Here is a 58,967-nt window from a genome sequence, read left to right as displayed (position 1 = left end):
AAAAAAAAACAAGGAGGTGTTAAGGAAACAAGTACCAGGAGGAAGAGAACCTGGGCTAAGACCATTTCAGAGCATTCAGGTAGATTATACCGAATTACCCGAAGTGGGAAGACTGAGGTATATACTGGTAATGGGTGATCACCTATCTGGATGGGTGGAGGCGAACGCTTTAGCCACTGCCACTGCAAGTGGGGTGTCCAAGATAATACTTGAACACATAATTCCCAGATATGGAATAGTGGAATGCATAGATTTGGATCAGGGAACTCATTTTACTTCCAGGGTACTCCAGGGAGTAATGAAGAGGTTAGGAGACGAAGGATGATACGATGTATCTGGAGGTTGGTGGGGTGGTAGGCGAGGACCAGTGGGGTTCTGTCCTGGTGGCGATTGGAGGGGTGTGGTTCAAGGGCGGAGGAGCGGGAAGTGGAGGAGATGTGGTGGAGAGCATCGTCAACCACTCCTCTTACCCACTCCAACCTCGCACCCTCGCAACGTGAAGCCCTCCACTCCCTCCGCTCCAACCACAACCTCACTATCAAACCGGCGGACAAGGGAGGCGTGGTAGTAGTAGGGCGCACCAATCTTTATATTGCTGAGGCTAAACACCAGCTCGTGGACACCTCCTCCCATTGACCCCTTGACCATGACCCCACCTCCAACCACCAAACCATCATCTCCCAGACCATTAATAACCACATCACCTCGCGGGATCTTTGTCCATCATTTGCTCTATTCCTATTGCCCTTCACCTTAAAATTACGTCCTTCTCCTATTATAGGGACACGCCCATCATAAACTTGAAAATACCAAATGATCTCTCCTCAGTATTGTCTGAGTCAAATAAAGAACAATCCAATTTAATCTCCTTTTATGTATTACCTGTCGAAATATTTCCCAACCAGCTTTTTGTGAAGACGTGCTCTCGCAATGATCTCAAATTTCGGGCCACCAATCAAATAGAGAACACTTTTATGGATATAATCAGAATAATGTAGTGTGAATGCTATTTGCTGCTTTTCTGCCAACATCTTGATTATGCTCATCTCATGATACATTTGGACATGGGCGGCTTCAGTTTTTGAAGAGGCATGGATGGTTTTGAAGATGATGCAACAGTCTGCATCATATAGAGGAACATCATTAAGCAGTTAATAATTAACACTTCTATTTAGTAATAGAAAAGGTGAAGATTAAAAATAAATGGAGAAAAGATGTAGAAAACATTCTCAAGAAGAGTCATATTCACGTGAAATATTAACTTTGTTTCTCCACAAATCCTGCCAGGCATTTTAATTTCCTCCAAAATTCTCCAGTCCTGGGAAAGAAAATCTTCGGGTTTTTTTTCTCTCTCTGGAAGCAGCATGGATCTTTGCCTTTCGATCAGGAACACATTTACAGTAATTGAGTGGTTATTGCACAAGTATCACTTTTTCTGACAAGTTTATTTTGCCTCGTTCTTTCCAAACGATTGTGTCATATTAAAGCTGATGTTCCTTCTGCTCAATTTTCCCCTCTTTCTCGTTAGAAGAGTGCTGTCGCTATCCAATTCAACAGAATCTATAATTTCCTTCATATGCCTAACGCACAACAAGCTGATAGTGAGAAAAGTCTATCGTGATTATAAAGCAAACGCCCCTAACACAGATCCAAATATCAGTGTCTGCTACCCCGTTCGAATTATATCCACATTTAATCTCAGTTAGGGTAAGCAGAATGAAAAAAAGCAGCACAGATGGCCATGAACTCCTATTAACCATGATCTAAGATATACAGCGCTTGATATTTAAGTGCATTACTCCATCCAATGAGCCTTGGAACGAGCAGGAAAGGAAGGTGCTGGAATTCTTCTGACATAAGGAACTGACTTCGGTCCATGTAGTTTGGCACAAATGCAATGAAGATCACAAATGCTTATGATTACTTAAACGTTATTCATTAACTTCCACATCATCCAAGAAAGACACTATTGCAAAGAAGGGCGTTGATTAATCCTTTCTCTCGAAGTGTGAAGAAATCAGTTCCAAGCTACTGTACGGTATAAGAGATTGTGGATTGTCTTTGTGAATTATGTTCTTCTGTGCCACTTTTAAGGTCACTCTTAATAAATTCAGTCTCATAGAGACGACGAACGTCGATCATAAATTGCAAGTGCAACGGACAAGATTGCTTCGGAAAATGAGTTGTGATCCACACAGTTGGATAAAGTTTGGATTTTACGTGGAAGACACCGTAAACGCAGGTATACTAAATGCAATATGAGTTGTGTTTTATACATGTAATTGATGTCAGATTTTGGATTGTGAAATACTCGCATGTGTGTGTCAGTTTGTGTGAATGAGAGTTTTAGTGATTAATAACAGCATTTCTGGATTTATGATTTTTAAATAAACATACATGATAGTGATGATCCTGGAGTCATAATGCAAATGCGTTTCCATTGTGAAAGTGTCACGATTAATATTCATTTGCAGAAGGTTTGAGTGAGTTTACTATAAGACTCATTCCTCAAAAGAAATGAGTTATCTTAGAACAGTTGTGCAACAATTTCCGTTATACAAATGTTCCGTTGATAATTCGAGATTGTAAGTGGCTAATTAAAAAACCTGAATGGATTATTTAACTTTATGAAAGTTTAGGCTACGTTTAATGAATACAGGAATTGAAACAAACAGTTAGGTCACACCTTTAGGTGCACATAATACGAAACTCGAGCTGGTAATGGAGAATTCTAAAGTGCTGATTTATGGGAATAGACCGGATTGTATTTTGCCAAGAACTTTGAATTGTTTCAGATTGGGATAGAGCTCAGCATCATGGTCTACATACTATGAAATTGTCTGATTAATGCAATTACCCCCTGAAGGGAATCAAACCGTTAACAAGTAGAATTTGCAGTTTCACACACTATGAAACATAACATGCCCCTCCCTATGCATATCTGTTTGCAGTATATTACACTTGTCTTGCACATTTTCAATTTGCAAGTTTATGGAAGAAATTTGGATCGCAGTCAACACAGTGAGGATTAGTTTGGTAATCAATGATCCTCCTCAACGTTCACGTTCTTTCTTCTCGATAATGTCTACAACCTATCAGCACTGAGCGTCCGAATGCTCCCACATACCTCTTTGAGTGAGAAGGTCATCTACCAATATTACCAACTGCACCCTGATGTCCAAGTTTAATCAGGCCAAGCATAGTTCTGCAATCTTCAGATTTCCCCCCTTACATACCGCCCCTCATCTAAGCCAGGATATTTGAGACTGTCAGCGATGAAAATCCAGTGTCTTTTATTAACCCATATTAACCAGGGTTGATTTGTTCATACCACATTCTATCCTAACCCAATAAACTTTTCCATCCTTATTTACATAGAATGATTCTAATTCTGCTGTTATAATATTCAATGGTTATGCATCCAAGTTCTTTTGTTGCAGAGAATCTTAATACCACAGGAACCTGGTGAGCGGAAAGTATAACAGCTCCACAGTCTCTCTTTATGCAGACTGCTTACGATGGTCCATTCAAAGTGAACAACCTTGCAGTGTTTGATACAGTTTTCTTTAACCTCAACACGATAATTTGTTTTCCAAAACTATTTTTTCAACTCACAGTGGTTTCAAGTTTCTTGAAAATCTGTAATAAACTGTGATCACTAATTTGCAAGCACTGCAAAATTTCTGTTTTTAGTGTTTTGAACTTGGACATATTTTAGTATGCAGATGTATTCTGTGCAGAACCACTTAGAAGTTCTGGGAAAATTTTCATTCCATATCTACTTTTACTGGGGAAATGAATCTTTCTTCATTGTTGCACTTTTCATTACAGGACATGTGGGTAGTGCAATCCATATTCCTTGTTACATTTATTTTATGTTAGGACAGAGAGTAAATTAGAAGATAATAATGGCAAGTAATAGCGGTAGTACATTAACACAGATGACGTTATTCCTCATAGCGATTAGATCAGTCAAATTAGCAGAAGAAGCAATGAAGAAGATTGCATAAATTGCATTCAAGACAGTTTATTCAAGTATGTTGTGGTTTTAATCAGGGATCAGACTATTTTAGGTCTGGTCAGTGTAAGGAGGCAGGTCAAATAAATGATCTCGGAATAAAATGTGCCCTAGAATCAGCGGTCATAACATGGAAGAATATGCAATTCATTTTGAGAGTGAGAAACATAAATCATAAATAGTTGTGCTAAACTTACATCAGGGTAATTACTCTCGAATAAGGGAAGAGTTAGTTGGGGTGAACTGGAAAAGATGGTTTGTAGGAAATATGGTCAAGGAAAAATGGTTGAATAAAATTAAGTAGTTTATGCCTCAAGAAGCCTGAATTCAGTATGAAAAAGAAATGCCAGGAAGATGATAAGTGAAGTATGATTAGTAGCGGAAGTTGAAGAAGCATAATTTGAGATTTTAATCCATGTGTCATCAAGATACAAGATCGTGCACTACTTCAGGAAACTTTGTTTACATTCTAAGATATATTTATTGAATCACAGCAGTGACTTCATTGGCATGATTCACCTCCTGTTTTCCACTTCATTTTACAGTATCAGTCAACACACGGTCTCCTGTCTCTCTTCGAGAACATTCCACTTCTGATAAATGCAGTGTAACATCAGATGTCTTACAGACCTTGGTCGCTGAAAGCTGCTGCTTATTAACTCATTCAAAACCACGATACACAATATTAATTGAACGGCCAAAAGAAGGCTGGAGTATTTCAAATTAGTGAACATGTTCAATTGACTCTTAAGTGTGATTGACATTCATTGATATCAGACAGTGACGGCTTCCTGTTTGTTAGTTATCTGTGGACTCATCATCTTCATTAGGTGTTGCTTTTTATCATTTTCAAAGATGAGAGGATTATTTAAAATATTTTTTATCTCTTCATTAAAACAAAAGAGATACATTTCCAAGTAGGGCTCGAAGATTGATAACGTGGCTGCCATGTCTCAATCCTCAAGTAATTTAACGAACTTCCCGTTAATTCAGGAGCAAATACCCTCCTGACTTATTTGTTTGGTTTTGCATTTGTTATGTTTGAATACTTGGAGAGAATTAAATTTCCATCCCTATCTTGAAGACAAAACTAATTCAGAACGTAAAACTGTGTTAATACTAAATCATTGATGACAAAAATTTGCAGGTTATGTCAAACTTGTAAGGATAAAACCATTGAAAAAGTATGCAAATTGTTGCAAAGTTAACTCAAATGCAAATGTTGGATTACTGAAGCAAATTGAAATAGCAGAAGGACATAATGGCGGTTATGTTCTTTTTTTACTGGTGGCCTTATTATTAGGCCTTTGAGCCTTTCCAAACCTTTTATGTTGCAACCGGTCATTCCCATATTGTCCTTCACCTTGATATTTCATACTGTGTCTTCCCTGGTTAACTATGTTCTAGTTTAAGGTCTTCCAGAAATATTTCGTCCTCACTGCAGTATATCTTTTCGTTGAATCAGACCTCTTTAAGAAATAATCAACTGTCTGCGATTTTTCATCAACTGTCTTTTCGAATAAATCATTTTTCCACTTCATTGCAGCAGATTCATTGCAATATATTTACCCGTATTTAAGTTTTGCACATTGTTTACACAGTTCTTGTAGTTTCAGACTAATTGCTAAATTCTACACATCATCTCTCTTGTTAAGGAGCACTTGTTCTCCTAATATCATTCAGTAATCTCACCTAATTGCACGTTTCCAGCTCCAGGGTAATAATGTTACTTTCACAAAGTTACATTTTAGGTGTCATTCGCACAATAATGAGTTTTGAATGCATATGATTGTTATAACGTTGTAAGTGCAGATGAAATTTAGTTTGTGACGTCAGTTAATGGTGGTAGGATCATTTTTCGATTTGGGGGCATTTCTGAACAGAGAAGTTGAATTTTGTATTGATCTTCTTTCAATTTCCACCCTAATTTTCACGGTAATATGATCCATCTTTCAATCGTTTCTTCACTTCCAAGGCATCTTTGACTTCATCTCCATGGAGTAGTTATTAGTTCATACTCATTCCAAATCATGGAATTCCAAAAATATCTAAACTGCACTTGCTCACACGCTGTCTACTCCATCTTTCTTTTTTGTCTGTTTACTCTGTTTGCTCAATCTCTTAAAGTAACATCGCCTTCCAAACTAATACTTCTCACATGTCTTCTTTTCTCCTCAGCTGAGGATAGACCAGTACATGCACTGTGTCCATGATGTATTATACACATATTTTCATAACCCTTCCCCTCCCTCTTCACACTCACCCTCCCTATTTCACAACTATTCGAACACCAGTCAATGTATTCAACCACACTTCCACTGCCACTGGAGTTGGTTTAGTACAGATGGATGGATACATGGTTTGTGATGCAGGCTATTGTCAACCACATGAGTTCAAATTCAATAAAACCTGAGCGTACCATGCAGGGCTCTTGTTCTAGTACTCTCCCAGTGGAATTCTGAAACAAAACTGAGAATGTTGGAGAAAATCAGCAGGTCTGACAGCACCTATGGAGAAAGAAGTAGATGTAGAAGTCTGGAATAATTCTTCATCAGTTCAGAACTTTTAAAAATCATCTTTCACGCTCCACAGGTGTTGTCAAACCTGATGGGTTTCTCCAATATCTTCTACATTTGCAGTAAATTGCTAATATTTATTCTGTTTAGAACACGTTGTGAAAGACTTTGGGCAATATCTTCCTGTCGACTTCATTCAAAGGACTTGCAATTCGCTGTGAAAACCATATAAGGAAGCACAAAATGCATCACCCGTGGCAGCAAATTCACTTTTAGTAACGAGTTACTTCAAGAAAGACAGATAGATGCGCCCCCTTTAAAGAAACCAAGATGTCAAAATTAATACTCGTCTAGCAAGCACAATTAACATTCCAAAAAATAAGATCCATGGTGAGGAAATAAAAGCATATTACAAATATATGTTCCAGGAGTGGAATAAATCCTGACCAGTAGGGGGATTTGCTGCAATTTTGTTTTCAGTGTCTGTTACTATGTATGTGTTTTGGGAATTGTTACTTTGCGATGCTAATCTGAATTACCACTGAATGTATGGTTTGCTCCCTTCCTTCCTGCAGCTCATCTGCTTCTGAGTACCTCATCCGATTGCATTCTATTCAATCTAGCAAACACAATGTGTATTTGACGGGCATCCATTCCCAGACAACGAAAATTTAGTTCAACCAAACCTTTGCTTATTTATATCCAAACTCACAGCAGGTACGGCTCATGGTTGCTGATTGTTGATGTCACAAAATTTGATGGCTGACAGCAAATTTTGCAACTGCAATATTTTTCGAATTGGCAAAGAGCATCATTGATGTGCGAAGATTAGGATTAAAGTTTGTGAGAAGATTTGTAGCTCGGGTACTCGTTGTTGTGGTTCTGCTCACCGAGCTGGGAATTTGTGTTGCAGACGTTTTGTCCCCTGTCGAGGTGACATTCTCAGTGCTTGGGAGCCTCCTGTGAACCGCTTCTGTGATCTTTCCTCCAGCATTTGTAGTGGTTTGAATCTGCCGCTTCCGGTTGTCAGTTCCAGCTGTCCGTTGCAGTGGTCGGTATATTGGGTCCAGGTCGATGTGCTTATTGATTGAATCTGTGGATGATGCCATGCCTCTAGGAATTCCTTGGCCGTTCTCTGTTTGGCTTGTCCTATAATAGTAGTTTTGTCCCAGTCGAATTCATGTTGCTTGTCATCTGCGTGTGTGGCTACTAAGGATAGCTAGTCGTCTCGTTTCATGGCTAGTTGGTGTTCATGGATGCGGATCGTTAGCTGTCTTCCTGTTTGTCCTATATAGTGTTTTGTGCAGTCCTTGCATGGGATGTTGTACACTACATTGGTTTTGCTCATGCTGGGTATCGGGTCCTTCGTTCTGGTGAGTTGTTGTCTGAGAGTGGCTGACTCAGGCAGGCCATCTTCAGCCGATAGTTGTCTGACTCTTTCATCCATGTGAATTGAATATTTTGATCACGAGCATCAGATAAACATATGGGAGTGTCTATATCGAGGTATACCCCTATATATTAGTACTAACTAGTGACACACGTGGTTGTAAGTCCACTACATCAGCATTTAGCTATTGACAGCTAATAGTCAGTTGATGGTGAAATAAGTAGACACACTGCAAATCAGCATCTTTGTTTGCAACATTTTATTCTAAATGATTTTTGGTGAAAAGAGCAACTGCAATTTGCGACAGAACACAACATATACACCAACCTCCATCATCAGCATTAGCCTTTACATTGCTAAGACTTAGAGAGCAGGAACGAAAGCTGAACAGTTTCCATCTTAGTCATCTCAGACAAATCAATGCCATCTACTAGCAAAAAAGGTTAATAAAATCAGAGGTCCTCCAGCATGCTAATAGCATATGTGTACTCTTATTTTTAAACCCATGATGCCAGCATTGGCTTGGCCATATTCATCAGATGAGTGATGGAAACACAACAAGCCAATGGCTCCTTAATTTTTTGATATTATTTTCGAAAACAGACGAGAACTACGTGCAAGACTGAATGTTCACAGATGTCGTCATAAAAAAATCGACAGACATGGCCTTCTATTGCTTATAGTAAAGCAAAGAACTGAAGATGCTGAAGATCTGAATAAGAAACAGAAATTGCTAAAGAACATGCCAGGCAGCAATTGTGGAGGGAAAGCTGAATAAATGTTCAGTGTTCAATGGCACTTCTTCAGAACTGATGTTTTGACCAAAAATGGGTCGTGGGTTTCGAAATATTCACTCAGCCTTCTCCACGAAGAGGCTGACAGACATGCTGAGTATCTCCAGCAATTTCTGTTTCCATTTCAATGCGCTTCAATTTCTATGGTTATGTGTTCTCAATCTTGACTGTTCTGAGGTTCATTGGAACAGTTAATGTGAAACAGCATTAATAGCTGACCAAAAATATGGCAACAGATAAAGAGCTGAAAATGTGTTGCTGGAAAAGCGCAGCAGGTCAGGCAGCATCCAAGGAGCAGGAGAACCGACGTTTCGGGCATGAGCCCTTCTTCAGGAATGACGAAGGTGTGCCAAGCAGGAGTCGGTCATTTACTATAATCCGACCGACTACCACAGCTACCTAGACTACACATCCTCCCACCCTGCCCCTGTAAAACGACATCCCATATTCCCAATTCCTTCATCTCCGCCGCATCTGCTCCCAGAAGGACCAGTTCCAATACCAAACAACCCAGATGGCCTCTGTCTTCAAAGACTGCAATTTTCCTTGGTCGTGGTCAACGATGGTCTCCACCGCATCTCCTCCACTTCCCGCTCCTCCACTCTTGAACCCCGCCCCTCCAATCGCCACCAGGACAGAACCTCACTGGTCCTCACTGACCACTCCACCAACCTCCATATACATCGTATCATCCATCACCATTTCCGCCATCTCCAAACGGACCCCACCACCAGGGATACATTTCCCTCCCCTTCCCTATCAGCGTTCCGAAAAGACCACTCCCTCCGTGATTCCCTCGTCAGGTCCACATCTTCCACCAACCCAACCTCCACTCCCAGCACCTTCCCCTGCAAACGCAAGAAATACAAAACTTGCGCCCACACCTCTCCCCTTAATTCCCTCCAAGGTCCCAATGGATCCTTCCATATCCACCACTAATACACCTGCACCTCCACACACATCATTCACTGCATCCACTTCACCCGATGTGGCCTCCTCTATATTAGGGAGACAGGCTGCCTACTTGCGGAATGTTTCAGAGAACACCTCTGGTACACCCGGACCAACCAACCCTATATTGGGGAGACAGGCCGCCTACTTGCGGAACGTTTCAGAGAATACCTCTGGGACACGCAGACCAACTAACCCAACCACCCCGTAGCCCAACACTTTAACTCCCCCTCCCACCCCACCAAGGACATGTAGGTCCTTGGACTCCTCCATCTCCAGGCCATAGCAACACGACGGTTGGAGGAAAAGTGCCTCATCTTCCACCTAGGAACCATCCAACCACAAGGGATGAACTCAGATTCTCCAGTTTCCTCAATTCCCCGTCCCCCACCTTGTCTCAGTCCCAACCCTCAAACTCAGCACCATCTTCCTAACCTGCAATCTTCTTCCTGACCTCTCCACCCCCACCCCCACTCCGGCCTATCACCCTCACCTTATCACCCTCACCTTAACCACCTTCCACCTATCGCATTTCCAACGCCCCTCTCCCAAGTCCCTCCTCCATACCTTTTATCTTAGCCTGCTTGGCACACTTTCCTCATTCCTGAAGGAGGGTTTATGCCCCAAACGTCGATTCTCCTGCTCCTTGGATGCTGCCTGACCTGCTGTGCTTTTCCAGCAACATATTTTCAGCTCTGATCTCCAGCATCTGCTGTCCTCACTTTCTCCTCGCACAGATAAAGCAACAAGTAACAAATGATCTACTTATTTTAAGCAATTTCTTCACCTGAAGCAAATGTGCCTGGGATCATACGTTACATCGGAATTGAAAAACTGCATCTTAACACAATGAATAACATATGCACTAAAGAATTGCTTTTGCAAGGTAGAAGTAGTCTGTAGAGAACCTTAGACTGCTTTGGGCTGTGTTTAATATGGGAGCATAGTGTGTCTCTCAAGGAATATTCAAATTGACATTTCAGATACACTTCAAAATGTACTGTGGCAATAGATGTCTTAGATTGTCACGTGTCAACTAAATCTTTGTGTCCGTATTGGGATTAATGACGTTCTCCACGGAGCAGGACTGTGTCACAGGAGGATTCCATTTTCTCTTATAAAAGGACACCGTTCAAAATATCATCTATTTGTGTCAGCGGCAGCAGCATCTATGGCACTGTCAGGGATTGGTGGCTGCACAAAAATGGATCATTGGATAGTACAGCATTTAATTATTAACATTGAAACTGCATTCTATCATGCCCTTGCTGTCATAGGTGTTCCTGGTAAGTGTCCAAATTAATTGTTTTGCTTTCTTTTGAATGACTAACTTTTCGCAAGTTTACTGATCTCAAACATTTAACTCAATCAATTCATGTATGTTATCTATTTGGTGAAATTTCACTATCTTGATGTCACTGGGTGCTTTGATTTCAGTTGATGTACTAATAGCATCGACATCTGTTTATTCTGAATGATACATCAACACTTTAGCATTTCTCTCGCTTGCAACGTGCATATGTATGCTTAAACGCTCTGCACAGCTCTCCGGTTAATAGATAACATTCTATCAGGTCCCTCTCCTTTACAATATTTTCATTCCTGACGTTTGCTTCAATAACATTTGCAAAACGTAGGCTTTTACATGCAAAGTAAAATTCACCGGTAGATTGGCAACAAAATTCATCTGTTATTTTGTTCATTGTTATTGTTCTTGAATTACTACTTTACAAATGTTAAGGACCGTTTAATTATTATTGCCAAATCTTTGTGGCCATTGTCCTCCATCTAAGGTTGTTGTAGATGCTATTTGATTTGGTTTCACATTTGCATTAAAATGTGACAAATTATGGAAATGCACTTTCAGAAAGTGCACTTTTTGGCCAGATGACATGATCTGCTGTATTCAGATTTGGAAATGATGCTGTCTGCCTGCAGTGCTATGTGCAAAGCCATTCCTCATTGTTGGGGTGGAATAAGTTTTGTTGATGTCTTTCTTATTGATGTACTGGCATCTGCTTTAGAGTTTCTGAGGCTACATCTGTTGTGCAGAATAAACACAGATTTGCGTCTAATGAGAGCTCAAGACTGCCACTTGCTGTAGTTAATATAAAATTATTTCATTTATCTTTTGACAGTGTAATTTATTGGATGTTCATCATCCATTGGATGTTTTCCGTCGAATATAACTTTGAAAAAATATCGTAGGGATTATAGCCACATCCTATTTCCTAAACTTGCCCAAACGAGTACCTTTTTTTTCTACACTCCATTGACACTGGAATTCGTGCGATGCATCTCCCAGAAAAATAAGGTTGTTTAATTGATTTTTTTTTTACCAGAACTGCAACAGTAATGTTGGAGATAGAACTCATTAAAATGTACTTTCTCTTTTGGTTTATATTGAGGAGATGTGAATGTCATGCAGCAATGTACTGTAAACGCCTACCTTGTTAATAACTACCTTGCTTCCGTGGTTTTTCTCAGTACATTCTTCAGTTGTTAAAAATTGAAGGCTGTAGTTTGCTCGAGGTGATTTGCAGATATTGTGTGACGACAAATCCTAGGGAACTGGACTGCGCTGAGTACTTCAAATAGTTTATCTTGTTGTTGTTGTTGGTGTTGAAGTTGATCAGAAACAAGACAGAGGTTTTGTTCCATAACAAAATAGTTTGATTATCATTGATCATGAGAGGAAAAAAAGCACAGCCAAGGGACAGACAATACATGTGCATTTGCACTTGTCCTTTTTGCTGCACAACTAGTGCAGTAACATTAGGATAGGGAAGTGCTCTGACCAGAAAGAGCTGCATTTAATCTTGGTTTCCACCCTCGAATGCCTGAGAAGTTGCTTTGCAATTGTTAATCGGGGCATTGTATGCAAATTGTTGCGTAGATTACTTCTCTGTTCTCCACTGTTAACATAGTGCCAAATGTGATTCCATCTCGGGGAAACTGAAAACGTTGCAAATGCATTATACACTACCAGGCGGACATGGCAAGAGTGAATTTGCTCGTTATACTTTTCGATTAGATACAGATGTACGTTCTGAAAATATTTTGAAAGCAGTTTACAATCATTGACTGCAACCCCTTATGTAAAATATGTGGTGCCCTGCTTTATGCAGCTAGAAACTGTTTGGTTCACTGCTGCAGTAACCATTGATATTTTTTTTGTTATTTGTTGCCAGAAGCTGAAAAACAAATATTTCACAAAGAAAACTATAGTGGCAGCCAAGCTAAGCGAAACTGTGCCCATTATTTAAAGAATATTTACGGTATTATGTATTCACCAATAAGTATAAGCTCTTCCCTTTGGTTTTATTCTATCCTCAGGTATAACAACTACTGAGCTTCTTCATTATATTCTTACCCAAGAAGCACCATTTGTTCTGATTCTGCTGATCACTGCTGTCATTGTAAGACATACATCATTGATTAGTGGATGCTGCAGGAGAATCCAGGTTTTCAGCAACATGAGAAATCCCAGGGTTCCAGAGATGGAAGGACAAAGGAAATCCACCACTTTATTACTTTTTATTGCTGATAACTTTATGTTGTTATGGTCAAATATGTCAGATATATTCTGAATAGGCTGGAATGCAGATCTTAGAGTGGGATTTTATATGGATACCTTAGTTTGACTATGAAATAGGTTTCATGTTGCAGCTCCTCAATTGTTTGTGCGTTTTGTCATCAATTCGACTAAATTCAGAGAGTAGCTGAAATATTTGTTCATTTGATGCTTGATTCAAAATATTTTGTTCATGTATTAAGAAGAACTGGTTTCCAACATCAGCAGCAAATTCGACCTTGTTTTATGTTCACTCTACCCTCCATCAAAGCATTTGAATTTGACTACGGTGGTGAATATTTGATACTGAATATGACTGCAACGACAAACAGGAAAACATTGAAAACCCACAGAATCAAGTCATGATTATAAAAGGGCATTCAACACCCGTACATATTTGATGATATATTTTTGTATCGAAGCAAACCTGTTCACATATTCTTTCCAAATTGCAAACTAAGGTGGCACGGAAAAATAAAATAACCTTAGATAATCTCTCGTATAGCCACATAACGTGGAACCTCAACATGCTAAGGTTATGAAAACTAATACTCCACTTTGAAGGGAGAGAATTTTTAATATCCAGTCTTGATTGAATGATATTTCTCACTTAGAATAACGATCTAGCATTAACAAAACAAACATGAAATAGAGAGACTGGTGAGGGCAGAGGGAAGACGTGTAACTGTAATAGTAGAGAGATCAAGGAGTAATCCAAATAGTAATCAGAATTATATGACAGTGAGTGCTTTATGTGAATCATATAAATCATATAAATTCCTCTTAATGAGTAATTGGGTCCTGAAAACAAATCGATGATTACAAAATTTAGAGAATGAAAGACGTGAGATGGATTGAGTGAAGAATGTATATCAAATGAACAAGCTAGAACAAATAGACTGCAAGTATGTTCTTTCACTGATCTTTTATATTATTCGCTTTGGCAATAATTTAAAATTGTAACTTCAAACTTAGTCTGACGACAAATGGAAACGCCATTCGACAATTAAAGAAGAAAATTAGTGATAATTTTAATTTGCCTCAGAGTGAGTGTGTTCCTGCTGTAAAGAAGACTCTGAAGTCAGGAACACAGTATTGTGTCTTAGGACAAATATAACTACTGATCATAAGGATTCATCACGTGCAAGTTTTTTTCAAAGGGCTGAACAATTGATAACCAGATGGATGAATGTTAAGCCAATTACATTCACAAGTCACATGCAGGTTTTGTTTTTAAAATTTTGAATGCATGCTCAGGGGCTTAAGTTCACCGTCTAAACGGATGGTGGCATGATAACATAAATGTTGCATTGGAACATCAATTTGCCAATTTGTTGATCAAACCTAACAGCATATGATACCAAGAACAGGAACATGGAATAAACTACAATAGTCTTAGAAAGAGGTCAAAGAGTTTCTCGGTGCCAAAGACTCTGTTATTGACATTCACATTTCCTTGAATTTATAACAAAGACATTCCCACATCCTTAACATTACTGATAACAGAGATGTCATTTGCATGTATATTTCACAAGGTGGAGATGCTATATGGTTCTGCTAAATGGAACAACAATTGGCAGAATTAAAACTGATATGGAAAATCTGTTGAACAATCTGTCTGTTAGTAAATGGAGATCTTCATATGATAAGGAACTTTGCACGTTAGGCTGTAAAGGGCAGTGATTAAAGTAAGATTTAGAGTTGCAGAGCCATTTACAATAGCTTATATGTTTTTGTCAGAAGCGGGACTGGTAACAGAGGCAAAATAATGCACATTATCTTGAGAAAGAATTAAGTCATGAATTTCATGTTTTCTGAGTCAGCAGCAGTGGGTGCCGGGATCTATTAGAGGTAGATCCAATCGAGATAGCATTAGACTGATGAGAAGAGGAAAAGTGTTCAGGCATATGGGAAACAGAGCATAAAAGGACTTGAACTCAATTGTTTTTTTTTTCTTGTCTTCCAAAATAAGCATCGATGTTTTCATCCACTGAATGATTTGCATGTGGAGTGCATCGACTGGAATAGTGGTGGAGGCCGGTTCAACACAGTTCAACTGGACCATACGATTGGATATTTGATGATTATTCAAATAAAATGAATTTGCAAATGCAATTTAGAAAAAAGCAAACAAGATATTGACATCGGGGTATGATGCTCATTTAACACTCCTGTGCGGGGACGATGAGCCAAAGGCCTCCTTCTGTGCTAAAACACTATTGCCATTCTGCAAAGACAAATTTTGATTTGCGATGTGGAAATATAATCACCAGCAGACACCTCATTTGTGTTCATTCCCACCTCTCCTCTCTCAAAGAATTGGAAATCTTTGGATCTCATTTCCACAAAGAGCTGTGGGGAGAGGTGGTAGTCGGAGGAGAGGAGAGTCAATGTGTTTATCTAATGCCGAGATGGATTCTTGATCAGTAAGAGAATCAGGGTTATAGTGAAAGCACACGATCGTCGACATAAGGAATGTTGAAACAATACTATTGATTGGTAAAATAGCCTTGAAGGGCCAAGCAGCCTATTTGTGTTCATCTTTTTAGGCATTTTATGGTTTTACCTGCTCTGGAATTTTATTCCCCCTACTCCTAGAGTCTTCCGTAATAGGGGGAAAATACCTTTGTTGCATATTCGCTTTCAGACCCCTCAATGTGTCAATGAGGAGATCTTCTCAGTTACCTTCATTTTTGAATTTGGTCTAGTTCTCTATCTATCTATCTATCTATCTATCTATCTATCTATCTATCTATCTATCTATCTATCTATCCACCTCTGCCACCACCCTCTTTCGCTCTCTTAGTCTCACTGTCTATCTACCTTCTTTCAAATGTTCCAATTCATAATTACAACGGGGATGTAAGAGTTCATGATAATGCTATTGGTTTGGATTTGTCTTTATATTACATCACAAAACGGGCAATTTTCTTCCCTAATAGACATTTGTAAAACAGATCTGTTTGTATAATATTTGACAGTGGCATCACAAGCACAATTGCAGAATCCAGCTTTTATGCCCCGGTTCATTAACTAAACTTGAAACCCGCCAGCTGGTAAACCATTGCCACACGTCACCATAGCTTTAGAATCTGTGTTGGATAGTTAGTCGAGCAATACCCTGTGTACAGTGCGTTTAACTGAAGAGTGAAACATACATAACCTGATCGCAAGCAATATTAGTAACTCGAGAAGAAATAACAAAATCGTCTAAATTTGCGAGCCCAGTGGAAATTCCATTAGTAATTCGATTAAGAAAGCCAACAGAAGTCTTGATGTTCAATGTAAAATATTTGTTTTCATGTCAAGTCAGGATGTTTTCCATCTATATGCTGTTCTACAATTTGAAAACTTTTTGATTAATACATTTCAATTCCTTACTGAATTAGTCTGCAGTGAACTTCGGTGTTCAACTGAAGAAATGAAATCGTGGTCAATATACAGCAAACAGAACAGTTATTCATTTTACAAGCTAGATCAATAAAGCCTGATACTGTGGTCTAAATTCCACGTGAGACAGGGACAAAATTATATTAGCAAGGGATGATTTGTTGATGTCATGTAACAGGTAAAAATGAGAGACACAATGTGAAATGAGAAAATGGCTTCAAAATCTGGACAGATAAAATTTGGAAAAGCCAGAGAGTCTGCAAAGCAAATAATTACGCAGGAGTTGCTTTGGTAGAGGTTTGGAATAGATATTTATTCTGTGCTAAAACTTTGTGCTGAACCGTCTTCTCTGCATTAACTATCCGAATAATCACACCCACTCTCAAGTGTCACCTTAAGTGAAGACTAATATCCACCTTAATAAATGCATGAGCTGCATCATGAAATCTTAGTGATGTGAGAACCAATTAGGATTTCATTGAATCTCCTGCTTAGATTCAGCACTATCTGGTCATCTGAAGGAATGTATGTGCAATCACTCTCCATTCCACAATTTCTCCTTGGGACCGTGGAAAGCCCACAACTACCTGTTCATCAACTATGTGACCTATTGATGGTTCTGAGCAAAATATTTTCTTTTAACATTTGCATGAGACATGGTTTTCAGGTCTTCTAAAGACCAATGTAGTTATTCCACTTCAGATTTTCTTTGATGCAGATATTATGCCTGTTAAAAATGATTTTATTTTCTCAAACCCATTAATTTCCGATTTGGTTTCCTGCACCTACTACACTCCAAACAAACTTAGAACATTTCAGAGCCATTGTTCTGTTATTGCCATGCTGCTATGATGCACTCAGTTGTGCGGATCAAAACATGCTGATTCATTTATCTATCGCTGCTCCTTTCCTTCGTCAGTCACTGTCCAGTCTTTTTCTTCTTGCAAATGCCACAATTTTACGCTCACTGTTAAGGCAGTACCATCCATTAACTTTTAGTCCTATCTGCTTCAATTATTACATCTCATGTTTCACTGCCTGATCTGCCATGCTTTTCTAAAGTGATTTTTTTTTTGTTTGTTTTCTGTTTCTTGTCTTGCTGATAAAATACTTTGAAATGCGTGGGTCATGAAATCTTAGTGATGTGAGAACCAATTAGGATTTCATTGAATCTCCTGCTTAGATTCACCACTATCTGGTCATCTTGTGTGTCTTTCTCATGGATTTAAAATGCATAAAATTAACTGTGTAAACATTCTGTGATATAAGGTACAGATTATTATGTTTCTTTCACTGCAGGAGCCTTCCAAAGTCTACCTTCAATGCTAAACGTGTGATGCAGTTCCCTTATTTACTCTGGGAAAAAACAATACTTGGAAAATCATTCTCGGGCTGTATTTAGTGCAGTTTGAATAACATTTATATGTTTTCTAAACGCAATAACTGAAACTGAGTATTGCATCTCCATAATATCACACTATCATCTGTTTTGAAATATAAGACATATCCGTGAATGGACTCCATCTCAGATTTATGTCACTATTGCAGAAGTGAATTTGCGTTTGAAGGAGAACTTGCATGATAGAATAGTTGAGCTTTCTGTAAGAGAGAGTAAGAACTAATGTAGCTAATATTTTGTGGTATATAAACAGGAGATAACACATTTTCTGAAAATGAGTGTTATTCATTCATTTTTTCAAATTTGTGAACGTAAGTAAACAAAGAAATAAATATGTTTAAACTAAATAGTTTAATACTTGAAAACGTATAAAGTTAATTTACTTCATATTTTGGAGCAATTGACATAAAAGTATGCTTTACAATGTAATTCAGCAACAAATTGCTTCAACTCAACAGTTACTTAATTATTAATTAAAACAGAAACTATTTGTTAATGAGACAGTGCCCTTCACAATAATCTGTTCACGACTCTAACGTGTAATCTGCCATAGTCACTTAGCCACTGAACTTGTTGTGGTCTTGGTTCAAGCAAGTTCTGAAAGTCTGAAATTCGCAGGGTATGACTAGTTTTGATAATAGATTTGAAGGCAGCTTTTTAACAGAGGATAATTTCAAGGAACTCTAGAACATCTATAGTCAATTGACATTGGGGCGGAGTGGAGAATGGTTTCTCAGCTGGTTATTGTTAGAAGTAGCACAACTGGAGATAAGTCTGATCGTTGAAGGTGTGTCATGCCATTTCCACGCGATCGTAAGTGGAGTTGTTCGGGATAGTTTCCTGCACCCAATTAAATTCCATTGTTTCATCAGTGGCCAGGCAATCATGAGGATATCGTAAATGGGGATGCTCTCTGATGATTGTGCATTGTGTTTCATTCAGTGGTGAAATTCTGTTTGTGCTAAACTACGGCAAGATTTTGAAAATATTGAGGGTTACGTAGGTAATGGGCAATAAACTTTTACACCGCACAAGTACCATGCAGATGTCAACTGAAACAAGAGAGAATCTACCCGTCAATACCATTTCCAAGCACGGAATGTCCCAAGATCAATATCTCAGATTAGTATTAAAAAGAAACTGAACTTGCCTCACCATATAAATACTGGGAGCAAATATGCAAGTTGGAGACTCAGAATCCATCATATAGTAATTGATATTCGGATTCTCTAAAGCCTGACAACGATCAGGGAATGGAATAAGTTGACAACACTTTCCAGGAAGAGTGGTTTTACAATCAAGAAGCAAAATTCAAAGCAACCACTAAAATGCAGCTGTTTTGGTTTTCACCACACCTACAAACATTCACTTACTCCAAAATACTCTTTCAGCTTTTCCTTTAAAACCATTCACATCTAACATCTAAATGAGCAAGGGCAAGAGATACATGGAAACACCGTTTGCAACGTCCTCTCTCAGCCACTCAGTCCGCCACTTAACGTTTTTACTTGGAAATATATCACTGTTTGTTCACTGTTGTTGGGTTAACGTCCTGAAACTCCCTCCTACAAAGTTATTGTATTAACAACTAATAAACATCAGCAGTTCAACAAAGTCGGTCACCTCCTATTTGTGAATAGCAATAGGTGTTGAGTTATAAACCCACTGAGATTGTTGAAGGCAAAATCCTTGAGTAAATACAAAAACAGTCAGAATTAAAAAAAGTCACTTCGTAATCAATGTGGGCAGCATGGTGGCACAGTGGTTAGCACTGCTGCCTCACAGGGCCAGAGACCCGGGTTCAATTCCCGACTCAGGCGACTGTCTGTGTGGAGTTTGCACATTCTCCCTGTGTCTGCGTGGGTTTCCTCCAGGTGCTCCGGTTTCTTGCCACAGTCCAAAGATGTGCAGGTTAGGTGAATTGGCCAAGCTAAAATTGCCTGTAGTGTTAGGTAAGGGGTAAATATAGGGGAATGGGTGGGTTGCGCTTCGGCGGGGGTGTGTGGATTTGTTGGGCCGAAGGGCCTGTTTCCACATGTAATGTAATGTAAAAACAACACTTTGAAATTGGTAAGGGCAGATAGTTATGTGCGCTAAACTTAAATTGTCATTATAATTGCCACAACCAACATTTGTTTCCTAACTTTTCATTTTCTTTTTAACATTTAGGATTCATTTCTCCTAACTGCACATCAGCGTAAAACTATGATCAATGCAACAGCGATAAAGGAATCTCTCAGTAACCTAACAGAATTGCTTCATTCTGAAAAAACTAGTTCTCACAAAACTCTAGAAATGATCATCATTGTGATTTTGGCAGGATTTTTAACTTTTGTAACAATTGTCGGAAACCTTTTGGTCATTATTTCTATCACATTCAACAGACATTTGCAGACTATTAACAACTATTTTATTTTAAGTTTAGCCTTCTCTGATTTGATTGTAGCTGTAATATGCATGAATATTTACACAGTTTACAATTCATTTGGCTACTGGCCAATGGGCCCAGTGGTATGTGATTTATGGCTTGCCTTCGACCATGTTGTTAATAATGCATCATCCATGAACCTCGTTGTCATCAGCTTTGACCGGTACTTCTGTGTCAAAAAGCCGTTGAGTTATCCTATGAAAAGGACTCCTCAGATGGCAATAGTGATGATTGCCGCTGCTTGGGTGCTGCCATTCATCCTGTGGGCTCCTTCCATTCTGTTATGGCAGTTCATTGTCGGGGAGCGGACAGTTCATGAGGGTCAATGTTACATTCAATTCCTTTCAAACCCAGTTGTCTCTCTAGCTATTCTTATAGTAGCTTTCTATCTCCCTGCTTTCATCATGATTGTCTTGTATGTCTGCATATCCCATGCCAGCAAGAGTCGAATAAAGGACAACAGGGAATACTCTGAATCATGCAAGAACACATTACATCCCAACTGCATTCAGCAAAAGCCAACAAAACTAATGAACAACGTCTTACCAAAAGTTTCCCAATGGTTGCTGCATAAAAAAATTCTGAAAAGCAAACTTCCCAATGAAGTAACAACAGACACTTTTGACCAAAGAGAGTTGGAAATCGATTCAAATGAGAAAACTTCAGTTAGTTCAGTGGCATCAAACCAAATGAAGGAGGAAACAATCCTCGAAAGCACAAATATTTCTACCATAGAAAGCGAATTGCGGGCAGACAACTCAAACCTTTCTTGTGTAATGGTACTTAGCCAATCACGCACTGCTAACGACTGCAGTACAGCAGAGACAATGACAGATTTCACAAGCAACAGCAGGAATGAGAGATATATTGATGACGGCCATCGTATCATGACTCCAAGCAAGACACACACTAAAATAAAGAAAGTAGGTGTATCCCGAGAGAAGAAGGTGACGAGGACCGTCATGGCTATTGTATTAGCATTTCTTATTACATGGACACCATATGTTTCCATTCTTCTCGTTGACACCTTATATTCAGTCTCTATCCCGAATATAGTCTGGAACTTAGGATATTGGCTGTGTTACACCAACAGTGCCATCAATCCGGTCTGTTATGCACTTTGTAATAACACATTCAAAAAAACATTCAAATATCTCCTGTTATGCCAATACAAGAATTTCGTTACGGCAAGATGATAAAATCACTAGTTTATGAATGAGAAATAAATAATGTAAGCAGATATGCCAATTGATCATAATTATGATCAAGCAGACGTCTTTAACGTATAACGTTGGAAATGCATTTGAACATCATCCAGTTGAGTTATAAAGTTGGCTTAAAATGGTATGTCCGCTCTTCTTGGAAATTTACTATGAATGGATTGAATGATACATTTGATAAAAACTTTCAACACCAAATGACGCAGCATAACAATGTTTAGTGAGCATTTTTAAATTTTATTCTATTACTCAATGTAAGAGATATTACGAAGTCATTCAAACGTTCAGTTCAACTGGAGCGTGGCAACTGTAAGTCGTGGTTTAATTAGTGATTTGGAAGTCCTGCTTTTCGATTGCCTTCTGAGTTCGCTGAAATCTGGTTCAGGGCATCATCCCTCTTTCCGTCAGTGTCATTGCAATAAAGTTAACTACCATGTTTTGGGGCTCACCACTCCAATTCTCCCCTCCTCCTACCACGAAACCAACAGCAGTACATCATGGAGAAATATAATGATCCAGAAACAATGAAGAACATGCAATTCCAGTGGCCACTAGAGCATCTATATTTGTTGTCACAGTTGTCTCATCTTTGAGATAAACTAAGTAGGTGTACTCACGGATGACTATTCGCACTTCAATACATTTCCAGTCCCTCAGGTAAAAAAACAATTCAACTGAAAGTAGAAAGCAACCAAAAGAAACAAAGTTGCTTGTAGTCTCAAATTGGAATTCTACATGAGGTAGACGCATCATCTAATTGAAAAGACATGATTGCTTCAAGCATAGATGAATCTAGTCACATATCTTATGACATTCACTGGCATTGCTCGCTAACTCACCAACTATCAGCATTTGCTGCTGGATGGCATTTGCCAGAAATTGAAGTCATTCAGCAAGTCATTATTAAAGTGAAAAGATAAAGCCCGATCATGTAATCTTTTAGAGTAATAATTAACTTCATAAATGTTGGATAGCATCAATTATACTGTCACTTTAAGGTAGGAACTGCAAATAATCAATGACACAAGGGTGGAAAACGGCGTGTGACAAAAGCCAACTTGATTATGATACTGTGGTTGTGAGTATGAAGAGCGACTGAATTCCTAAAATGATGGTTTCCACATAAATGCAAATAAACTATTATGCATTAATCCCATGTGAGTACCTCGTAAAATTGTTCCAGACTGTGAAAATAACAATCTCGGTCTCGTTCACTCTGGCATATCCAACTAGCACAAGTCCCGCCCGTCCCAGAACCTTGTCACAATTCCTCAGGAAAGTGGTACAATCCTTCCTACAGTTCAATGGCTACGCATTCAATCAATTACTCCCCATCTCCAATCAGTAACTAGCACAATAAACAAACAAATATATTGAATGGACACCTGCACTACCTGCATTGCTTTCTTAGACATACTGGTACTAATATAATTCATCTCTGCTGATGCATTCTAATCTGTATTCTATTTTGGATCTATCCGCGTTAAGTTAAGCATTTAAAGCCTTCAGCTGTCACAGTATTGTCTTCATAACTGCATATAAGTAAAAAACTGCCCATGGTTCACTGCATCTGAAAAGTTCACACTGTTCCACTGCTCCACAAATCAACCATGCCAACTGAGCTCATCGGAATATTCTGCGTTTGGAACGACATCCGGGATGCACTTTAGCAAACTTCCAAACGAACAACCTTCACCATCAAGAGTAACAAATGATGGTAAGTACATACGAATATGGTTATATAGCCAGTACCAGATGCTTCACCTCTAAATAACATACGACCCGAAAGGAGCAGTGAATCAGACATCCTTCTTTGGTTTAGAACATATTCCTGCCCTGACCCCACAAGAACGTGTAACTGCACCTGCACGACATAGATTACAGAAGTCCAAAAATCATGCTCACTATCAACTTCTTATGAACAGTGCAGAATTACCAGAATATTGACTTGGACAACAATGATTACATCTTATTTCAGAACAATACATATTTCAACTTTCGGCTTAATATCAATGTGAAGGGCTGTAGTAGCCGGGGATTGTAATATTCGAATTGGTTGCACCAGTTTGAGGAGTCGTGGACAAAAAATGGCTATTTCATTTGCTTAACTTGTGGAAACATTTACAATGGATGATCGCAACTCGAGAGCTACTACAACTTTGGAATTTAATGTCTGAGCAAAAACATGGTGATCACTGAGAGAGGCCAATCTTTAAAGATACACCTTAGTTTATTTAAATGATCAACAGCACACTTATCAATATTCGCTTGTTACTTGACGTGAATGAAATTGTTAGCTCTTCGTTGTTGTACAAACTAATCTCAACACATCATATTTCACATCACATCATGGAGAAAAATAAGTTCTCATTTCTGTTTGCCCATTAATCTTGAATAAACTAATGTGAATGATGATGTGATCTTATGGACATAAACAAGGTATAAATCAAAGCCTCATAGTATGCAACTGTTCAGAGAAAAGTTTAGTCAAATTATCTATTTCAAGAAATGATAGAACACATTACAAAGAAAACAATGGAAACTTTTCACAGCATCGGGAAAATATATTACACGATTCTTGCTGTTATTGGTGTCCCTGGTAAGAGACTTTGAGCAAATATTTATGTCGCCTGTGGTGCTCCTCTGTTGCTGTGATTGTTAAATGCTGACCTTATACTGACTCTTCAGCAGGCGTAGAAACAGAGTTGTTATTCCATTAAATAAAGTCTCTCGAATCAATTCTGCTGTTCTTTTGAAGCATCCCAATTGAAATGCATATATTTACGTCTCACAGACTCACAAAGTTATCCGCTACTGCCTACAATGAAATGTTGGGTCCAGCTAAATCATTGATCACCACAGGCAGCTCTCGGAAGGAAGATACATGTAAATATCTGTCACTGCACAATTCGACAAAGCATGCTAACACAAAGAAGCAAGTTGCACATATTTGCATCTGATTCGAGTGAGCAATTGTAATTTGGTGCATTTATCACGGTACAGTTGAGATGATTGTGGCTCAGGAACTGGAGTGGATCAAGACAAATGTATTTGAAAACTACGTTTCTGATCACAGATCTCTCCAATGCTCTGACACTGCTTTTTATAGACATAATTGGCGATTTTTAAAATTTTAAATACAGAAATTAGTTTGTTATAAATGGGTGAAATGAAAACAAGGTTATACCTCACACAATCTGATCATTCGGCACAACTAATTCATGATGCTGTCTATACTCTACTAGAACCTATGACCATCGTTCTTTATCTACAACAATCATCACAATCTTCAATTTCAAGTTCCCACTAATGGTTATCTCTTTATATTTTTGGATTACTTATGACATGCATCACTCAGAAAACTAAGTTAAATGATCACCTGTTTCCATGGAGTGGTATTTGTTCCAACAGTATTACAACATGAAGTATGTGTGTGCTGGATTCAGTTTTGAGTTTTCTAACAGTATGCAACAGAGAATATTGTCTCTGTTGCATACTACCACTACTGACTTATGTGTTGAAATGCTATTAGTATTTTCTGAGGTTTCTGGCAGAAGATGTTTGCAAAATAATCTACTGTATTTATTGTGTTTCCTTCTCTTTCTACAGCAAATGTCGTGTCGATTCTGATCCTGTCCAAGGGAAATTGTGGCCTCTCCACCTGCACCACTTGTTATTTGGTGGCCATGACAATGGCGGATCTACTATTCCTTATCACGGGAGTCATACTGCTACGGATCAATTCATATTATTTCCCAGTTTCTTTCCTGGATAACACACCAGTTTGCAGCGTTATTATTATCTTGCTTTATACAGCCACAGGTTGTTCTGTCTGGTTCACTGTTGCATTCGCCTTTGATCAATTTGTAGTTATTTGTTCCCAAAATCTGAGAGCAAAATATTGCAATGAAAAGACCGCAGTTTTGGTTCTAACGGCAACCTGCATTTTCATATGTTTAAAGAATGTTCCCTTCTATTTTACCATTGAAGCAGGAGAGATAATTAATAATATTCCCTGGTTCTGTAAGTTTAAGCAAAGCTATTATACTGAATCTGGATGGGTGATGTTTAACTTGTTTGATAAGATTTTAATTCCACTGCTCCCATATGCTTTAATATTGCTGATCAACACTCTAACAGTCAGGTATATTTTAGTGACCAGCCGAGTCCGTAGAAAACTAAGAGATCATAGACAGGGAGCAAATCACAATGATGTAGAAATGGAGAACAGACGTAAATCGATCATTTTACTCTTCACCATATCTGGCAGTTTTGTACTTCTTTGGCTCTTATATGTTTTAGATTTCTTATATTCCAGCATAACAGGAACTTATCTGAAATATTACAATGTTTCTTTCTCTAATTTTCGATCAGCGCAATTTATGCTCATGGATCTAAATTGCTGTACAAATGCATTTGTTTATGGCGTGACTCAGTATAAATTCAGGGAACAGTTCAAGAAGACCGTAGCGTATCCTTTCACAGCAATTATTCAGTTAATCAATAAACAAAACAGCTGTGAGTATTCCATTAGTTGGCAATATTTGCAGTCCATGAAGATCACGTTTATCCATGAACTTCCAGAAATGGCACGAAACATGGCTGGGAATCTCAAAGTAGTCACATTTTTTGGAGAACCACTCATTAGGTTTCAGGCATGGCTCTACTTGCCTAAACAGCAACAGCATACTGCAGATGCTGGAAATTAAAACCAAAAGTGTAAATGGCTATAAAACGTCAGTACGTGCGCCAGCATCTGTGGAAAGAAAGCACATTTAACGTTTCGGGTCCAGAGACACTTGATCAATCTGTTTTCATTGTTGTTTTCATATTATCTTGAGTTTTCTTTCCTCATAAAATGTTGTTGGGGTACATAATACAGAAATGTATTGCAAATTTCAGAGTAACCAGCATCTCTATTCTTAGGAAGTCAGTGCTCATCTGTGCTGAAAGAATCACAACATTTTGCCTTCGAAACGTTCTGCATTGTAGACTGGTTAGTTAAGCTAGATCACATGGGTTCCAGGGAGAGCTAACCAATTGCATACAAAATTGCATTGATAGTAAGAGACAGAGTGTAATGGCATACCACTCTTCTTCAGGTAGGAGGCCTGTGACCTTGTGTGCTGCAAGAATTGGTGCTGGATACCTGTTCTTCAGTTACATAATCAATATGGTTAAGAATATAGGGGGCATGTTCCATAAGTTTGTGGATGACACCAAAATTCGTAGGATAAAGAATAGAGAAGAAAATTATCTCAAAGTACAAAAAGCTCTTAATCAATTGGGCCACTGGGCAGGGGTATGGCAGATTGGGCTTAATGTGAATAAATACGTGGTGCTGTATTTAATAAGACAAACCAGGTAAGAATTTATACAGTTAATGAGAGCTCGCTGTGCAGTGTTATTTGGTAGATTTTGGGGTCATGTACATAGTTTCGTTAATATCGCGACACAGGTTGACAAAGTGGGGAAAAAGGCATTTGGCATGCTTGCCTTTCTTGATCAGAGTATTGAGTATAGGAGTTGGTACTTCATGTCATGGCTGCAAAAGAAAAAACGTTTTGAAGGCAATGATTGGAGTACTGTGTGCAATTATGGTCGCCCGATTCTAGGAAGCAGGTCATAGCATCGAAAATAGTTGAAAAACGTTTACAAGGACTTTATCAAATGTTAATTATCAGTGAGGTTCGGTGGATACTGGGATTTTTTTCCCTGCAATGTAGGAGGCTGAGTCATAGAATCATAGATATCCACAATTATGATCGGCCTGCTGTCGGGTAGATGTTATTAAATGAGAAAGGGTGCAGAAATGTTTGGCAAGAATGTTGGTGGAGGGTTGTTTTTTCAGATTGGCCGCCTGTGACCAGTGGAGTACCACAAGGATGGGTGCTGTGTCCTCTACTTTTTGTCATTTACATAAATGATTTGAATGCGATCAGAAGAGGTGCAGTTAGTAAGTTTGCAGATAACACCAAAATTGGAAGTTTAATGGACAGCGAAGAGGGTTACCTCAGATTACAAAAGCATCTTGACCATATGGGCCAATAGGCAGAGATGTGGCAGATGGAGTTTAATTCAGATAAAAGCGAGGTGCTGCATTTCGAAAAAGCAAATCTTAGCAGGACGCATACACTTAATGGTAAGGGCCTAGAGAGTGTTGCTGAACAAAGACACCTTGGAGTGCAGGTTCATAGCTCCTTGAAAGTGGAGTCACAAGTGGATAGGATAATGAAGGAGACGTTTGGTATGCTTTCATTTACTTTAGATTACTTTACAGTGTGGAAACAGGCCCTTCGGCCCAACAAGTCCACACCGACCCGCCGAAGCGTAACCCACCCATACCCCTATAGGATAATGAAGGAGACGTTTGGTATGCTTTCATTTATAGGTCAGAGTACTGAGTGCAGGAGTTAGGAGGTCATGTTGCGGATGTACAGGACATTAATTAGGCCACTGTTGGAATATTGCGTGCAATTCTGGTCTCCTTCCTATCGGAAAGATGTTGTGAAACTTGCCCGGGTCTCTGGCGCTGCGAGGCAGCAGTGCTAACCACTGTGCCACCGTGCCGCCCACATTTATAGGTCAGAGTACTGAGTGCAGGAGTTAAGAGGTCATGTTGCGGATGTACAGGACATTAATTAGGCCACTGTTGGAATATTGCGTGCAATTCTGGTCTCCTTCCTATCGGAAAGATGTTGTGAAACTTGAAAGGGTTCAGAAAAGATTTACAAGGATGTTGCCAGGGTTTGAGGATTTGAGCTATAGGGAGAGGCTGAACAAACTGGGGCTGTTTTCCCTGGAGCGTCAGAGGCTGAGGGGTGACCTTATAGAGGTTTACAAAATTATGAGTGTCATGGATAGGGTAAATAGACAATGCATTTTCCCTGGGGTCGGGGAGTCCAGAACTCCATTTATGGTGAGAGGGGAAAGATATAAAAGAGACATAGGGGCAGCTTTTTCATGCAGAGAGTGGTACATGTATGGAATGAGCTGCCAGAGGAAGTGATGGAGGCTCGTACAATTGCAGCATTAAAGAGGCATTTGGATGGGTATATGAATAGGAGGGGTTTGAAGGGATAAGGGCCGGGTGCTGGCAGGTGTGACAAGATTGGGTTGGGATACTTGGTCGACATGGATGGGTTGGACCGAAGGTTCTGTTTCCATGATGTACACCTCTATGACTCTATGACTCTATAACGCTATCGATGGTTTTAGTTGTAAGTAGAGTGTGGGTTGAATGGGACGTTTTTCTTCCAGAGTGCAGGAGGCTGAGCTGTGACCGTATACAGGTTTACAAAATCATGAAATATCGAGCACCAATGAAAAGCATGAAAAAGGTAAATATCCAAGATCGTTTCCCAGCGTAGAAGAATCTGAAATGAGAGGTAATAGATTTAAGGTGAGAGGGTATCAATTTGGAAAGGGAACTGAAGGGAGCAGTTTTTTTTTGCACATAGAAGATAGTGTACATATGGAACACACTACCAAGAGGCCGTTGTATAAGCAAGTAGAAACACCGCACTTAAGACACTTTGACAGGTGCACAGATAGGACAGGTTTAGACGGATCTGGACAAAATGCAGGCAAATGGGATTAGTTTATTTCAGGGCATCTAGTCGGCATGGACAAGGTGGAGCAAAAGATCTGTTTCTGTGTGATATGATTCTTACTCAAATGCATACCATATTCAAAACATAATGAGTTCACTCAACAGTACTTGTCTATGCTTCTGATGGTATGCCTTGTTTGTCTCCTTCTTTTACACTACAGACTGGGTTTTCAGTGTCTCTTTTTATTATAGTCTCATGCATTCCAATTTATTGATCTGTGCCATCACATCTCCTGATAATCTGCCCAACCGAGTGAGAATTTAAATGTCTTCTGCACGTTTTTATCTTCACATATCGTGCACATTCCAAAGAAAGAATCATAAGCATTTCAACATTTTCACATCATTTTAACCCCTGAGTTCTGATAGTATCCTAATTTGGTCTTTGCCAAACACTCCATACCTCACGACGAATTCCATTCAACACACTGACAACTGTTCAAGGCTTAAGAAGGTTTTTCACTTCACTCAATGTTTTATTTGCGCTACCGTGTGCTTCAAGCTACATTTTCTGAAAATTGAAATAATACCTATTTACATCTTCTTCTGTCAGGATTAACTAATTGCCTACAATCCGACTGCAATTATCTAATGCGACATCCTGTCATTTCTATCGTTATGCAAGAACATTTTTCATAGTCAGAGTCATAGAACAATGTATTTGGACCGAATATTCTTCTGTATGTCATTTAGCCTAAGGTTCTTCTGTAAACTGTATACTTTCGTCATGCCTTTGAACTTCAAAAACGCATCAGATTGCAATTTGTTGAATTAACATTCATCTGCAGTGTCGTCACTCAAATTTCTGACTCATTTTTATCCTGCTGTAGCCTTTGATAACCTTCATCACGATCTATTACCCCGCCATTTGTGCTTCAGCTAAAAGCATACTAATCATTATAACGAACATAGGTCAGATCACCGATCCTTGTGGAATAATACTGATCGCAGAGCTCCAGTCAAAAAACCTCACCTTAATAATGACCCTTGGTCTACTTTGACTGAACCGACTTTGCATCCAATTTGCCAAATTACCATGGATCTCATTCCACGTAACCCTCTGGACCAATCTATGATAGTGGTCCTTAGGAAATGCTTCAGTGAAATCAATGTAGACAACGTTCACTGACTGGTCTTCCTTCATCAATCATTATTGTGGCTTCCTTAAAAAAAGTCAGATAAAACACCTCCCACAAACAAACCACGCTAACTATCCTCAATGGGTCCACCGTTTCAAAATGTCAGTAAATTTCATACCTGTCATTATCTAAGAATTAATCACAAGTGATATCCAGCTCACTGTTTATTAATTCCCTCATTGTCTGTATTGTCCTTCCCACGGAAAGGAACCAGAATGGCTAGACTGCGGTCTTCTGGGATTTCAAATGTAGTTAAAGACGATATAAAGGTCTTTGTCGATGTCCAAAAAATCTCATCACATACGTCCGCCCGTATCCTGGGTAACTTCCCTCAATCGCTGCTTCATATCTACAGTAATGCTTTCGAAGATACCCAACATCTCCTCCTTCTTCATATGCACATGCTCAGAATATCAACATCTCCTTCCCTGATTACATTATTATCCGTTTCGTTCTCCTTACTGATACCAATTCGAACTACTCATTAAGGGTCTCGCCCATTTCATTATGCTCTACGCATAAGTTTCCTGCTTTGTGGTTGTGTCCTTTAGCAAGGTACCTCGTTCCTCACAATATATTACAACATATCTCACGATGCTCCTTAAACATGCTTGGCAAGAACACTCCGAAAGAAGATAGGCAATGTTGCACACAGTACACAAGATGTGTTCCAGTTCACCAGATATGTGTACAAATGAGATCTGACATGACATTTCCACGTTGTATGAAATTTCCATTTGTTTAAATCTTCCTGCAAAATAAATCCTAACGTTCCTTTTGAAATCCTGCTTCTCTTAAAAACAAGCAAATCGATGATTTTTTTTCTCCCTTCTTTTGACAAATTCATATTTAATTCATGCCAACAGCCTGCCTCGGACACCAGGATATTTAATTGTCTACAATAACTGTTGAATTATAAGTTGGTATAATGCATTTTGAAAATACAGATACAATACATCCATTCGGGCTTTTTTTTCCTCAAACGACTGCAATATACGTTGCCAGTGCCGCCCTTTTCGACAATTCAGTCCGTCAATGTCAGTGATCTCGCCAGTAGATGAAAATGTAATGTAATGTAATTACTCACTGCAAAAAAATTAATTGCATTACCAGGCATTGCAGTATAATAGAATAGCATGCCTTACTGCTGAATAGCTCACTATCACATCCACAGGAAATTTTGGGGAGGGGAAAATGTAAGACAATAAATAATCTTGACCGAGAGAGCCAGAGAAAGGTGTGGAGCTTGAATTAAACGCCTTTTGGTTCCTGAAGGTGGGAGGATTGAATAAGTGAGTGAAGAGCTTGTATGGGTGCACTTCTTAATTGATGATTGAATATAAAACGATCATAGATTATGTAAATCCTGTTACTATGGTCAAAGATGGAACTTGTGCGCAATTCTAGTAATGAAACAACAGGAAGGGTGCTTTGGACAGAGTGCAACAGGGGAATCATTTGAATGTCGCAGGAGTCTGAAGATTTCATCTTTGAGTAACGTATAGACAAGTTCAAGCTGTGTTCACATCTGCGGAGACCAAGGCTTTATCTAATCGACATGTGAAAAATGCACAGTGCTGTCATAAAGTGAAGGGAAAACATGGAGGGATGAATTTCCATGGATCACAAATTAAAGGTAATTCCTAAAAAGTTTAGAGGAGACAATGGCAAAACGTTTTCAACGAAAGGGCACAATTTGTCTGAAATTTTCTGCCAATTTTTGGTCCGTAAATTTAAAATGTATTCGTCTTGGCACCTAAAGTGGGCTGACCTACAAAGCAATGCAGCAGAAACTGTAAGGTTGAATTAGATTGGACAACTAGTTCACTTAAGTGAAGCAGTACTGTGGAACTGAAGCGCTCCTTTCTGTGCCCTGTCCTTTCTATCGTGTCATGGTTGGATTTGTTTTGTTTGTTTCCATGGTTCAACACAGGACTTAGAGATGCTCGTAGCGCCTCTAGCCTAATTCACGCTTTGAATAGATACTCAACTTCATTTAACATTTTTGATACTGTTTTTATTACTTATTTAAAGAGATGTTCTTCCTTAACATGTTGGAATTTCTGACATTGATAATGGCGTATGGATAACTCCAGTTTTAAGGAATATCCCAATTTGATCAGCCTGAGAGCATGCAAGAACGGATGTAAAATTGGTTATTCGTTGTATTAATAATAATGGCATCTCATAGATGTAGATCGATGCATGTGTTTCTGTACATGATTCATATTTTAAAACAATTAAGCAGGGTTTGTGTTGGAAGAATGCAACACAGGGAAATAAGCAGAGTAATGTCGATGTCCTTGTGCACACGGCCGCAGAATGCTGGACATTGATGAGGAGAAGGTCATTAAGTCCCACGGGCGTGATTTCAAGTCAATCGTTTTGCGAATCATTCCAATCAAATTCTTTTTTACCCAGAATGCCATAGTCAGTTGCACTATTTGTTAATTGATATCCATCATTCACAGATTAAAAATTGTCAATCGATCATGCATAAATTATTGCAAACAAATACCACACTTCCATTAAACATTCCTGCAGTTGTGCTTCTTCCTTTCACTCCTCAATATGCTCCTCACAATTTCTCGACTGTGTCCCAATATGCTGTTCTCCAAAGCAACAGATCTTTGGAGAACAGCATATTATTTATCCAGAGCAAATGTTTATCCAGAGCAGCTCTCTGCCCACCTTCATATCAGGAGATATTCGAGGGTATTGTCCCTAACGTCTAAGGTTTAAACACTTTCTGTAGACTCTCCTTAAAGTTTAAAACGTCAGCGTTGAAGTAGCTAAGCAGTAAATGAAAGGCTGGAATATCCCTCAATGATAAAAAATGTTATCTGTGAGAAACTAAGCTCACTCACATCAATAATTTCTGTCCAAGACAAGATCTGAAGCAGCAGTATCGTTTATTACACTCTTGCAAGAGGGTATTTAACAGGTCGGCGCACCAAGTTTAACGAGTACAGTACACAACTTATATACAATTCATTTCTCTTTCCCTCCTCCCATTGCTCCTCCCCTGTTTACATCTCCCACTACTCTAAACCCGAACTGTTTATCCCTTGCCTCATGCAGCCTTGTGCATAACAAAGTGCAAATTTTGCTTGGCCATTTCACCAATCCCACTGTGGTCCATTGTAATATATCCTCCTCCACTGCCATCTGCGTCCTTGCTTGCTAAAGCAACATTTCCTTCCATTCTTTGCCCATACTGAGCCTTATGACCTCTTGATTGTGGTCTTTTCAGTTTTTACAGAAGCGGGAAACAGATGCTTGTAACTGTTTGTGCAAGCATGTCTAGCTTAACCTACACCCCCTCCCCTCACAGCACCTTATCTATTTGTCTGTAACATCTACCATTGCTTGCAGGCACATTTCATTCTTGTATGCACATTTTAGTTAATGCAAAACCAATTATATATTTCCTTCACATAATTTTCATTCTTGTTAACTCAGCTCTTGGCTGAAACAATTATACACTGGTGTGAGTTCATTTACCTTACTTAAGCAATTATGATTGCAGAAGTAACAGTGCTTTACAGTATCCCACAATTTCCTCCTTTTTCTTTAATTATCATTTGTTATCTTCTGCATTTGCCTTATATGTCGCTTCCAAATTGACGAGCATCTTTCCCAAAGTTTCATTTATTTTGGAAATCTCCCCGAGGTCATTTATTCATCCGTTGTTTAACAGGTAGAGTCCGTCTCTCCTATTGCTCTTTAGGGGCATTTGTTTCATTCAGGCTGTCTCCCTCAGTCTTTGGTGGAGCCCTCGTAAACAGGGTATGATGCAACAGCTAATGGCTACCAATACCCCGGCTATTACTATCAGGGAAGTAAGGATGGAAACCACCACCGCCTTCCATTTTCCAAACCATGATTCAAGTCATCTGGTGAGAGATGTGTCCACTCCTGAGTTCTCAGCCAATTCCTCTGCTAAGGTAGTCAATTCCCTTAAGGCCCGAGTAATTGAACCAACAGGCGCAGTGTTATTAGAAATAACGGTACAAAAGCTTCCTCCTAACATCACACACACAAACCCTTTTCCCGCTAAAATCATATCAAGGGCCCCCATTCTGTTTTTTCCATGCCATCCTACTTGTCGCATCAAGCTGTTCTGATATTCCCTTAACCGCATCACCTGTATAATTTATAAATCACTTTTGATTATAGAAAATGTAATTTATCCAACCTACATTTTTATTAACTGTTACCCACCAAAAGAGAGCTGACTCAAAGCCTGCTGCAATCTGGTTGTGAGCCTTGAACTCATCAGGTACCCACCTCGGGACTCCTATAGAATCGAGATAAATCCTGTCATCGAAAGAAGTGTTTAACAGTGATCTCTTTCTCCTTCCCTTTTACCCTATTATCTTTTCCTTCTTAAATGCCAGGGTAAATGGAATTGCCAGTTGTACAATTGCACATATCCCTCTCCAATCCGGAGGTAGGGTGGGTCTCAACATTTTGCCTCCACAGTGCCACCATAGATCCGCTCAGCGAATATTTAGTGCTGAGTAGATCCCTCCCTTGTCCGAGTCGGTGACATTCTTAATTTCTGTACAAAGTTTCAGCTCCCCCAAGTCTCTAGACCGCTTTGTACCTCATCTACGCACACACGACGTGTGATTTTCAACTGCGGCAGAAAACGTAGTGGGAGAAGGGGCTTTTAAGTCTTTCTTCTCCAAGGGAGGGAACATCAGAGATAGGGAGGTACAGTTTCTATTATTCCATGTAGTTTTATTCTGATACAGGGTGATCATACAATTCATGCCCTTCCTATCTCAGTTCGACCCGAGCAGAAAGGGGACCACATGGGCCACTGGTGTACTCGAGGCACATGCACAGCAATTGCTCTTGTTCAGACTTTTTACACTATACTTTATCTATTCAACCCAGGCATTTTTATCCCCATATCCAGTTTCTATTTCGATGGTCATATTAAAGTCCTTCACCTCTATTATTTTACGACTTTAGGGTCATCAGGTGGTGTGAAAGGGTGAATCTTATTATCCTGTAGTTCTACCCGTTTTCCCTTTCCTACGCTAATTCGAAAACAACAGCCTGAGAAATCATTCCCATTTGTTTACATTTCTATCCCAAATGTTTCATTTAATTATACCTCATTGGTGACCCCCTCCCCAACCCCAGAATTGCTTCGTGCCATGTGGTTTTCTTTATCGTTAGGTATATTGGGTTACATTCTTTATCGGGACAATAGAGAGCTGGTCGGTAGGGGGGCCGGTGTACTGTGACGAGACCATTACATTAAGCACCATCCCCAAGGCCATCCCCATAGGACTTAAGATGTATCTCTGAGCTATCTTTGATTATCTACATCCCCACAATTTACTAAGCTGCATGCATCAGCGTCTATTACTTGTGGATTATCAGACTCAGGAACCGTTAATAATATATATGAAAATGATGATTGACAAAATCCCAATGCTAAGAGAGCGAGTATCATAACCCTAAGCATCTCCCCTGCATTCTAAAAATCGTGCTGAAGCACCGAGAAATTTAAGATAAAATCCCATAGAAATAATCCCACGCTCACGTCCCCATTGTTACTCAAAATCTCTTTAGCTTAAGTTTCCTTTATTGATTCGGCTGTCCATTTTTTTCCTCAAGTGAAGATTCCACTGGACCTTTGAACAGAGTGTAGTGAGTCCAGCCTTTTCCTGCCATTCTTATCGCTGTCTCAGTGGTACGGTCCTTCCCAGTCCAGTTGCAATTTAGTCTCTGTCCATGATTTTACCACGACCCAATCTCCCGGTCGAATCGGATGAACAGCGAATTCAAGGGGCGGAGTCTGTGCCAATAAATCCTGTTTCCTGAGGAAAGACAAAGAGCAGGACAAGCCTGGTATATACTTCTTTAAGAACAAATCTTTAGTTTCTGGGATTGGCAGTGGCCAGAGATAGGAGCTTTTAGTTTCTGGGATTGGCAGTGGCCAGAGATAGGAGCTTTCCGAGGACCTGGTACAGTAGGTATTAGGGAATAAACCACCGATTCCTGTGGATCCAGGGCTGCTTCTTTAGTTACCTCATCAGCCAGTAATGTAGTTTTCTATTCTTTAATTAACAATGAATTAATGCAGTCATGTTTTAAATTAAACATGAATCAAAATGATAGGTCACTGAGAATGTGTGAAGGGATCCTGCCAATTAATACTGATTCAGGCTAACACAATCGATTTATTATAAATATTAATTATTAGTTACATATATAAATAAAATAATCATTATCTGTAATTCAGGGTAGAAACGCAACAAGTGATTAAAACATTTTTAAAACTGTAATTGCGCAATTCAGTTTGTTTACTAGTCACTTGTGACTTCGCATTCTGTTTCTGTAACTGTTTTGCTCGAGCATATTCATTTTTATGAATCTAAACAGATTTTATAGCACCACTTGCAGTTAATTCAATCCGCAATTTGGTGGCAAAATCTCGTCATGAGCGCAAAACTAATTATTCGTGCCTCTCCTCACAAAACTGTCGCCACAATCCAATTAACTCTTTAGTTCCCGCTGCCTTGGGCTTAAAATTTAAGGATGATCTTGCTGCCCCCGTATCGACGAGAAAAACTGTGTCCTCTTTATAATGTCCCACCTTTAAATTTATCAAGGGTTCCGGGTGGGTCCCCGGGGGCAGGAACCCCTGACACCCCTACTTTTCATCAAGGTTCATAACGGTAGTGCAGTTGCTTCTTTTTTCAGATCTGGACACTCTCTCTCAGAGTTACCTGTATTTCCACAGTAATAACATCCCGTCTGTGGGGAATTCCACTTCGATTCTTGTACCTGTCCACCAGACCCCTTAACATCTCCTCCCTTTATTTTCAACATGCTGCCCACCACCATTCCGGTTTCTTTCTGCTTTTAGATTTGTCCTTTTCTTTATTATCTCATCAACCGTGACTATCATTATTTTTGCCTTTTGTTTCTACTTATCATGTTACATTTCTTTGATGTACACAAATCTTTGATGTACACAAATCTTTGAAAGTTGCCACCCAGGTAAATAGTGCGGTGAAGAAGGCATATGGCGTACTGGCTTTTATTGGTAGAGGAATTGAGTCCCGGAGTACTGAGGTCATGTTGCAGTTGTATAAGACTCTGGTGCAGCCGCATCCGGAGTATTGTGTGCAGATTTGGTCGCCATATTAACATCTCCTCCCTTTATTTTCAACATGCTGCCCACCACCATTCCGGTTTCTTTCTGCTTTTAGTTTTGTCCTTTTCTTTATTATCTCATCAACCGTGGCTATCATTATTTTTGCCTTTTGTTTCTACCTATCATGTTACATTTCCAAATCAATTGCTGACCCGATTTAACCAATTAAACAGTTTTAGGGACACCTAATGGCCATTCTTCATCGCCCAATGTTTTGTTTAGACCTTGAAATTTTTGTTAAAAGAAATATTGCAATATTTCTTACTCCCAATAACTTCAAATAGCAATTCGTCAATGTATGCTTGTGTACCTTTAAAGCCTGTTCCTAACTATACGATTTGGAAACTTACTTGTAAATATACATTTATATATTATAAATTCATTTCGTCAAGATTTAATATTTAAAATGTATTACAGTTCCCAACTTTGAAATCCACTATAATTACCCAGTTTTAGTCCATTAATGTAAATCCAAAATTAGTTTTCTTAAGTATTTCTTACCAGTTATTGCTCAGTTACAATGCTATAGATCTTGAAATAATCGGAACTGCTTTAATGGTGTGTTGCTTCCCTGGTGCCAGGATCAAGGATGTCTCAGAGAGGGTGCAGAATGTTCTCAAGGGCGAGCTGTCCCATCAGTTCATTGTACAAATTGGAAGCAACGACGTAGGAAGGGAAGGAATTTAAAAAGGAGGTCCTCGAGAGTAGTAATATATGGATTACTCCCGGTGCTACGACCTAGTGAGGGCAGGAATAGGAGGATACAGCAGACGAATGCATGCCTGAGGAGCTGGTGTACGGGAGAAAGATTCACATGTTTGGATCTTTGGAAGCTGTTTTGGGGGAGAGGTGACATGTACAAGAAGGACAGATTGCACCTAAATTGAAAGGGGACTAACTCACTAGCAGGGCGAGTTGCTCGGGAGGCTTCAAACTAGTAAGGTTATGAGCCTAGTGAGGGCAGGAATAGGAGGATAGAGCAGACGAATGCATGCCTGAGGAGCTGGTGTACGGGAGAAAGATTCACATTTTTGGATCTTTGGAAGCTGTTTTGGGGGAAAGGTGACATGTACAAGAAGGACAGATTGCATCTAAATTGAAAGGGGACTAACGAGCAGGGCGAGTTGCTCGGGAGGCTTCAAACTAGTAAGGTTATGAGGTGGGTCCCAGGGAGACAGTGGGGAAAGAGTTCGACCTGAGACTTGTACAGTTGAGAACAAAGGTGAGTTACACAGTTAGGGTAGACAGAGAACAATGTAGGACTGATAAATTAAGCAACATTCATTTCAATGCAAGAGGCCTAACCGGGAACACAGATGAACTCAGGGCATGGTTAGTAACACGGGACTGGGATATCAGAGCAATTACAGAAACATGGCTCAGGGATAGAAAGAACTGGCAGCTTAATGTTCCAGATACAAATGCTACAGGAAGGACTGGAAGGGAGGCAAGAGAGGAGGGGCAGTGGAATTTGATATGGCATTGCATTAAAGCTGTACTTAGGGAGGATATTCCCGGAAATACATCCAATGACGTTATTTGGGTGGAACTGAGAAATAAGAAAGGGATGATCACTTTATTTGTATTGTATTGTAAACCCCCTAATAGTCAGAGGGAAATTGAGAAATAAATTTGTTCGTAGATCTCAGTTATCTGTAAGAATAATAAGGTGGTTATGGTAGGTGATTTTACATTTCCAAACATAGACTAGGACTGCCATATGTTAAGGGTTTAGATGGATAGGAATTTGTCAAGTGTTTACAAGAAAATTTTCTGATTCAGGTGTGCCGATGCATCTACTATAAAAGGTGCAAAACTTTACCTACTCTTGGGAAATAAGACAGGGCATGTGACTGAGGTGTCAGTGCGGGAGCACTTTGCAGCCATCGAACATAATTCTATTAGGTCTAAACAGTGATGGAAAAGGATAGACCAGATCTAAAAGTTGAAATTCTAAATTGGAGGAAGGCCAAATTTGACGGGATTACTAAAGAACTTTCAAAAGCTGATTGGGTGTAGATAATCCAAGATAAAGAGGCGGCTCGAAAATGGGAAGCCTTCAGAAATGAGATAACGAAACTCCAGAGACACTATATTCCTGATAGGGTGAAAGAAAAGGCTGGTAGGTATCGGGTTTCTGGATGATTAAAGAAATTGAGGGTTTGGTTAAGAAAAAGAAGGCAGCATGTGCCAGGTATACACAGAATAGAGCTAATGAATCCTTAGAAGAGAATAAAGGCAGTAGGAGTATACTTAAGAGAACTCAGGAGGGCAAAAAGGGGACATGAGATAGACTTGAGGAGAATCCAAAGGGTTTTTACAAATACATTAAGGACAAAAGGGCAACTAGGGAGAGAATAGGGCACTTCAAAGATCAGCAAGGCGGCCTTTGTGTGGACCCACAGGAGATGGGGCAGATACAAAACGAGTATTTTGCATCAGTGTTAACTGTGGACAAGGATATGGAAGACAGAGAATGTAAGGAAATAAATGGCGACATCTTGAAAAATGTCCATATTACAGTGGAGGAAGTGCTGGATGTCTTGAAACGCATAAAAATGGGTAATTCCCCAGAGCCTGATCAGGTGTAGCCTAGAACTCCGTGGGAAACTCGGGAAGTGATTGCTGAGCCTCTTACTGATATATTTGGATCATCAATAGTCACAGGTGCGGTGCCAGAAGACTGGAGGTTGGCTAACGTGGTGCCACTGTTTAAGAAACGTGGTAAGGACAAGCCAGGGAATATTGACCAGTGAGCCTGACCAGTGGGCAAATTGTTGGAGGCAATCCTGAGGGAAAGGATGGACATGTATTTGGAAAGAGATAGTCAACATGACTTTATGCATGGGAAATCATGCCTCACAAACTTAATTGAGTTTTTTGAAGAATTAAATGGGATTGATGAGGGCATAGTGGTAGATATCATCTATATGGACTTCAGTAAGGCGTTCGACAAGGTTTCCCATGGGAGACTGGTGAGCAAGGTTAGATCTCATGGAATATAGGGAGAACTAGCCATTTGGATACACACCTGGTTAAAGGTAGAACACAGAGGGTGGTGCTAGATGGTTGTTTTTCACAATGGAGGCCTGTGACCAGTGGAGTGCCACAAGGATCAGTGCTGGGTCCATTACTTTTCATCATTTATATAAATGATTTGGCTGCGAGCATAAGAGGTAGAGTTAGTAAGTTTGCAGATGACACCAAAATTGGAGATGTAGTGGGCAGCGAAGAAGGTCGAAGTAGATCACAACGGAATCTTAATCAGATGTGCCAATAGGCTGAAACGTGACAGATGGTGCTTAATCGAGATAATTGAGAAGAGCTGTATTTTGGGAAAGCAAATCTTGGCAGGACTTATACACTTAAAGGTAAGGTCCTGGGGTGTGTTGCTGAACAAAGAGACCTTGGAGTGCAGGTTCATAGCTCCTTGAAAGTGGAGTCGGAGGTCGATAGGATAGTGAAGAAGGCGTTTGGTATGCTTTTCTTTATTGGTCTGAGTATTGAGTACAGCAGTTGGGAGGTCATGATGTAGCTGTATAGGGCATTGGTTAGGGCACTGTTGATATATCGCGTGCAACTCTGGTCTGATTCCTATCGGAAAAATGTGAAACTTGAAAGGGTTCAGAAAAGATTTACAAGGATGTTGCCAAGTTTGGAGGATTTGAGCTATAGGGAGAGGTCAAATAGACGAGGGTGGTTTTCCCCCAGAGCGTCAGAGACTGAAGGGTGACCTTATAGAGCTTAATAAAATCAATAGGGGCATGGATAGGATAAATAGACAAAGTATTTTCCCTGGTGTAGAGGAGTCCAGAACTAGAGGGCATATGTTTAGGGTGAGGGGGTAAGGTGCGAAAGGGACCTGAGGGGCACATTTTTCATGCAGAGGGTGGTGCATGCTTGGAATGAACTGTCGGAGGAAGTGGTGAAGGGTAGTACAATTACAACAGTTATAAGGCATACGGATATGTATATGAGTAGGACGGATTTAGAAGATAAGGGCCAAAAGCTGGAAAATGGAAATAGATTAGATTAGGATATCTGGTTGGCAAAGACGAGTTGGACGGGAGGGTCTGTTTTCGTCCTGTACTTCTCAATGATTCTCTGACTCTAAAAAAGATCCTTGACACAAATAGGTGCATCCTTACATTATATTACATTCTAAACACATTCACCCCATGTTCTGTTTTTTTTTGTTGTCAACTGCTTTCCGAAACAACTGAGTGTTCTGCCTTCAATTACATGAGTCTGATCTCACAAATTACTGTGAAGAAGATCTGTAATCCTATACACCCAAGTGTAGCTATTTGACATCAACAGCTAATGCAATAAAATGTCTCATTCAAATCTTCATATTTTTTTGTTTATCTTCCTTACTTGTGAAAGACGATAATAAATTTCAGAATGTTCCAGGTGTATAAAATGAAAGAGTGGTGAAGGTATACATGAAATGTGAAGCACAGCAGCAGTTTGCAGAATATCGTAAGTTAGACATAACCTCTCTCATATCTGTACAGAAAACATATCTCTTCCTTATACTCCTTCGCCGTTTTTATGGCTAGATTCCTTTGATCGTTCTCCAACACACAAGACAATTCAGAGAACCTTTCTTATGTTGGTATGCCCCAAGCCGGCTCCGCCAATGCTCCCAGGTCAGACAGTCAATGTTCAATTTTGTTCAAGCCATGCGACTCTTCATGGTTGTATTCATGCAATTTACCTTCAGCAGTTCATTTAAACTCAGTTTTGATGACACACCAATCTCCGCTCTGAACTAGCACAGCACAGTTTCTAAAGTATGGTTATCGATTCTAACTGATCTAATTTATAGTTTAACAGACGCCAATTAACTGGAAGTGTTTTTCTTACTGAAGATAGCCACAGTCTTGTCAACTCTTATCAAATCTCCCCTCAACTACTTTAGGAAAAAAGAACAATCTGAGCCTCTCCAAAGCAATCTTGAAGTTAAATTTCCTCATGCATAGAAGTATTATTGGATGGCAATTATGCACTCTAAGTGGAAGAATAATGCAAAGTATCAATTCAATTCATCTGCCTTTTTTTACGGTTATGAATTCTCCAGACTTATCTTCTACAGGACCATCATTCACATTGTTAAGTTTTTATTTTCTAAATGTTGACAACAACTTGTTATATGATGATCTTTACTTCGTGTTTTATATTTGCAAATTGGTTTCTTTTATACACTTTTTCACTATCCGAGTTATTTATTTTGTCATTACATATTCTGCTCAATCGTCGGACTGGGAACGTGTCCTTGAATGTTATCTACATTCAGCTAAAGTTTAATACTGTCCTTAAACTTGTTTGCAACCGCTGGATTGCGGGTCTTTTCACTTTCATTTACTCTTTGGAATGTACTTAACGACCTTTTTTGACAAAATGAAAGGAACAGTCTCCATTTTCCTACTCAATCATAGAAACACGTTCTCATGAGAAAGAGAGAGTTACGACTGATGGAGGCTTAACGTCAGGAGCACCACCCCTACGGTAAGGCGAGAACGAGAGTCTTTCATAGCAACCTCAGCTGATACGGCAATTGAATCCACCGTATTTCTGCCACATTACATTAAAAACTAATTGTGAAGCTTTTTTTATTCACTTGTGGTACTTGGGCATTGTTGGCTGGCCAGAATTGGTAGCACAGCAGAAAGTGAGGACTGCAAATACTCGAGATCAGATTCGAGAGTGAGTTGCTGGAAACACACAGATGGTCAGGCAGCATCCAAGGAACAGCAGAATCGATGTTTTGGGCATATGCGCTTCATCACGAATGAGACTTGTGATCTGGGGATGCTGAGATACAAATGGGAGGGGGTTGGGGCTGAGGGGAAGGTAGCTGAGGATGCAATAAATAGATGAAGGTGGAGGAGAAGTGAATAGGTCAGAGAAGAGGTGGAGGACCTGCTGCCTTTTTCTTTCTCGATTGGAAGTGGTCATGGGTTTGGAAGAAGTTGTCTTAAGGTCTTTGGTGAAGTTCTGTAGTGCGTCTTGTAGATAGTACATACTGCTGCTACTGAGCGCCAGTGGTGGAGAGATTGACTGTTTATAGATGTGGTGCCAATTACGCAGGCTATTTTATCCTGTATGGTGCCAAGCTTCTTGAATGTTGTTGGAACTGCACCCATCCAGGAAAGTGGAGAGTATGCCATCACACTCCTGACTTGTGCCTTTTAGATTAATTACTGCTTTAGAAGCATGTATAAATTAACATACCTATGTAATTCATCGGGTTTTTATTTGTTATCATTTTGGAGTAAGAGCAACAGAAACAGAGAGTACTCCCTGAGTCCTGACTCACAAAGGCAAAGTGATGGGGTAAACACCAAGCCCCAGGGAAACGTCCCTTGCAAAATTCATCAGAACATAGGATTTAGAAGCAGATTGTCCTGTCGTCTGAGTTAACCATCACCGATATTTCTCTTCTCCAAGCCGAGAGCGTGGATACACCTTAGGGACTGGAGATGGAAAAGAGAGAAAGTATGCGTCTCCAACGTGTTCTCGATACAGGGTCAAGATTAGACTGGTGCTGGATAGGCACAGCAGGTCATGCAGCTTCCGAAGAACAGGAAAATCGACTTTTTGGGCAAAAGCCCTACATCAGGAATGAGCATGTTCTCGATAAATACAGACCCACTCAAACATGGACACAAACACTGAAAAGACACCTGGATGCACAGAATTAATATAAGACACATGGACTCACACAATCTCCCACAACCTCCCTCATTCATTCAGAAACAGACACTGTCACATCCATTCCATTTCACTCAGAAGTATTAGTAGCATTATGTGCCATTTCAGTCGCCCTTATACAAGCGAATCCCTCACTCACATTGAAAGATTTGCACATTGACACGCAAGGATTCGACAGGATCACTCCACATAAAGAGACAAAGGTAGACTCATGCACTTATGCACAAATATACAAACAGGATCGCCAACTCACACAGATGCTCATTGTCCGATGCACAGAGATATACAGACCGTGTCCACACAGACTCACTCACAGGCACACAGACATGTAGTTCATTTGTGTTTGATGACCTGAATTCCTTCGGAATGGCACCACCAGTTTAATTTACTGAAGCAGATGTAGGCACTTTGTTGATTTGGATGATGGTATCAGTTTTAGCGACTGTACCATCTGTATGTGAGGCACGTTAATTGTATAGTATGAAACTCTCTAAAATTCTTCGGAATGTATTTTTTTTTGTAAGCTGGTCAATGCACAGGGCATCATCAGTGGAGTTATATGACAAAGCTACATGCGTCTGGATTTGTTTGAAATAAATCTCGACACATTGAGATGCCATGTCCTGTTTTAGCTAATAAAAGTGAATAGAGATGTCTAGACTTCTCCGTTTAAAATTCTGCAAGAAATGCAAATTATTGTAACAGGGACTGGACTTTTGTCATTTGTTTTATTTCACTTAAAAAGGTAAATACTTTGTGCAATGATACAACAGCAGTGTCCCTGTGAACATCCCAGATGCTATATATTGAGGGTTTGAGAATATATTGCTGTAACGTTTAAGTCAAAAAGCTTATCTGCAGAAGAAAGTGACTGGCCAATATTTGCACAAAGTATTGTGCAAAACATTTCGTAGCATCTGAAAAATATACCACATGATTCTTGCCGTTATTGGTGTTTCTGATGTCCAACTCGGTGCACTGATATATATATATATACATATTTACCTGTTTGTAAGCATTTGTATTCGAGTGCAAGAGAGGAAAGTGAGTGTCTATTTTTCTTTATTCCTGTGATACTTTCTTTTTCTCTTTTGTGTATTATTTTATTTTTAGACGAGAAGGTTACTGGTGGTGCCAAGATTATTTCTTTGAATATCTTTTACTATTCCTGAAAGTTCATGGTTAACTACCTTCTTGATTCACTGCAGTTCATTTGGTGTAAGTGCACCCACAAAGTACGATTGTAGTTCCAACATCTTGAGCGAGCTATGCTGACGAGGCTTGTTCATTATGCTACATGCTTGTCTCGTGGCGAACGTTAAATAAATACACAAACAGTGAATTAATCAAACATTCTGAATTACCTTTGTGGAGTTATTCCTTTATCTCAACTGAAAGAAGACTTCTTTCTTGATTTTACGCTCCTCGTTTAGTTGTTCATTGTGAAATGGAGTGTATGGTTCAATCAGACATTCAGCACTGGGGACTCACATGGAGAATATCTCCGGGACAACTTGTCACAATGGAGTGAAGTGTGTGTGAGTCCCTAACCAGAGCAGAACAAGGAAATTTTATTTGAAAGTCAGGCAACTGAACTCTCCATTCCATGGAACTGATAGCATTGTGATCAAAATGCATGCAATTTTATCCCTGTTCTACTGTAGCAAGGAGAGGAACGTTGTGCACAAGACACTAAGAGGTTTCAAAACAATTTCAGAAAATTCATATTTTCTCAGTTGTCATCGTCCAGAAATGGATGAGTGCATCTTTTGACAGTCATATGACCTTGTTAAACTGTGTTATCACGTTAAATCATTTGTGTTTTTTTCTGCCTGAAGCCCTTTTTTTTCCCACTGCACCACATTCAGCTCGTTTCAGCAGCACCGATGTCATATGCTGCAGCAGAGGCAACAACAGGCAGCTGACGTCTCATGGAGAGCGGGATAAGCAGAGGGCAAATTAAAGACTGTTGAAGTTTCAACTTATTTCTTTTCACCTAATAAAGATTCCAATTTTAATGTTACATTTTAATTTATTTTTTCTACGAAGCAATGCTTAACTTTATGACTCTGTCTTTCTTGTTACTTTGTACCTCATGTGTTTGCCTTGTGTAGCGACTTTATAGACATTTCAATGTAATCCTGTACTTCTGTACATGAGTACACGCGTCAATGAAATCTCTACCTTAATTTATCGTTGACAGTGTGCTTCTATGGATTGCAGTGCCTTAAGTAGATTGCCTGATTACTCCCTGGAATTTCTGTGTCTTTCACAGTGTTTTCCTGTTTTCTCCTGTGCTAAGAACTCTACTTTTCTTTTTCTGTTGTTAATGTTATGACAACTAATTAATAGTTCTCTGGGCTTAACTTTTCCTATATTTTAAAATCATGAGTACCAACAGCTGTCTGTTAGTCGTCTCAATCTATTGCACATTTCGATGAGCAATAATATATAGACATTTACATTCATTCCATTATTATTGTTACTATAAGGTGATTAAACCAAACATGCAGAAACGCTTACCTCGTTCTGTAATCTATTAAAGTATGAGTGACAGAGAACGCCCAAATTCCATTATTTAGATTTTTAAAACGTCAATTTATTGTTTAACTCTAAAAGTGAACATTAAATAACAACCATTTACAACTCAAAGCCCCTTTTCTCAATAACATGTTATCAGCCTTCAACTCTATAACAATATACCGTTCCAATAACAACATGCTAAAAGTTCATCAATTAGTTTCAAAACCACATGGCGGATCTCGTCGTCAGTGCCTGACTACCTCTGTCTAAAAGATTTCACTGGGTAGTCTTCGGTGGTTGACGAGCAAAGATGCTTAATATAAAAAGCTACATTAGATAGAGTGTGTGTTGCTGGCAGTTACTCTGGCGATGGCATTTGATTTCCTTGTCTAACTCTTCAAAATAGACCAAACATCAGACCGTCTCATTGGTTCGAGCTTGGAAAAACAATGAATTCAAAATCGATTGTGTTTTAGTATCCGGGGCATACATAAAACTGATTGGCTCCATTCAAATCGCTGAGAAAATAGCAAAAACAAACTTAGGTATTTGTCTCACAGCCAAATACTGCATATTTTCAATTTTACAGTACACTCTGAAGTTGCTAGTCAGTCACATGGCAGTGCAGAACAGCTTTCACTCTCTCTTAAAAATACACTTCATGCCATCACCTTCATAACATTATCATTCTGTTCTTAGTCTGTGTGAATGAAATCCGTCTACACCTGAAACACTTTGCAAAATTCATCAAATCTATCCTATCTTTCGATTCTGCACCTTTGTTTTTGTGAAGTATTTTCCCAGTTTTTGCTCTTGAATTGCAAAATTCCTTAAACATTATTGCACAATTTTAGTTCTATCTTCACTTCTTCCACTCACTCCATGTTGTAGTAATTGTAACGAGGTCAAGCATAGAATATGACCTCATAGAATATGAGTTCCATAATTTGGGCTGTTAACCTGTTCCAATCACGGAGACTTAGCTGACAAATATAAACGGGAGTGTTTAAGGTTCTGTGCACTCTGACAACTGGCGCTGAGGAAGCCAGTCCACTGCCGACTCCTATACACTTCTAAATAAATGGTGAGAGAGTCACAGGATATCAGCCTCTGTGGAGATATTTCAGTGGCGATGAGAGAAATAAAATGTTTCTGCAGAAATTTGCTCCCAACAATTAACTTTGACTGGGAATAATCAGTTCTGGAATCATGCCGTAATCTGGGAAACTTGACATAATTGATGCGATCGTCAAAGTCTGGGCGCATAATGTGGAAAAAATGCGTTAATATTTCCACACAAACGACATTGCAGCATATGAAAAATAAAGAGTAATTCTCCTGACAACTTGTGGTCCCGCAGCTTTCATCGTTGTTGGGAGCCTAATGTTTCGTAAAGGCGCCAGGTGCTAAAAACTGTGAAGAGTTGTTGGATTTATTTAATAAATATTAGGACGCCATACCTCCTATAATGCTGAGAATCTGTCGAATTTACTCGGCAGCTAGAGAAAAAGCAGAATTCATGTCTGGGTTTTTGATGAGATTAAGACAACGAGCAGAGGCAAATAAATTTGATATTACCCTTAATGAGATGCTGAGAGACAGGTATATAGGATTAATGATGTGACCATGCAAGTGCACCTAAACCTGAAGCGCATGTGGATTTCAAATAAGCAGTACAACTGGCTTAGTCATTAAAATTGCAGCAAGTGGAGCACATGAGTTACAGAGCACGCCGGTGGACACCCTCGTCAGGCCAACAGAGTTTGGGGACATCACTTGATTGAAGACAATTGCAAACCCAGAACAGAGGTACTCAAGGTCAGCCACATCAAAACTCCAAAGGAAAGCCAAGCCTCAGCCAAACCGTTAACATTTTGTTCAGGATGCCAACTTCCGTGACATTATTTCACCTGACACATGTCTTTCCTTCCTGAACTTTTCAATCTCGATTTCCGATTATTTGAATTAAAAAATGCAACCACTATGAGCCTCCTGACTGCCAGTTATAAAATACTGACTCTTGCAAACTCACTTGCCAGAAATCCTTTTTTTTAATCTTTAATTTTCTCCACTCTATCTATTTTAGCAGTGCCACATTCTACGTGAAAATATCTCCACTGTCTTTCTGAGGATACCATTTTCCTGTGTTTATTATAAGCCCCAAACATACCCACATCATTTACAGACAGTGCTCTTTCTCTTCCCGGCAGAATCCTAATAGGGTTCTCCTGTCTTCAACCTCTAACTCATCAACCTCAAATCCGAAATATCATTCTACATTTCTACCACATTCAGCTCACTGTAACTTCAACTGCAGGGTCTGATGCACGCACTTCCTTGCCAATCATGACAAATGCTGTTGGCTGTGGGTCAAGTGGAGGAGTGTGGGAGGTGTCTGACATCTCGTATTCAGACTTCGTATGCTTAATCTTAAATATTTGCGATACAAGCACCAAACATTTGCGAGGATTTTAGTTATCCACAAGAATACTGATGCAGATTGTTCTCAAAAGGTCGATAGCCTGCTAGTCAACCGCGGTGAGTACCAGGCCTACGTGTTTCAATTATCCAAATTAGTGTGGTCATTGGCAATCCAATTACTTCCCCAGCTTCATCCGGGATGGAGGACTGATGCACCTCCTAATTCGTTCCCTGATCCTTGAAAAAAATAATTCAATTCCTGAAGGCCTGATTAATGCTTTATAACAACCCATGAGAATCACTCAGTTTAGAACTCCGACGTTTCACGCTTAATCTTAAAAGTTTGCATTACAAGCGCCATTCATTTGTGAAGATTTTAGTCATCCACAAGAATGCTGGTGTAGACTGTTCCCAAAAACTCAATAGCCTGCTAGCCCACTGCAGTGGGGACCATGCCTATGTGGTTCAATAACCAAATTAAGAATGGTCATTAGCAATCCAACTACTTCCCCAGCTTCATCCAGGATAGGGTAATGATGCACCTCCTAATTAATATCCTGATCCTTGAAAAAAAAACAGTTCCTGAGGGTCTGATCAATCCTTTACAACAACCCGTGAGAATCACTCAATCTGTACTCGGCGAGAGGAGTGCATTTGAATGATCATCTTCAGGCTACTATTCAAGGAGAGTTGTACCAAATGCAGTAAAGTGCGCTTGCCACAATTGAGGCTATAAATAAAGTGAAATTAGTTATTTTCATCCTTATTCAATTATCTCTGTTGCCAAGCTGCCTCTAGGGACTTTTTTTTAATGCATGGTAGCGATTCCATGAAACAACGAAGTGAATTAATTGAAATCAAGTTTGGAATCCTTCTTTAATGTTATCCTCTGAAACCACATCCCATCATTACTTTGATAACCATCATTTATTTTGGAACTAAAGTTTCTATTCTTAAGCCTTGAATCTGACAAGGGAAGCGTAAAATTAGTAATGTCTTATTTCCATTCCCTTTTTGTCTTTACAGATAATTTGGTGGCTATTTTCATCTCAACTGAGGAAGTTGTAAACTCTCGTTATGCGCATCTCACGGCCATTACAACTGCAGTTGTGTTGTGTGCCCTGAAATCACACTCTTATGTATGAGTTGGTATTGTTCCCGTGTTCTTTCCTGGGCATGACTCTTGTGTGTTGAGTGATCAATGTCCTGCTTTACGCAGCCAGAGACTGTTCTGTTACCATAAATTTCTCTTTTGCTCGATTTGTGGTTGCTTGTTCCTTGAAGCTTCAAACAAAATATTCTGTGGAGAAAACTGCAGCTGCAGCTCCGGGAAGAACCGACATTTTCCAATGTTTAAAAACAAAGTCTCCTACTTCTTTTCAGAAGATTCTAGTAAGAAAATTGACAAAATGTACTGGAACTTTATTGAAAGGCCAAGTTATTATACTGATCCAGGGCAGGTGGCATTTGGCTGCCTTGATTTGGTTTTAACTCCACTTTAAGTTTGTTGATTAATGCTTTGATAGTCAGGCATATTTTAGTGACAAGTTGTTGCGACACAGGGTAAACACAACTGCTTTATTTAAAGAAGCAGCACAGAAACGATTTAGCCCGTGCAGTAATCTGTTACCATTCGAGATGCCAAGCACAAATTAGCAACTTTATTTCTTAAAGTATAACAGAGAATAATTAACTAACATCTATTTACAATTTCTTCCTCTAACCTATATTTTACCTTGCCCTTCTACAAAATTAGTCCAATAAAACGCCTGATTAAGATTTTAAAAACAAAACTTTTTATCTCAAAACCAGGCAGCTTTCGTTTCTTCTTTGCATTCCTGTCTTCTTTTCTTCCTTTTGGGGTTTTGCTTCACAATTTACTTATCAATAAAGGTAGTTTTAAGAGACCTATTTTTCGGAATGTCTCTACATGCTGGCTTGGAAGTTCTCCTCTCAACTGTCAAATCCTCCTCGGTCTTATACCCCCAAAGCATCGGATTGTTTCATTGCTTTTTAAGTTTGCCAATATTCTAAACTTAAAATTGTTTAGGATTTGGCATTTTGGGTGTAAAAATAAAACTGATTGGCCGAATTCAAATTTGTTTTTGTCTCATCACATCTCAGCCAGTGCTATCTGTTTTGAACCAAAAGTTACATTGTAAATTCTCCTGCACTCAGTGCTTGCCAAGACCTTAACTCTCTCAAAGGTACAGTACACTTCTACACCTTCATAATACTAGTCAACTCTGTATCCGTCTGTGGGGTCAGAACAAGGGAAATAACCATAGTAATGCAGAGACAGAGAGTGGAAGGATATCACTTATTCTAGTCCTGGCTACATAGTATCTGGTAACTTCATTTTTCTCTGGCATTTATGCGACATTGGCTTATATCATAGACTGGTGCGAGAAAAGCACAGCAAGACAGGTAGCATTCAAGGGGCAGGAGGATCAATTTTTCGAGCATAAGCTCTTCATCAGTAATTAACTGCTCTATGAATAATTATATATGGAGTGAGATATTCCAAATTCAAAGAGGAGTTCTAAACTGCAGAAAAATATCGAATTGCATCAACGTGGAGAGAAAACAGGTTGGCAGACAGAAAGCAGAGAACTGGAATAAACGGATCCTTTTCAGAGTTACAGGCATTAACAAGTGGAATACCACAGGGTTCACTGCGGTGACTCCAGCAGTTCACTCAAACATATTAATGATTTGGTCGAAGGGATTGAATGTGATGTCTCCAAACTTGTAGATTACATTAAAGTCGGTGACAGTGTGTACTTGGCAAATGCAATCCAATGTGAATAAGTGGGAGATCATCCACTTTGGTGCCAAAAAGGCAGATTATTGCCTGAATAGTGGCAGTCGAGGAAAAGGTGAGGTTCAATAAGAACTGGGCGTCACAATGGAACAGTTGATAAAGTTGTCATGTAGATGCAGCAATCAGTATGGAATGCTAATGACTTGCTGGCCGTCATAGCATAAGGATTGATTATAGAAGCAGCAATGTCTTGCAGCACGTCATGTTATACGGAATTTTGGTGGTGCCAAACCTTGCGTTTTCTGTTTAGTTTTAATTTCCTGGTCTGAGGAAGGACATTTTTCCTATTGAAGTTTACCAAGCCAAAGTTCCGATAATGGCAAAACTGACAGATGTAGAAAGCTTTATCGTCTGGGCTTGTAGCCATTAAAATTTAGAATTATGAGGGGAGATCGCATACAAACTAAAAAGACGTGATAAGACTAGACATGCTGTATGTGGGAAGAGTGTTCACAATGTTAAGGAAGTCCATAAGTATGAGTCACAATACAATAAAATGGAGTAAGTTATTCAGGATTGAGATGATGAAGAATTTCTTCACTCAAGAGAGTACGAAAATTGTGAAATTTTCAACCAGAGGAAGCTGTTGGGCGCATCTCATTGGATATATACAAGAGAAATCTGGATGGATCCTTTGCTATTAAAGGGATGAAGAGTTTTGGAGCAATGACATAATTAACCAAGATCATATTGAATATTGGTATAGGCTTGAAGGGGTGAAGACCGTACTCCTGCAGCAATTTTCTATCAAACTATGAACTTATGAAATTCTGTGTACTGTTCTTATCATCACACCATCAAAAGGACGTGAAGGCTTTGGAGCCAGTACAGAAGCGATTTACCAAGATTAGGTCTATTCTTGGACAGTAGTAACTATGAGGCGATATGGGAGAAACTTGGTGTGTTTTCACTTGAACGTTAAGTGGTAAGATATGACCTGATAGAAGGTTAAAAATTATGACAGACATTGATAGAATGGACAGTCAGAGTATTTTCCAAGGGTCAAATTGTCAATTGCACAAAGACATAAGTTTAAAACGAAATGGGCAACATTTAAATGAGACGTGAGAGTCTTCTTTTTAAGTTGTCGTAAGTGCCCTGGATGTACTGCCAGAGTAGTTGGATGGAGGCGGATATATTCGCAATGGTAAAGCAACATATTTGAGATGTATAAACAGGCAGGGAATAGAGGGACAGGACAATTTCGAGGCAAAGGTTATTTACTCAGAAAGGTAGGATGTGTCGCCACAGTCTTGGTGGCCCAGAGGGCTTATTGCTGTGCTATGCCATTCTCTGCTCTTTGTTCCAGGAGGGGATGCATCCCGATGGAAGATTTGACAGAAGTAGGATATTCACTCCACAGTCTAATCACGAAACTTTCTTCCAAAATGCAATCCTTTGAACTTCACACCTAATTTAGCAGGCGGGAATCTCAAAGTGCAATCTCCAGATACACTGCAAGTCCATTTCAATCTTCCTTTTCATGGAAAGGGAGAGTTTTCAACATTTTTCGGGGTAAGGAATGTTTTTGAAACTCATTTAAACGACCGTTTTTCTTCATGTTTCGTGTTTCAAAACCAGAGTATATAAAGGCGTTGTCGCTTCGAATGCACTTCTCCTGGCGTCTGTTCGCTCTGTGGCCGGTGAAGGTAATAAATATTTCCTACAAACACCGTAGTCAAAATGTGGAGAGCAAAATCAAAAGAGTGTGAAGATGGCCATTTTTTGAGAGTTGGAATTTGAAGCAAAATGCATGTTAATATCTGATATTCACCCCAACATCCGATTGGTAAACTCGCCATAGTAATTATTTATTTTATTCATTATTTTCACAAGTAGTGAAATATTCCAATTAAAAATGATAAAGAAGTTAATTGTCTAAAAATAATGCTTACTAATACTTGAATAAGCAGATTGTGTTTTGAATTTGTTTGATGCAGTGGTTTGTTAGTACTGAGACCATTCCAAGTAAGTGAATGTACCCTTGCGTACATCCAATTCAGCTTTCACCAACTCACAGATGTGAAATTAGACTCTTTTGGAAATACACAACACACTGAAGCGGGAAACAGGAAGATCTCTACAGTTCTTGTTCACATTTCAGAGCAAGAAACCCTTATTACCCGAGAAGGATAGTGGGATGGATGAGAGACAGAATTAAACTTTATTAGATCAGATCATCTCTGATAGATACAATGAACTCACTGCCTGTGGGAAAAAAAATCAAAATACTATCGTGAGGGCAACGTGAAGGCAGGTCACGCCAATCTTTAACCTGAGTGAGATCCAGCATGAGGACAAGAAGGATGCGAATTGTAATGCTGTGGATACAGGGACTCAGTAATTATTATTCATGGAATTCATAGAATCCCTATATTGTCAAACAGGCTATTTGGCACAACAATTCCTCACCTAGCTTCCAAACATTATTTCCCAATGACCCATTCTGTTAACCTACTTTTTTTACATTTAGGCTGACCTAAGCTATACACCCCTGAACACTATGGGCAATTTAATGTGGCGAATTCAATAAATCTGCACATATTTGGACCTTGGGAGGTAACCAGCGAACTCAGAGGAAATATACACAGACACAGCGAAAGTGTGCAAATTCCACACAGTCACTCGAGGCTGGAACAAACGCGGGTTCCTGTGAGGCAGCAGTGCGAACCATTGAACCACCGGGCTGCCTTGGGAGAAACACTTCGGTAAATATCTCGTACAAGTAGTTGGCCATCTCCAAACAGCTTGAAAAGATTTTCCCGAGGAAGTCGAAGATTCTAGAGAATGCGATTCACTTTGGAGTCAACAGATTTTGGATGCTACTGCGATGTTTGGAAACTAATTGTTGAATTAAACAATACCGAATGTTCAAATTGCTGTCTCATTCAGTGATTTTATTGATTTACGAATTTATTGCAAGTACTATAAGATGTGCATTTCCTTTGAGAACACCATTGTTTGAGCACTCATTAAATGCTCTTCAGTGGGTGGTGCTGAGTCGCCTTCGACATCTATTGCAGTTCAAGTGCTATAAGAACATGCAAAGCATTACACTTCAATAAACTGAACTCACCAATACTGCATGAATGGCAATTTCCAACCCAGCGTGTAGTGTTTTGCATTATTGGTTTGCCCTCTGGCGATGAGGTGTCTGAAGACTGGACTTGGCTAATGCAGTACCATTATTTAAGAAAAGTGGTAACAACAAACCAGGGAACTACAGACGGATGATCCTGACGTCGGTGGTGGGCAAATTGTTGGAGGGAATCCTGAGGAACTGGATTTTCACTTATTTTAAAGGCAAGTACTTATTAGTGAGTCAACATGGCTTTGCGCGTGGGAAATCATGTCTCGTGAACTTGATTGAATTTTTTTAAAGTAACAAAGAGGATTGATGAGGGAAGAGCGGTGCGCGTGAGCTGTATGGACTTCAGTAACACGTTCGACAGGTTCCCAATGGTTGTTTTTGCTAACTGGAGGCCTGTGCCATAAGGATCAGTGTTGGGTCCACTACTTTTCGTCAATTATGGAAATGATTCGGATGTGAACATAGGAGCTATAGTTAGTAAGTTTGGTGATGACGCCAAAATTAGAGGTGTCTTGAAACACGAAGAACGTTACCTCAGATTACAACGGGATCTTGATCATATCAGCCAATGGGCTGAGGAGTGGAAGATAGAGAATAATTTAGATAAATGTGATTCGCTACATTTTGGAAGCAAATCTTAGCGGGAATTATGCACTTAATAGTAAGGTCTTATTTAGTGTTGTTAAACAAAGAGACCTTAGAGCGCAGGTTCATAGCTCCTTGAAAGTGGAATAGCAGGTAGATAGGATAATGAAGAAGGCGTTTGGTATGCTTTCCTTTATTCGTCATAGCATTGAGTATAGGGGTCGGGAGGTCATTTTGCAGCTGCACAGGACGTTGGTTAGGCGACTTTTGGAATATTACGTGCAAGTCTGGTCTCCTTCCTATCGGAAGGATGTTATAAACTTGAAAGGGTTCAGGAGCGATTGACAAGGATGTTGTCAGGATTGCAGGAATTAAGCTATACGAATATGCTGAATAGGCTTGGCTGTTTTCCCTTGAGTGTCGAAGGTTGAGTGCTTGCCTTATAGAGGTTTACACATTCATGACAGACGTGGATAGAATAAATAGAAAAACTGTTTTCTCTGGTTTGGAGGAGTCCAGATCTAGAGAACATAGGTTTAGGGTGAGGAGGGGAAAATAAAAAAGGGACCTTAGGAACAACTTTTTTTCACACAGAGGATGTTGCGTGTATTGAATGAGCTGCCAGAGGAACTGGTTGAGGTTGGTACAATTGCAACATTTAAAATACATCTGGATGAGTTTATGAATACGAATGGATAAGCGGGATATGGGCCAAGTGCTGTCAAGTGGGATTAGATTAGTTTGGGCAATCTGCTCAGTATGAACGAATTGTTACTGAACGTTCTGTTTCTGTTCTGTATATCTCCATGACTCTTTGACTCTATGTCTCTATGAGCATCTTTGTTCTTTTTAGTGATAGAGTTTGCAGTGTTGGAATGTGCGATCGAAATTTACTATATTCAAACCTTAGAATGTCTTTTGAGATTCTTCTAGTTTAGACAGGCTGGGCTTGCTTCTAATGGAGTTTGGAAGAATGATTTTTAGAAATTAGAATACTTTGAATTTTTTTTTGAAATATATAAAAATATGAATGATCTTAAAGATTCGAAACAGAAATTATGTTTCCTATTTTAGATCTGTCAAATATTAATGGACACTTTCAAATTGAAGAGATGACAACTGAGTGGAAATATAAAGAGTACTATTTTCTCTCTGGATTGTGTTTCCATGAAACTCTCTGCCAGAGTAGGCACAGCCGTTTTATTTTTATTAGGCAAAGATAATTAGATTCTTTTTCAGCAAATGTGCCAAAAGAAATTGGAATCGATGGGAATGCTCAAAGATCAGCCATGATCTCTAGGAATAGTCGAGCAGGCTTGAGTGGTATGGACAAAAGTTTTGTTCTTATTTATGTTCATATTGTGAAACGAGACCTACTAAGATGCAGCTGATTTTATTTAATTTGATTTATTATCGTCAGACGAATTGAGATGCAGTGAGAAATGGCAGGTCATGTCGTACAAAGTGCATCAGAATATTGGAAAAAGAATGCAGAAAGTGCAGAGAGAGAGATCAATGTTTGAATTTGAGAATTTCGATGAAATATCTGATAACAATGGGGAAGAATCTGTTCTTGAATCTGCTTGTGAGTACAGACATTTGTATTGTCTAAGATAGAAGAGGGTGGAAGAGAGCATAACCAGGAAGGTGAGGTCTTTAATTATGTTGTCTGCTTTCCAGGGTGATGGGAATTCTAAATGGAGTTAAAGGTGCGAAGGCTGCTTTACGTGATGGAATGGGCTGTGTTCAAGACTCTTTGCAGTTTGTTGCGATTTGCGTAAAGCAGTTGTCATACCAAGCTGTGATGCATCCAGTTATGGTTTCTATAAAAATTGGTAAAATCCTTCATGGACAAGCTAAATTTCCTTAGCTTCCTGAGAAAAATGAGGCACTGTTGTGCTTTATCGTGTCTGAGTGGGTAGACAAGGACAGGTTGTTGGCATTTGTCACTAACTTGATGCTCTCGAGAATCTCTAGTTCAGTATCATCAATGCTGACATGAGCGTGTTCTTCTCATGATTCCTGAAGTCAACGACCAGCTCTTTCGTCTTTCCAAAATTGCAGGACAGATTCTTCTCTTTACACTATACTGCTGAGTGCTTATCTTTTTCTCCTAACCTGTCATATCGTTGTTTGAGATCCATCCTATAATGGTGTTGTCATCAAAAAACTTGCAAATAGAGTGAGGGTAGAATATGGCCCCACAGTCCGCACATGTTCATCATCAAAACTTATGTATTTGGCATTCCTGATATGATTACTGTATTGTTACAAATTTCGAAATAAATAGGGAAGGTCCCATTAGATTAGAAGATAGAAAATACAGTTTCTGCTGAATAAATTCAAAAAGGAAAGAAGTACGGAAACGGATGAGAGGTACTTTTCAGCATCTTTTGCAGAATTTGCTTTGAGGATCTAGGTAAACGCCCCTCCCTTCTGACATCCAGGAACCCACTTATCCCTAAATATTCCTGAAGCCCCAAAATCGCCCGTTTTTTTAACGTCTTTCAAGCACAGCAATTCAACTGCACTCACTTATTTCCTTTTGGAATTACTTTAATAATTGGTATTGCTGGATATTTCACCACAGTGTTTAAATGCTCTCTGAATTTGGACTGAATCACCTGCTAAATAAATCTGTTTGTGCAGCAACTTAAACTGGCTGGCATAACCACAAATTCAACACGTAGATGCATAAAGTTTCATTAAAATACTAAGGGTTATTACGTGATGAAATAACCAGTCTATGATATATTCAAGCCACAATATTATAGATACAATGAAGACTAAAATCATAGATTTCCTTCTGTTCTCCATATCTGGGTCAAAGTGATTCTCACTTTTGATCTGACCCAATAACCCTTTCGGCAGAAAGTGAGGTCTGCAGATGCTGGAGATCAGAGCTGGAAATGTGTTGCTGGAAAAGCGCAGCAGGTCAGGCAGCATCCAGGGAACAGGAGAATCGACGTTTCGGGCATAAGCCCTTCTTCATTCCTGTGGATGCTGCCTGACCTGCTGCGTTTTTCCAGCAACACATTTCCAGCCCCAATAATCCTGTACACTGGCAAGGAGAATGCATCTACCTGTCCAAGCAGTGAACAACAAAATTCAAATATACGGGAGGCATGGGGTTAAAAAAAAACTTATCAAACAAATCAAATACCATCCATGAGAGATTTGTGAAGTCTTCCG

At 39.4% G+C, this 58,967-nt stretch overlaps 1 protein-coding gene across 1 annotated transcript; it reads left to right on the top strand.

Moving 5' to 3' along the window:
* Positions 1-20,237: 20,237 nt before the first annotated feature.
* On the top strand, positions 20,238-21,656 carry LOC122541224 (muscarinic acetylcholine receptor M2-like). The gene has a single exon (XM_043677846.1). It carries the CDS (start codon positions 20,238-20,240, stop codon positions 21,654-21,656), a length of 1,419 nt encoding a protein of 472 aa, XP_043533781.1.
* Positions 21,657-58,967: the final 37,311 nt, after the last annotated feature.

This window comes from Chiloscyllium plagiosum, chromosome 37 (genome assembly GCF_004010195.1).
Source record: "Chiloscyllium plagiosum isolate BGI_BamShark_2017 chromosome 37, ASM401019v2, whole genome shotgun sequence".
NCBI classification, from domain to species: domain Eukaryota; kingdom Metazoa; phylum Chordata; class Chondrichthyes; order Orectolobiformes; family Hemiscylliidae; genus Chiloscyllium; species Chiloscyllium plagiosum.
Note: the sequence above shows the minus strand (reverse complement) of the source record. Positions and strands in the feature narration are given on the sequence as shown.

What these genes read in the sequence shown, in the direction of transcription:
- LOC122541224 (XM_043677846.1), top strand. Translation starts at nt 20,238, where the DNA reads ATGATCAATGCAACAGCGATAAAGGAATCTCTCAGTAACCTAACAGAA.